Source organism: Mus caroli, unplaced genomic scaffold (genome assembly GCF_978045245.1).
Source record: "Mus caroli unplaced genomic scaffold, Mus_caroli_1 scaffold_5, whole genome shotgun sequence".
Taxonomy (NCBI): Eukaryota; Metazoa; Chordata; class Mammalia; order Rodentia; family Muridae; genus Mus; species Mus caroli.
Window position 1 is genome coordinate 122,153,381 of NW_028227260.1, and position 72,089 is coordinate 122,225,469.

The window sequence follows — 72,089 nt, forward strand, 5'->3', positions numbered from 1 at the left end:
ATCTTATCTGATATTAGAATGGCTACTCCAGCTTGTTTCTTCAGACCATTTGCTTGGAAAATTGTTTTCCAGCCTTTCATTCTGAGGTAGTGTCTATCTTTTTCTCTGAGATGAGTTTCTTGTAAGCAGCAAAATGTTGGGTCTTGTTTGTGTAGCCAGTTTGTTAGTCTATGTCTTTTTTATCGGGGAGTTGAGTCCATTGATATTAAGAGATATTAAGGAAAAGTAATTGTTGTTTCCTGTTATTTTTGTTGTTAAAGTTGGCATTCTGTTCTTGTGGCTGTCTTCTTTTAGGTTTGTTGAGGGATTACCTTCTTGTTGTTTCTAGGGCGTGGTTCCTGTCCTTGTATTGGTTTTTTTCTGTTATTATCCTTTGAAGGGCTGGATTCGTGGAGAGATAAGGTGTGAATTTGGCTTTGTCGTGGAATACTTTGGTTTCTCCATCTATGTTAATTGAGAGTTTGGCTGGGTATAGTAGCTTGGGCTGGAATTTGTGTTCTTTTAGTGTCTGTATAACATTTGTCCAGGATCTTCTAGCTTTCATAGTCTCTGGTGAAAAATCTGGTGTAATTCTGATAGGCTTGCCTTTATATGTTACTTGGCCTTTTTCTCTTACTGCTTTTAGTATTCTATCTTTATTTAGTGCATTTGTTGTTCTGATTATTATGTGTCGGGAGGTATGTCTCTTCTGGTCCAGCCTATTTGGAGTTCTGTAGGCTTCTTGTATGTTCATGGGCATCTCTTTCTTTAGATTTGGGAAGTTTTCTTCTATAATTTTGTTGAAGATGTTTGCTGGTCCTTTGAGTTGAAAATCTTCATTCTCATCCACTCCTATTATCCGTAGGTTTGGTCTTCTCATTGTGTCCTGTATTTCCTGGATGTTTTGAGTTAGGATCTTTTTGCATTTTCCATTTTCCTTGATTGTTGTGCCCATGTTCTCTATGGAATCTTCTGCACCTGAGATTCTCTCTTCCATCTCTTGTATTCTGTTGCTGATGCTTGCATCTATGGTTCCAGATTTCTTTCCTAGGGTTTCTATCTCCAGTGTTGCCTCATTTTGGGTTTTCTTTATTGTGTCTACTTCCCTTTTTAGGTCTAGTATGGTTTTGTTCATTTCCATCATCTGATTGGATGTGTTTTCCTGTTTCTCTTTAAGGACTTCTACCAGTTTGGTTGTGTTTTCCTGTTTTTCTTTAAGGACTTGTAACTCTTTAGCCATGTTCTCCTGTAGTTCTTTAAAGTCCTTCTTGATGTCCTCTACCATCATCATGAGATATGCTTTTAAATCCAGGTCTAGTTTTTCAGGTGTGTTGGGGTGCCCTGGACTGGGCGAAGTGGGAGTGCTGGGTCCTGATGATGGTGAGTGGTCTTGGTTTCTGTTAGTAAGATTCTTACCTTTACCTCTCGCCATCTGGTAATCTCTGGAGTTGTTATAGTTGTCTCTGTTCAGAGGTTGTTCTTCTGGGGATTCTGAGTATCCTCTGTCAGCAGACCTGTACAGACTAAGTTCGGCGGAGTCCCGGAGCCAAGATGGCGCTCCCTGCAGGGCAGGTCACTGTTCTCCGGCTGGGAGGGTGTCGGATGTCTGCGGCCCCAAAAGGGTGCTGCCTCAGCGGCTCTGTGGCTCCCGCCTGTCCCAGAAGCTGTCTGTCTCTGTGGTCCTCACTCTGACCTGTACAGACTAAGTTCGGCGGAGTCCCAGAGCCAAGATGGCACTCCCTGCAGGGCAGGTCACTGTCCTCTGACTGGGAGGGTGCCGGATGTCTGCGGCCCCTAAAGGGTGCTGCCTCAGCAGCTCTGTGGCTCCCGCCTGTCCCAGAAGCCTTCTGCCCCCGTGGTCCCCACTCTGACCTGTAGAGACTAAGCTCGGCGGAGTCCCGGAGCCAAGATGGCGCTCCCTGCAGGGCAGGTCACTGTCCTCCGACTGGGAGGGTGCCGGATGTCTGCGGCCCCAAAAGGGTGCTGCCTCAGCGGCTCTGTGGCTCCCGCCTGTCCCAGAAGCTGTCTGCCTCTGTGGTCCTCACTCTAACCTGTAGACTAAGTTCGGCGGAGTCCCGGAGCCAAGATGGCACTCTCTGCAGGGCAGGTCTCTGTCCTCCGGCTGGGAGGGTTCCGGAAGTCTGCGGCCCCTAAAGGGTGCTGCTTCAGCGGCTCTGTGGCTCCTGCCTGTCCCAGAAGCCGTCTGCCCCCGTGGTCCCCACTCTGACCTGTAGAGACTAAGCTCGGCGGAGTCCCGGAGCCAAGATGGCGCTCCCTGCAGGGCAGGTCACTGTCCTCCGACTGGGAGGGTGCCGGATGTCTGCGGCCCCAAAAGGGTGCTGCCTCAGCGGCTCTGTGGCTCCCGCCTGTCCCAGAAGCTGTCTGCCTCTGTGGTCCTCACTCTAACCTGTAGACTAAGTTCGGCGGAGTCCTGGAGCCAAGATGGCACTCTCTGCAGGGCAGGTCTCTGTCCTCCGGCTGGGAGGGTTCCGGAAGTCTGCGGCCCCTAAAGGGTGCTGCCTCAGCGGCTCTGTGGCTCCTTCCTGTCCCAGAAGCCGTCTGCCCCCGTGGTCCCCACTCTGACCTGTAGAGACTAAGCTCGGCGGAGTCCCGGAGCCAAGATGGCGCTCCCTGCAGGGCAGGTCACTGTCCTCCGACTCTATTTTATAATTTCTTTTTTTAATTAGGTATTTTCTTCATTTACATTTCCAATGTTATCCCAAAAGTTCCCCATACCCTCCTCCCCCACTCCCTTACCCACCCACTCCCACTTCTTGGCCCTGTCATTCACCTGTACTGAGGTATATAAAGTTTGCAAGACCAATGGGCCTCTCTTTCCACTGATGGCTGACTAGGCCATCTTCTGATACATATGCAATTAGAGACAAGAGCTCCGGGGGGTACTGGTTAGTTCATATTGTTGTTCCACCTATAGGGTTTCAGATTCCTTTAGCTCCTTGGGTATAGCAGCCTTATTTATAATAGCCAGAAGCTGGAAAGAACCCAGATGCCCTTCAACAGAGGAATGGATACAGAAAATGTGATACATTTACACAATGGAGTACTACTCAGCTATAGAAAACAATGAATTTATGAAATTCCTAGGCAAATGGATGGACCTGGAGGGCATCATCCTGAGTGAGGTAACCCAATCACAAAAGAACTCACACAATATGTACTCACTGATAAGTGGATATTAGCCCAGAAACTTAGAGTACCCAAGATACAATTTGCAAAACACATGAAACTCAAGAAGAAGGAAGACCAAAGTGTGGACACTTTGCCCCTTCTTAGAATTGGGAACAAAACACCCATGGAAGGAGTTACAGAGACAAAGTTTGGAGCTGAGACAAAAGGATGGACCATCTAGAGACTGCCATACCTGGGGATCTATCCCATAATCAGCCTCCAAACGCTGATACCATTGCATACACTAGCACAATTTTGCTGAAAGGACCCTGATATACCTATCTCTTATGAGGCTATGCCGGGGCCTTTTATAATTTCTTTATCTGATGATGAAGATCTATTTTGAAGCATAATCTCACTGTGAATCTCAGAACAATTTGGAATTCACTATGAACTAGCCCTGACCTCAAGATTCTTTGCTCTGGTATGAATACTGGATTTATAGTTGCAAACAATTGCATAATATTGTCATCCTATTATTGTTTATATGGTTGGTGTTTATAGTGCTTGGAATCAAAGCCAGGAACTTAAACATCTAAGCAAGCTTTCTACCACTGAGACACCAATCTATTACCCTTCTTTTACTGTGTATTTTTAAGTTATTGTTTAGTTATTTAGTAACTATGCTAAATATTAAAAGTTGTCAAGTTAAATTTGTAATCAAGTTTAAATAATACAAACATTGGCTTCAATTGAATTAAAATATTGTACATAAAGTTCTGCTGTAATACATGTCTGTCCTTCCTTCTTTTTGGTGATATTATAACAAAATCTATCTTTTTTAATGACAAACCGGTAGAGTTTATTGGACGTGATGTCATCACAAGACAGTTTGGATACAGACATGTTAGTACAGTGCAGTTCTTGATAATTCTTATGCTCATTCTTGGATGATAGTTGGAAAGAAAGTGTCTTATACATTGTATGTGTATATTTTTTAATTGTTATATGCATTAGTTTTTAAAAAATATAGGGAAAGAGAAATTACAAATGAAAATTATGTTATGTTTTCCCTAGTTTTATTCAGGCATTATTAAAATAATAAAATTACTTATATTTAAAGTGTGCAATATGATTTTTGACAAGTATAATTTATGTTTGTGTAGTGAAATTTCAAAATCTTTTGTTTTTCATTGGACTTCAAATTACTGTCTTGAATGCTTTAAATTCATGGTATAGGGCCCACTTAATTTCTTGTAGTATATGTGCAACTAGCAATTAAAATCCCACAACATTTGTTTAACTGAAAATGTCTTAATTTTAGAAGGATGGCTTCACTAAATACAGTTTTGGGTAAACATAGTATTTTATTTTGGCACCTCAAAATTTTCAGAGTATTGCTTTGTGAAAGTCAAAGTTTCTGAAGACAAATTGGCTATTGACTAGCTTCAGGATCACATATGTGATGAGTTATTTCTCTTTCCCTTATTTCAAAATTTATTCACTAAATACCTATCAATAATTTAGTTATAATGTGTTTGGGTGAATTTCTCATTGAATTAATTCTAATTTGTATTTGTTGAGTTTCTTCAATGTTAAGGTTCATATATTTTGTGTTAAACTTGTGGAAATCCTTCCTCATCAGCTTCCTGAGTTTTGGGATTATAGTCATGCCTCTATGGAAACATTTTGACCATTATTTATTCACATTTTCCCTTTGCTTGTTTCATTATGTTTAATATTCACATATGTGTGTGTGTGTGTGTGTGTGTAATTACTGTAACAAAACACCTGAGGCAAACAAGTTATAATGATAAAAAGAAATATTTAGCTTATAGTTTCAGAATTTTCAGTACATGGCCAGCCAAAAGCAGACAAAGGTTCTAGTGGTCAGACTACACACTGCAAAGATATAACCCCAGTTATCTCTTTCTTCCAACTGGGCTTTATCTCTTAAATGTATCTTAATTCCTTGTCTCTTAAATACTGCCCTCTAGTTCCTGCTTATTTATCATATAAGGGTATAAGGGTAAGTATAGACTGCCTCAGTCTTCACTTCATGCATGGGATGAGATGAGACGTTTACCCACCCAGAAGTGAAAATTAATATTGTCTGCATGCAGATTCAGCCTTGGGCATATTCATGGCTTTCACAGTTCTTCTGTATGTCTTGTTTGTTTGTTTGTTTTGTTTGTTTGTTTTTGAGGTTATGCTTTCATTACATTTTCCCTTTCCTTTTCTCTCCCTTCAAACTCTCCCATATACTCATCTCTGTTTTCCTTCTTCATCAGCTCTTTTGTTTGCATCTATGTATTTGTATATACATATATATTCTAAAATAAAACCCGGTGAGTCCATATAATGTTACTTGTTTGTATGTTTTCAGGGCTGTAGTTCCTTTTGCAGTGCTGAGGCCTCCTTGGCATCTCCATGGGCTTTGGTGTGTTTATGGGTGTGCTCTTTGCTCAGCTCAGGTTTGGGTAGTGACAATTGGTGACACATTATGGGTGTAGCCTTGCAGCTATCTGTTTTGAATCTAGACAAGCTATTCTCCATTAAACATGTTTCCTTCTATGCATGTCTTCCATCAGAATTTCAAAACATGGGGCCAAACAATCATGGATGAAGATGTCTGAAACTATGAGCCAAGTAAATATCTTTTCCTGTGAGCCAATTTCCTTGGGTATTTTCTCACAGTGAGGAAAAGTTGACTTTACAACATAGAAATCAACAACCATGATTTTGTGAATGGAAGTTCTGTATTGCTCTGCCTGGTATTGAAAACATGTACCAGAAGTTCAAGCTGCAATCATAGATCTTTGGCTGACATGCACATTTTGGGGGTGATAGTAGGCAGGCAATTATCCCTCTCTTACTATAGATTAGTCATTTATATTTTCTTTAGAGCTTTCAAGGCCATTGTGTTTAACAAGATTCCAGAGTTGGTTACACGAATGTGACAGGTTTTTGTTTGTTTGTTTGGTTGGTTGGTTTTTTTTCCGAGACAGGGTTTCTCTGTGTAGCCCTGGCTGTCCTGGAACTCACTTTGTAGACCAGGCTGGCCTCAAACTCAGAAATCCACCTACCTCTGCCTCCCAAGTGCTGGGATTAAAGGCGTGTGCCACCACACCCAGCGTGACAGGTTTTTTTGTCAGTTAATTTTTATGAAACAAGGTCTCATCTTATCTTGTCCATGGACATTTGAAGAAAGGGTACTGAAGAGATGGTGTGGATTTCTCCTTTGCTGCTGTGTAAAACAGTTTTTCCAGGCAAGTTTTCTCTCTTCTGGTAGCTAATTGAGATTTCTAGTGAGGAAATCTTTATTCTAGGGTCAGAAGGGTGGGTTAGTTGGGAAGTTTTCCTTTGTGGTGAATTGGGAATTGACTCTCTGACACAAAGCCCTGGAAATACTAAAGATGGGTTTTGAGCTATAAATAAAATGACATATAAAAGTGGAAATCTTTACTCTCTCCATAGCACAAATTAAAAAAAAAATTCCTGCTTCCTGCATCCATCTTCCCTGCCTGCTGAGTCTTCTGGGGCATACCCCAGCTACCCTGAGCTGCCTGCTATCTATCCCTCTGTGGACCTCCATTATCCTGCCACCTCTCCATCCACCTTCATCAGACCTGCTGACCCAGAAGTATACAGGTAAGACTCCCATCAGGCATCCAAATTCCCTGCCAACTGAGTTCTCTGGAGCACCCCCAGTTACCCTGAGCAGTCTGCTCTCCTCACTGGACCCCCATTCTTCTGCAACCTCTCAGCACACCTATATCAGATCTGCTGATCCAGAAACATACAGCCTAGGGCCTGCCACACCAGCATCATTGAGGTTAAGCTCTTTCCTAATATCTACTACAACACTAACATCCAGGGACTCAAACCATCCAGGTGGCTAAAGGCCCTTGAAAGAACACTATCAACAAAAGCCAGGGTAATATGATACCTTCAGAGCACAGCTACTCCACTTCAGCAAGCCCTAGACATCCTAACACAAGCAAAACACAAGAAAATGACATTAAATCCAATCTTATAAATCCCTTAAAGAAATACAAGAAAATACAATTAAATGGGTAAAGGAAATAAAACTCTTCAAGACCTGAAAATGGAAATAGAGGCAATAAAAGAAATACAAAATGAGGGAATTCTGGGGATGGAAAACCGAGGGAAGAGAACAGGAGCTACAGATGTAAGCATCACCAACAGAACATAGGACATGGAAGGAAGAATCTCAGGTGGAGAAGATACCATAGAAGAAATCAATACACCAGTCAAAGAAAATGTTAACTCTAAGAAATTCTTGATACAAAACATCCAGAAAGTCTGGGTACCATAAAAAGACCTAACCTAAGAATAATAGGAATAGAAGAAGGTGAAGGGTCCTTGCTCCAAGGCTCAGAAAATATTTTCAACAAAATCATAGAAAACTTTCCCAATCTAGAGAAAGAGATGCCTAAAAACATACAAGAAGATTACACAACTTAGACTGGGCTAGACAAGAAAATCCTCCTGCCACATCTTCTTTGAAACACAAAATTTACAAAACAAAGAAAGAACATTAAAAACCAAAAGAGAAAAAGGCTAGGTAACATACAAAGGCAGACATGGCAAAATTATATCTGACTTCTTAACAGAGACTCTAAAAAGATAGAAGGGCCTAGACAGATATCTTGCAACCTCTAAAAAACCCACAAATGACAACCTAGACTACTTTACCCAGAAAAACTCCTAATCACCATAGATGGAGAAAACAAGTTATTTCAAGAAAAATTCAAATTCAAACAATATCTATTCGCAATCCATCCTTACAAAAAATACTAGAAGGAAAACTCCAACCCAAGGAGGATAACTACATACAAGAAAACACAGGAAATAACTAATTCCATACTAGCAACAACAAGGGAAGCACACACGCACATGCATACACACACACACACACACACACACACACACACACACACACACATACACACACACATACTTAAACAGCCAAGATCAAAATAACAGGAATTAACAATCACTGGTCATTAAAATCTCTCAAAAACAATGGACTCAATTCCTCAATAAAAAGACAGGCTAACAGAATGGATGTGAAAACAGGATCCATCATTCTGTTGCATACAAGAAACACACCTTAGCACTAAAGATAGATCTTACCTCAAATAAAGGTCTAGAAAAAAAAATCCAAGCGAACAAACTGAAGAAGCAAGCTGGAGTAGCCATGCTAATATCTGATCAAATTGACTTTCAACCAAAATTAATCAAAAAAGACATGGAATGACACTTCATACCCATCAAAGGAAAAATCTACCAAGATGATATTTCAATTCTGAACAACTATGTCCCAAACATAAGGGCACCCACATTTGTTAAAGAAGTATTGCTAAAGCTTAAATAGCACATCAAACCCCACACATTAATAGTGTGATACTTCAATACCCCACTCTCACCAATGGATAGACCATCCAGACAAGAACTAAACAGAAAATTAATGAAACTAACTGATATCTACAGAATATTTCACTCAAACACAAAAGAATATACCTTTTTCTCAGCCCTCATGGAACCTTCTGAAAAAATTGACAATATAGTCTGTCATAAAGCAAGCCTCAATAGATACAAGAAAATTGAAATAACACTTGGATCTTATCAGACCACCATAGATTAAAGCTTGACTTCAACAACAGCAATAACAACAACAACAACAACAACAACAACAACAATAAGGACAGCAATAGCAGAAATACCAGAAAGCCAACACACTCATGGAAAGTGAACAACTCTCTACTCAATGATATCTGGGTCAGGGAAGAAATAAAAAAAAAATAATAAAGACTTTCTAGAATTTAATGAAAATGAAGGCACAATCTACCCAAATTAATGGGACACAATGAAAACAGTGCTAAGAGGAAAGTTCATAGCACCAAGTACCTCCATAAAGAAATTGGAAACTTCATACCAGCTATTTAAAAGTACATCTGGAAGATCTAGATAAAAAGAAGCAAACACACTGAAGAGGAGTAGAAGGCAGGAAATAATCAAAATCAGGGCTGAAATCAATTAATTAGAAACAAAGAAACCAATATAAAAAAATCAAGGAAATGAACAGCTGCTTCTTTGAGAAACTCAACAAGATAGACAAACCCTTAGCTAGACTAACCAGAGGGCACAAAGACAGTATCCAAATAAACAAAACAAAAACTGAAAAGGGAGACATAACAGACATAGAGGTAATTCGAAGAATCATTAGGTCTTACTTCAAAAATCTGTACTCCACAAAATTGAAACATCTTAACAAAATGGGTGATTTTCTAGACAGATACCACTTACCAAAGTTAAATCAAGATCAAGTAAACTATTCAAACCACCCTATAACCCCTAAGGAAACAGAAGCAGTCATGAAAAGTCTTCTAAACCCCCCTGCCCCCCTCCCGAAGTAAAGCCCAGGGCCAGACGGTTTTAGCGAAGAATTCTACTAGACCTTCAAAGAAGAGCTAATACCAATAGTCCTTGAACTATTTAACAAAATAGAAACAGAAGGGACACTGCCAAACTCATTCTATGGAGCCACAGTCACCCTGATACTTAAACCACACAAAGACTCAAAGAGAATTTCAGACAAATTTTTCTCATGAACATGAATGCAAAAGTACTCAATTAAATACTTACAAACCAAATCCAGGAACACATCAATCATATTTTCCACCACGATCAAGTAGGCTTCATCCCAGGGATGCAGGGTTGGTTTAATATATGAAAATCCATCTATATAATCCACTATATAAAGAAACTGAAAAAAAAAAACCACCTGATCATCTCATTAGATGCTGATAAAACCTTTGATAAAAATCCAACACCCCTTCATTTTAGAAGTCTTAGAGAGATCAGGGATACAAGGCACATACTTAAACATAATCAAACCAATATACAGCATGCCAATAGCCAACATCAAGTTAAATGGAGAGTAACTTTAAGCAATTCAAATAAAATCAGGGACAAGACAATGCTGCCCACTCTCTCCCTATCTATTCAATGCAGGACTTGAAGTCCTAGCCAGACCAATAAGACAACTAAAGGAGATCATGGGGATACAAATTAGAAATGAGGAAGTCAAAGTATCAATCACTATTTATCAGGAGATATGATAATATACAGAAGCAATCCCAAAAATTCTACCAGAGACTTCCTGCTGATAAATACCCTCAGCAAAGTGGATTGATACAAAATTAACTCAAAGAAATCAGTAGCCCCCCTTTATAAGAATGGTAGACAGGCTGAGAAAGAAGTTAGGGAAACAACAACCTTTACAATAGCCATGAATATTATAAAATATCTTGGTGTAACTCTAACCAAGCAAGTGAAAGATCTGAATGACAAGAACTTCAATTCTCTGAAGAAAGAAATTGAAGAAGAAATAAGAAGATGGAAAGATCTTCCAGGATCGTGGATTGGTAGGATTAGCAAAATGAAAATGGCCATCTTACTGAACACATTTTACTGATTCAATGCAATTCCCATCAAAATTCCAACATAATACTTACAGACCTTGACAGAGCAATTCTCAACTTCATATGGAAAAACAACAAAAAACCCCAGGATAGCTAAAACAATCCTGAACAATAAAAAAACTTCCAGAGGTTATCTCCATCCCTGACCTCAAGCTGTACAATCCAGAAATAGTAATAAAAACTGCATGATGTTGGTGTAGGAACAGACAGGTTGATCAATGGAATCAAATCAAAGAACCTGAGAAAAACTCACACATCTATGAGTTTGCACAAAACTCAAGTTCAAGTGGACCAAAGACCTCAACATAAAACAAGATACACTAAATCTCAGAAGACAAAGTGGGGAATAGCTTTGAATGCATTGGTACAGGAGACAATTTTCTTAATAGAACACCAATGGCTCAATCACTAAGATTAACAATTGATAAATGGGACCTCATGAAACTGAAAAGCTTCTGTAAGGCAAAGGACACTGTCATTAGGACAAAACAGCAGCCTATACATTAGTGAAGAATCTTCACCAACCCTACATCTGACAGAGGGCTAATATCTAAAATTTATAAAGAAGTCAAGAAGTTAGACACCAACAACCTAAATAACTCAATTAAGAAAAATGGGGTGCAGGGCTAAATAGAGAATTCTCAACAGAGGAATCTTGAATGGCAGAGAAACACTTAATGAAATGTTCAAAGTCCTTAGTCTTCAGGGAAACACAAATCAAAACAACCTGAGATTCCATCACATACCCATTAGAATAGCTAAGATCAAAAACTCAACTGAAAGCACATGCTATCATTTCCAAGAAGTCATATCTCCATGTCTTTTCCTGTTTGTTCTTAATATATTCTAGTCTGTGGTTTATTCATCTGTCTCAACTATCAACTTGTTCATACCCATTCTTCTCCAATTTTTTTTTGGCAATTTCCAGCTTGCTGTTTTGCCTCTTAGAGGTTGCTTCCTTTGTATTTTTATTTGCTATTTATTTTTATTTGAATGGGGTCTAGGAGAGATTGGGAAAAATCCATTTATGTTTTCACCACCTTAAATTCAGACTATGTCATACTAGGAACTATGCCAGGATGCATTATTTATCAAAGAAGGAAGAAAGGTGTGGCTTTCAAAATGCATTCTCGACCTCTTCATCTATCACTTGCCTTTAAGGTGTATGTGAAAAAAAATAGTGAATGCTTGAGAAGAAAATGGTAGATAGATGGCTTTGAAGAGAAGTGTGGGATTAACGGGGAGTTTCTCCTTTACCTCAAAGGACAAAGGTAATTAACTTCACATATATGGAAGGTGGCTACATAGTTATGGCCACCAGGAGCTTGCCTGGGTTTCCTGTACATCCAGAGCTTTAAGAAGTAGCAACTGACTCATACCTAAAAGGAAGGTCTACAGGAGAGAGAAGATATGTTTAATAGACACACACAAGCATACACACAGAGAGGCATGTGCACTTGTTTGTAGGTGTTTGCAGAGGGCAGAAGCCATGGAATCCCCTGGAGCTGGAGTTACAGGAGGTTGTAAGCCACATGACATGGGAGCTAGGAAATGAACCTGGGTCCTCTACAAGAACAGTAAGGACACATTACCATGCAGCCCTCTCTCTAGTTCTGAGAGAGGATATGGCTACAATAGCCTATGACAACTGAGGAAAGAGATAGAGGACTGTATTTGCAGGGGGATCTATAACTGTTGACATACAGGCAAATTGACCTGTTTTCCAGAAGCCAGATAAGTGCACACAATAAGAAGTTAGAGTTAGGTCATCTTAAAGGAGATTTCTCCTAGAACAATTGCTCAGAGGTGTGAAGTGACCCAGCATAGGAATTGAGTGATACAAAACCCGGACAAAGTCACTGAAACAGACTAGCCGGGGGGTGGGTGTAGGTGGGTGGTGTTGCTCAAGACAAGGATACTATAAATGAGAGATGATGGGGGACCTCCAAGAAACTTTGTAGAAAAAAATCCATCTTTGGAAATCTGCTACACTAATTAATGTCAGAATATACTTGACCCTCTATTATCATTTCTTAATTTAGAATCCCCCTCCATGTTTAAACTCCAGAAAAAAATAGCTGTACACAGTCATCCCCCCTCATTTGACTCAACATTTTCTTGTTGAGTCATACATGAAATTGGGGAATGAATGATTTTTGAAAGATGGGCATTGGAGTGAAGCATTTAGACTAGACTGGAAATTAATGCCTAAAAAAAAAATGGAAGACTTTTTGTAATATCTGAGAATGAGTGAACAAGGTAGGAGAGCTATCTGAAATGTCATGAAGAGATTGGGAAAAATGACTCTTCTGAGCTTATGGTATGGAATGGTGGTGTGAAAGAACTAGATTGGATTGACTTATACCCTGCTATGACAAGTTCATTCAATAAACTAGTTTATGTAACACAATGCTATATGTATAGTCAAGGTTCAATGAATGGCACCATATAGGAGAAAGCAATAAACTCTCCTAGGAAAGCCAGAGGCATCAGTGATGGCGGGGAACAAGGGTTTTGCTCAGGAAAGATGAAGTCGGAGTCCTGCCCAGTGAGAGGGAATAGCACACACAAAGATCTGAGATGTACATGAGGAACAGAATTTGGCTTAGCATATCTCAATAATTATTAACTACTTCTTGGTGGGAAGAGAAGAGAGAAATATTTAGGGCCCTACTTTTTCTCTGAAAGTGACTTACAGAGTCACATGATTATTGTGGTTATATTTACTTTTAAAATAATTACTATGCTCTGGAGTCTTAGCTACAAAGAGAGACTGCATTCTTTTCATTTTTTAAAGTGACAAACAAGAATACTCCTTCCCTCCATCAAATATAACCATTCAACCACCACCACCACTAGCACCAATACCACCACCAGCAGCAGCAGCACCATCACCACCACCACCACCAAAAAGCCCTACATAACAATGTGCTGGGGAAATTGGTGACATTCATGGTGTCTGTGAAGTAAAGCCAGGTTAAGACTGACCCAGTCAAGGAAAGCTCTTGATTACCTATGAAAACCTGATTTTAGTAACAATTGATTTTCTTTTAAAAACATTGTAGACAAATATACAAGAATTCCCAGCCTGAGTCATGCCTTGGGTTTGGGTTTGCCCAGACGTATACCAATGCAGTGTTTATTCAGGTATAAGTCTTCTAACCCTAACCCTGTAAGGATTGTCTAAAGAGAAGTTATCAGAAGGTAGTGATTCTTAACCCAAGGTTCATGAATAGAATTCATGGGAACCATGAATATTTTTGAAACTCAGCATTTACCTCAATTATGTACATAGACAACAGATCACAATAATGCTAGCATATTTATGAATCTGTCATGAGTAGAAACCGCATATATTTATATATCCCATAATATTTAGATGTATCAAATATTATTCATTCATATGCTATTTAATTGTCATGTTAGATATGATGGTTGATTGTTTAATATGCTAAAATGAAGCACTTGCATTGTCCTATAAACATTTTGGCTTAAAAGTAGATTGACTACTATATTGAATGTAACTGGCTTCCTTTGTAGTCTTATATATTTTGTTTAGAATTGGGAACAAAACACCCATGGAAGGAGTTACAGAGACAAAGTTTGGAGCTGAGAAGAAAGGATGGACCATCCAGAGACTACCCCACCCAGGGATCCATCCCGTACGTAATCAGCCACCAAACCCAGACACTATTGCATATGCCAGCAAGATTTTGCTGAAAGGACCCTGATATAGCTGTCTCTTGTGAGGCTATGCCGGTGACTGGCAAACACAGAAGTGGATGCTCACAGTCAGCTATTGGATGGATCACAGGACCCCCAATGTAGGAGCTAGAGAAAGTACCCAAGGAGCTGAAGGGGTCTGCAACCCTATAGGTGGAACAACAATATGAACTAATCAGTACCCCTGGAGCTCATGTCTCTAGCTGCATATGTATAGAAGATGGCCTAGTCTTCCATCATTGGGAAGAGAAGCCCCTTGGTCTTGCAAACTTTATATGCCTCAGTACAGGGGAATGCCAGGGCCAAGAAGTGGGAGTGGGTGGGTAGGGGAGCAGAGCGCGGGGGGGGGGTATGGGGGACTTTTGGGATAGCATTGGAAATGTAAATGAAGAAAATACCTAATTAAAAAAATTTTTAAAAAGTTGCTTTAGGCTAGCTTAAGGTATGATTGTAAGATGTGTTGTAGTATAGCACATAATAAAATGTGGATGTTTTATATGTTAAAAAAGAATATTATTCTAACTCTGGAATGTAAGTTTCACAGACTACTATAGGGATACATGGTTTACAGAAAGGTCAGAACATCATATTTAAGGAAAACATAATCTCTCCAGTTTGTCTCCTTGATCATTTATCTGTGAGACCCAGTGGCTTCTGAGGCTTCCATTTCCTTTCTTTCACCTTACATTTCTTTCTTTCATGGAAAGAGACAATAGAGTCTAAGGAGTATGTCCCTTCTCATCACAGCCCAAGGCAGATCTGACATCTTTAAACTTTAGTGCTTAATAATTAGGGAGATACTCTGGAGGCTGGGTAAGATGTCAGAAGATGCTCAAGTAGGGGATTGTGGGACATGGCTGATGCCATGTTGTCAAGTTAAGAAAGTGGAGAGGTTTCATATAGATATCCCATTTAGGGCTGAGTGTTCCAAAGTTTCTTACTCTCTGCACAGTGTCCAGATGTGTGTTTCTATGTTAATTACCATTAACTGGAAAAGGAAGCTTCTCTTATCAAGGTTGACTGAGGCACTTAACTATGGTTATCCCAATATATTATTTGGAGCCCTTTTATGTCTATGTTACTTTAATAGCACAATAGTAGTAGGTTTCCCCCTAGGGCCCATGGCCTGCCTAGTCTCAGGTTCTTAGCTAGTTTAGCAATGTCAGGCATGGATTCCATTTCATGCAGTGGGCATAAAATCCAATAAAAATTTGGTTTGTTACTCCTATTACATTCGTGCCACTATTGTACAAGTGTATCTTACAGACAGTCACTGTTGTAGGTCACAGGGTTCATAGCTGGGTGAGATGGGTGATTACTTTTTCCCTCTGCTCATATGTATAGTACCTTCAAGCACTGTAAATTTCCATCTGTAGAGGTGTATCTTTTAGCTGTGTACTAGCTTGACTTATCTATGTTTGATGACACGTGTAAGTGGTGTTTTTAACAAAAGGGCATCACTGTCAGTCAGGTAAGTCTTGGCCATAGCTTGTAGTGTTTGGGAGAATATATGAGACCTCTTTGGCCTCTAACTCAACTAGATGTAACCCTTTCCTGGCACTGAAGAATTTACTTGAAGCATAGGGATTTGTGTGGGAGAGGTTATCATCTGAACTTACGGAAACTGTGAGAGCATACCTGTGACCAACAAAAGTTCAAGACAGACACAAATCCCAACATGGAGTAGAAGACATGGACAAAGTTCCACTGCAGACCAAGAAGCTGTAATTGATACCTGATGGGAGAGGAAAATCAGTTTTCTCTAATGGAGTGACACCCGTTATGTGAATCACACTCCAGGGCAGGCCCTATGCTCAGGAACAGTTGCCCAACACACAGAGGACTCCATACTTTTGTGTGTAGGTATACTTTTTGTTTTGTTAGGTTTTGCCTTTGGGATTTTGTTTTGTTGTTGTTATCTTTCTTTCTCTAATTTTAAGAGAGGAAAAGAGCAGGAGTTGGGCAGGTGACCTAGTTAGGGTTCCTGTTGCTGTGAAGAAACAGCATAACCAAAATCAGGCTGGGAAGGAGAGTTTATTTGGTTTACATATCAGAGTCCATCATTGATGGAAGTCAGACAGGAACTCAAACAGGGCAGGAATCTGGAGACAGGAGCTGATGCAGAGGCCATGGAGGAATGCTTCTTACTAGCCTGCTTATCATGGCTTGCTCAACCTGCTTCCTTTTTTTAAAAAATATTTTTATTAGGTATTTTCCTCATTTACATTTCCAATGCTATCCCAAAAGTCCCCCATACCCTCCTCCCCACTCCCCTACCCACCCACTCCCACTTTTTGGCCCTGGCGTTCCCCTGTACTGGGGCATATAAAGTTTGCAAGTCCAATGGGCCTCTCTTTCCATTGATGGCCAACTAGGCCATCTTTTGATACCTAGACAGCTATAGTCAAGAGCTCCGGGGTACTGGTTAGTTCATATTGTTGTTCCACCTATAGGGTTGCAGATCCCTTTGGCTCCTTGGGTACTTTCTCTAGCTCCTACATTGGGGGCCCTGTGGTCCATCCAATAGCTGACTGTGAGCATCCACTTCTGTGTTTGCTAGGCCCCGGCATAGTCTCACAAAAGACAGCTATATCTGGGTCCTTTCAGCAAAATCTTGTTAGTGTATGCAATGGTGTCAGCGTTTGGAAGCTGATTATGGGATGGACCCCCGGATATGGCAGTCTCTAGATGGTTCATCCTTTCTTCTCAGCTCCAAACTTTGTCTCTGTAACTCCTTCCATGGGTGTTTTGCTCCCAATTCTAAGAAGGGGCAAAGTGTCCACACTTTGGTCTTTGTTCTTGAGTTTCATGTGTTTAGCAAATTGTATCTTATATCTTGGGTATCCTAAGTTTCTGGGCTAATATCCACTTATCAGTGAGTACAAACCGGAGGAACCCACAATACCTCTCCTGGTCATATATCCAGATGTCCCAACTGGTAAGAAGGACACATGCTCCACTATGTTCATAGCAGCCTTATTTATAATAGCCAGAAGCTGGAAAGAACCCAGATGTCCCTCAACAGAGGAATGGATACAGAAAATGTGGTACATTTACACAATGGAGTACTACTCAGCTATTAAAAAGAATGAATTTATGAAATTCCTAGCCAAATGGATGGACCTGGAGGGCATCATCCTGAGTGAGGTAACCCAATCACAAAGGAACTCAGCCTGCTTTCTTATAGAACTCAGGACCACCAACCCAGGTGTGTCCCCACTTATAATGGTCTAGGCCCTCCCACATCAATCACTAATTTTAAAAATGCCTTATAGGCTTGCCTATAACCCTATCTTATAGTCATTTTCTCTCTTTTTTATTGGTTATTTTCTCTATTTACATTTCCAGTGTTATCCTCCTTCCTAGTTTGTCTTCCACAAACCCCCTATCCTAAGCCCCTCCCCATTGCTTCTATGAGGGAACTCCCCCACCCACCCACCTCACCACCCTAGCATTTACCTAGACTGTGGCATTGAGAGCCTCCACAGGACCAAGAGCCTCCCCTCTCATTGATGCCAGATAAGGCCATCCTCTGCTACATATGCAGCTGGAGCCATGGGTCCCTCCATGTGTATTCTTTGGTTGGTGGTTTAGTGCCTGGGAGCTCTGGGGGTTCTGGTTGGTTGGTATTCTTCCTATGGGGTTGCAACTTCTCTCAGCTCCTTCAGTCCTTCCCCTAATTCCTCCATTGGGGTCCCCGTGCTCAGTCCTATGGTTGGCTGTGAGCAACCACATCTGTATTGCTCAGGTGTTAGTAGAACGTCTCAGAAGACAGCCATACCAGGCCCCTGTCAGCAAGCACTTCTTGGCATCAGCAATAGTGTCTGAGTTTGGTGTCTGCATATGTGATGGATCCCCAGGTGGGGCAGTCTCTGGATGGCCTTTCCTTCAGTCTCTGCTCCACTCTTTGTCCCTGCATTTCCTTTAGACAGGAGCAATTCTGGGTTAATAATTTTGAGATGAATCGGTGGCCCCATCCCTCAACTGAGGGCCATACCTAACCTTTGGATATGGTCTCTAGCGGTTCTCACTCCCCTTTGTTGGGTAATTCACATTAGGAAAAATAATCAAAATACATTGTATAAAAATATTATTAAGTATAATAAATAAAACATTAAAGACAAGTAAGGGAAGTGAAGAGGGCCAGTGAAAGTAAAAGAAAGAACCACAGGGCAGTGAATTGTGCTCTTAGTATATATAGTCACTCTCCAGGAATGCCTAGAAACCCTTAGTATGGTTTCTAATTGAAGATAATAGGGCATTGGTGTGTCAAATTCAAAGACTGGTAAAACTTGGTGATTATCACTAATAGAAATCCTACAGTATCAATATGCTAGAGATGCTTGAAAGGATTTGGGTTACAAAAGACACTGACTGTGGGAATAAAAGCTGTCACATTATTATTTGGGAGGGAAGTTAGGTTTTTGTGCAACTCAGGGTGAATTTGAATTTGTATGTAGTCTATGCTATGTTCAAACTTGAGACCCAATTGCCTTGGCTTCCTGAATTCTGGGCTATTATTATTATTTTTATTATTATTATGATTATTATTATATATAAAAAAGAAAAAAGCCATAATTCAAGTGTATGCTCCTTTGAGTAGTTAATATTCCCTTAAATATCCTCTATATGCACTTAAAGAAATATTTTATGATCTAAGAATAATTTCAGAGACTGACATCATACTTCCTTTAGCATTTATTTTGGAGATTACTTGAATAATTAATGTTCAGCTTGCAGAACAAATCTTTGTTTTCTTTAACAGCAGTATCAGTGGTCATTCATTGATATCCATTTGAATTTTAAAAGGGCCAGATGTTTCAATTTATCTTCAACAAGTTTACAATTACACTATCAGTAGTTTGGTATTGATTTAGGAGAATAAATTTGGTTTGCTCATTTGTTTTATGCACAAAAAAGTAATTCTATAATTCTCTGGTATTTGCAAATGTGCTGCTAGAAATGTTATTACCCCATGGCAAATTAAAAATACTGAGTTTGTTGTCAACTTTGCCCATGAAGATTTACCTCCTTCAAGAATTAAAATTCTTTGCATTGCAATGTAGATTTGCACTGAGTATTGTGGTATCAAACAAAATACTAATTATTTTTAGCATATAGTAGTTGATAAATGTTTGCTATCATTGTTACCTTATCCTACCCAGGAAGGTTAGACTTGAATACCTACTTGAAATGACTGTTCTCTGCAGAGTTTGCATATGTGAACCAAAAGGCAGAGCAGGGGAAGAATTACAGAGATAAAGAAAATCTGCCTCCATGTGTCCTGGCTTGTATGATTGTAAATTTCAATATAAAAGGAGATAAACTAAAGATCACAGTTTGATAAGCACTTTGCTTGTTTAGTAGGATACTTCTTCAACTTTTGGGGGGTGTAGAATATTAGTTCTTCAAGGTCACTAGATAAAACAGGGGCAGCTATTTTTGTCAAATAAGTTTATGAAATTTTCCTACAACATCTTAGAGGTTCTCATGAACCATAAACAAGGTAGTAGTCCTCCAATAAAGTAATTTAACTTTTAAATCTCGGTGTGTGCGCTGGATTGATGGCTCTGTGCACAAGCCTGGTGGGGATATGAGCTTGAATTCTCAGAACACACACACACACACACACACACACACACACACACACACACACACACACACAAACACACACACAAGTATGAAAGCTTGATATGATAGTGTGCACCTGTAATTCCAGTATTTCTATTGTGAGACGTGAGGCAGAGATATGAAATTCCTTGGAAATCACTGATCTTACTAGCCTGGCATATGCAACAGTGAATAACAGACCCTATCTTAAAACAAGATTAAAGACAAGGATTCTGACATATACATCCACAATATGGCACTTGTTTGTCTGTACTTACACACACACACACACACACATGCATACATACAGATTTTTTTTTGAAAAGCCAGGTTAGTTTGACTCCTTTTTCTTCTAAACTTCTCAATGTCCTCAGATACTAGTGTTCTGCGTTCAGTGGGCGGGCTTAGGAGAGATAATTATTTTTGCCTTCTTTTGTGAAAGGAACTACCGGTTATTCTCTGTAAAGGCAAGCATTAGAAAGGCATCACGGAGCAGTCTTTGAGCAGCAATCTCAGTAATGCAGATGTTGCCAGTCAGAGAGTCAGCAGTTTGGACAAAGAATAAGCCACTCACTATAAAAATGAGAGGGCTTCTACCTCCTTTGTCCTGAGATTTGGAATTAAGGGAATTGATCAAGGTAGAATAAGCTACTGTCAGAAAACAGCAATAGGGCATATGAAATTATTAAATATAAAGATACTAGAGGTAATGATGTGCTCCACTAATCCTGGCACTTAGCAGGTTGGGGCAGAAGGAAGAACCACTATTTCGAGGGACCTTGAGGCCACTTGCACCAGTCTCGACATCTCCTGCCCGATTCCCTCAAAAATAAATAAAAGAAGAAAAGAAGAAAGGAAAAAAGAAAGACTGAAATAAAAAAATTGATAGGTAGACTGCTGCTCAGCATAGAGAAGGAAACAGGATGATGGTGGTACTTAACTATGTAACTTGTAGCATCCAGTGAAAATAGGCCCCTTTTATTGAATTAAAAAGACCTCAAGCGATGCACCAGTAAATGTAAAACCAAGTGTGATCACACATTTACACCTCTGTAGCCAGCCCTAGATTGCGGTCTTAGTTTTCTGAGGTTGTGTACAAAACATGTGTACAAAACCTTGGCTCATCTAGAACCACTTAAGTTCTGTGGAAGTGGTGAGATGTGAACCGAAATTTTGGGTCATGAAATGGTGACAAGCTGCATTGAGATCAGTTTCTTTGCAGCAAGGACCTAGTTTGTTTGAATTTTACTATTGCTGTAACAAATTACCATACACTTTATTGAGTGGCCTAAAATAATTATATTATCACTAGGCTTCAAAGCTTTATTCTACCCAAGGAGACATGAGTGATTAACAATTATTGAAGGAGAGAGACTTGTCTTTTGTGATGTAGCTGCCTAGAAACTTTGTAATGTGTAGTCTATGAGTCTAATGGACAGACCTGGGAAAAACCTAGCATAACATATCATCAGAATATAGCTTGGCTTAGTGCAAGGGTAACTGATACACCTGTATCAATGGTAGTATCACTGGGTGAACCTTTGTGATGTCATTTTCAAGTATCTTACTGAGTAGAGCTGAGGCCAGGTCTGAAAACTCGGTAGTCTATTAGGCCACTGGGTTATCTGAATGGTCATTTAGGCTTAGGAACTACTATTATCTTAGTTACTTTCCTACTGCTGGGACAAAACACCATGACCAAGGCAATTCATAGAAACACAAATTTAACTTGAGGCTCATGATTCTAGATGGTGATTCCATTACCATCATGGGATGGAGCACTGCAGCAGGCAGGCAGACAGGCAGGCAGGCAGGCAGGCAGGCAACCATGGTACTGTAGCAGTAGCTGAGATCTCACATTCTCGTCCTCAAGTAGAAGACAGAGAGAGCTAAATGGGAATGACCTAGACTTTTGAGACCTCAAAATTGGCTCTCAGTGACACAGCTCCTCCAACATGGCCCCACCTCCAAATCCAACATAGCTCTACCAATTGGGGATCAAGCATTCAAATATATGAGCATATGGGGACCCTTTCATTTAAACGCCCGCAACTATCTCTTTTTGAAAAAAGAAAATCTCACCTCAAACGCACTAGCCTCCTCTCTCTGAGTACTGAGATTGCAGGTATGCACTTCTTCCTCTGGCAGGAACCGTCATCATGTTATATTGTCTTTTTGAAGTATCACTTGTCATAAACTTGCTGTGATTTGGAATATGGTCATCTTCAGTGTCTTTGGAGAGTATAGAAACTGTATTGGTAATGAGAATGAAGTGTAACCTTGTAAGATCATTGTGCAAACAACTTAGTAATTTATAAATTGCAAATTTACATAGATAAAACATATAGACATGGAAACCTAATTTTAATTATATATACTATTCATATATATATGTACAATATTATTAATTGCAACCATGGCTAATTGTAAAAAAAAATCTGTTAATAGCCCAAATGTGTATTTAAAGAATAAAGTCTTAAACAGTAGTTACAATGAATGAAATATACAATCTCTTTTTATATTGGCCAACTATCCTTGGGCATAGGGTCTGCTCTGGAATATGTTTTATATACCTAGTGTTGCTCCATTGGAAAAAACTGATTTTTTTTGGTATTTTTTGTCTTACTATTTATTATTTATTTTTATTTGTTTTGACATTTGTTTTATGTTTTGAGATTGAGGATATGAAGTTATGTAGGTCAGGAGGTGGGGAAGTGTTGGGGGAGGGGAAATAATATGATCAAGATAGGTCATATGTAAATTTTTAAGAATTAATTTAAAAAAGAAAAAAAGACTGAAATAACTCACCAGTTTTTTTTTTTGATTTTTATTACATATTTTCCTCAATTACATTTCCAATGCTATCCCAAAAGTCCCCCATAGCGCCCCCCACTTCCCTACCCACCCATTCCCATTCTTTTGGCCCTGGCATTCCCCTATATTGGGGCATATAAAGTTTGCAAGTCCAATGGGCCTCTCTTTCCATTGATGGCCGACTAGGCCATCTTTCCATACATATGCAGCTAGAGACAAGAGCTCCGGGGTTCTGGTTAGTACATCATGTTGTTCCAACAATAGGGTTGCAGATCCCTTTAGCTCCTTGGGTACTTTCTCTAGCTTCTCCATTGGGAGCCCTGTGATACATCCAATAGCTGACTGTGAACATCCACTCCTGTGTTTGCTAGGCCCCGGCATCATCTCACAAGAGACAGCTATATTTGGGTCCTTTCAGCAAAATCTTGCTAGTGTATGCAATGGTGTCAGCGTTTAGAAGCTGATTATGGGACGGATCCCTGGATACAGCAGTCTCTAAATGGTCCATCCTTTCATCACAGCTATGAACTTTGTCTCTGTAACTCCTTCCCTGGGTGTTTTGTTCCCAATTCTAAGAAGGTGCACAGTGTCCACACTTTAGTCTTCAAGATAGGTCATATGTAAATTTTTAAGAATTAATTTAAAAAAGAAAAAAAGACTGAAATAACTCACCAGTTTTAACATAACAATATCTATGCGAAGTGAGAAGTACTAGAAGTACTACTATTCACTATAGTCTTAACATTACATATTGCTTTTAGACAAATGCATATTTATAAAAATATATATGGGAAGGTTTGTTTCAACTTGTGTTATTTCTGAGGAAAGAAGGAGAAGGAAGGACAGATAATTTTAGTTGTATTACAAACATTAAACAGATTTTAGAGAAAAGGATAAAAAACATTCACAAAATCTAGCTTCAGCATACCTAGATGTACAATGAACACATTACTTAAAGTTCACTAGCCCCCGGTATCTCGATCTATAAAATAGGATAAGTATACCTTTAGTTCACTGACTTATTTTGATGATCAAATGATGTCTTTTTTGCATCATTACCACTGAGTAAACCATCCTGAAATCCTACTTATTATTATGACAAGCAGGAAAAATATCAAACATGTTTATGCACTTGTAAGTCAATAAGGTCAAATGAGAAAAGGTACGTTTCAGAGAGAGAGATGACATCTGGCACTTGAGAGCAGAAGCACCTCTGGTGAGAGTAGAGGGTTCTGAGTATGCCTTTGGGCAGAAAGAGCAGAACTGAAAGTTGCTTTTTTTATTGTGCTGCCCTTTTAAGATTGAAATCTGTCTGCCCTTTAGGGCATATGTGAGTGAGCTTATGTTTATTGGGGTGATGGGTAATGAGTTCACTGTGCTGTCTGGATTCATCAAAGCTCTAGTCAGTCTTAACTTTGAAAAGAATGAGGTGGCACCCCTGTCAGTCAGTTGGCTAGAGCTTAATGTCCCAGAGTCCCAGTCTCCTTAACTCTTCTAGGATGCCTTGGGATATAAGCAGACATAATACCCTGTGTGTGAGAGCATGCTTGTGTTAGCAGTTGGTAAAGAAAGGCTTACATTCATGAGTAGATTCAATGAAAACATTTGAGTGATGATGTTATAGAGATACTGAATATCTAGGAAGGAGAGAAGAAATAAAAATACAGAAAAAATGAAATGCATGTCTGCTTTACTCTCTACAGCTATTTTTTTAAAACCACATTCACAATAATAATGATTCATGCTGTCAAAGTGGTCAGCTGAAATTGATTGCAAATTTTGTTTGCTTATAATGTGACATCCTGCCACCAGCAGCGACCAGCCATGTAGTTTGCTTATATGAAAAAAGAAAGTCAGGGAGCATCTTTCTGGTATTTCTGAGAGGAACTGCTAAGCTCCATCTCCTTCACTGGCATAGGCTTGGCTGTTATATTGAAAAGGTCACTATGGTGCAACGTACGAGAAAAGAAAGCGTATGTAGTAAAAAGAGTAAATTTCCCCAAAGGCACCATGAAACCCATTCCCCCAAACTCAGCATAAGTAGCTTATATTTACTATATATGCCTTCTCTTGATTCAATGTAGCATTTTCTTTTTTTGGCTGGGAGATTAAATCTGCACCAGGGTAGCTACATGCTAATGTGATGAACTTTAAAATGTTATTTCCCTTTCTTTATCACTAATGATTATCATTTAAAGTTGTTTTGAAGGCCCGGTGACAGAAGCTTTAGTAAAATTGAAAGTATGTGAACTTACTGAAAATCATGTACAAATAAGTTATGTTTTTAATGTGGTTTCTCAGACTGATCAATTTATACAATTGAATTGTTCTACTTTCTTGTAAACATACATTCACACTTTGCGAACTTGCTCACCTGCAAAGTGAAGGGTGCTAGTACTTTTTTATACCATCATAGTTTTATCAAGATCAATTTTAGTGAATTTGCTTTTTAAGCTCCATTTTTCTAGGTCATTATATAGCACCTTCCTGTTTCAACACAGTGGAAATTGGTTCCACAAGGATCTCAAAGGCCAAAAATATTTTACGCTTAAAAAATTTTAAAAGTCACATTCTATTTAAAATAGTTTTAATTAGATTTGTCTTTAGACACTTTTACACACGTGTATAATGCATTCTAGTTACTCTTACTCCGTTTCCCTCTACCCACCTCTTTATGTTTCTTTCTAACATTTATGCCTTTTCTTTGTTTTGTTATCCATGTGGTTTAGTCAGAGCTATCTTGAGTGACTGTGGTTTGGAATTGTCAATTGGAGCCTGGTGCACTTACCTATGGAAACATAACTGACAACAATGACTGCCCCAGCATTTGCCGGTAACCAATAGTTAATCAGGGAGGCGTAGGTCCCCATGAGCCCCTCCCTAGTCCCTGCTTTACAGATGACAGTCCCAGTCTTTCACAGGCACAGTAGAGGCAACCAGAGTTGCTGAGAGATACTGATTCCAATGGCTATGTTATGCTCAGAATATAGATAGCGTCTCACAAAGCCCTTCTCCCCATCTTTGGTTTTATGACATTTTTTTTCCTACTTCCTTTTCATGATATTCCCATAGCCTCAGAAGAAGGTGGTACAACTCTTCTGTTTAGGGCTCAGTGTTCAACTGCCACTTATACTCAGCACGTTGAGCAGCTGTGAGTCTCCGTATGCATCATCATTCACTGCAGAGAGGCTTCTCTGACTAAGGTTGAAAGTGGCATTTGCCAATGGATACAAACCTAAATGTTAGAGAGCAGTTTGGTGCCATGGAAATTCCCCCAAACAATGGGAGAAAGCTCCCTGCTTTCACTGAGTTTGTGGCGTCAGGCAGGAATATCCTATGGAGGAAGCCTCACATTCATGTGGAGAACGTTTGGTTTTTCCCATCAGTGATGTCACGTTTGCACATCTTCTCTTTGCAAGTTTATATTTTTCTTTTTTTTAACTTATGTATGTGTGTGTGTCTGTGTGGGTATATTTGCAAACAGTGCAGGTGCTCACAGAGGGCCCCTGGAGCCAGGGGTTACAGGAAATTGTGAACAACCTGCCATGGCTTCCGTGAACAGAACTCCAGTCTCCTGTAAGTGCAGTACCTGTCTGAATCCCTGAGCCATCTGTCTAGCCCATGAGTTGGCACATCGTGCCTAGCAGGCTAGTATGGAGTTCATAGCATTCCCATATGGTTACGACCATTGATGTCCTTTCTTCCCCAGCAGCTTGCAGACTCCCTTCTTCTGGCACTATGATTGCTAACTAGCATGGTAGACATTTCCAGCTCAGTTTTGGATTGACTGATTTCTATCTTGAGAGGAAAGTGTATGATATCTTTTGTAGGTTAAAAAATTTAAATCTCGTTGCCATTTATCAAAATATTATTGCCTTAATTTAGAAACAGTTTAAAATTGTGATAAAACTCAACAATAACAACATAAGAAATTACTTTATCAAAAAATGTCACCAATTTGCATATGGTAATTTGCTTTTATTGCTCTTGTTCTTCTTTAAGAAACATGGGTATCATTTAAACTTTACTTTGATCTGGTTTGAAGCCATGACTTGGATTTGCCTTTATATTTGGGTCTGGCTTTTAAGTAGGATTACAGATATCTTTGTTTTATGCCCTTTCTTTCCTTTTCCTGATTTCTCTTGTACTTTTGTTGCATGAAACTAATCCTTTTAGGTGGCAGGACTAAAAAGAAATAATACCAATTTCTAGTCTGAAAAAACTAAGATTACTTGGTGAAATAGAACAATAAAAGCAAAAACCAAACAACCAAACCAAACCAAACCAACCAACCAACAAAAAACCCTAATTATAGGTCCGGAGTATGGGTCCAGAGAGACACCGTAAGGTCAAGTGTCTTCTGTGTCTATATGAATACCTACATTTGGATCCCTAGGCCCCATGTAAAATCTGGGGATGCGACTCATCTGGAACCTCAGTGCTTGTGGGAGTACAAAGACAGAGTGATCTTCTGGGCTCACTGGCCAGAACTTCTAGTCACATTAGTGAGCTCCAGGTTCAGCAAGAAACCTTGGCTCAAAAATTAAGTTGGGCAGTAATTGCCTAAGATACCTGATGCCAATTTCTGGCCCCCATAGACTTATACACAAATATGCATACATTCCCACACACCCATGAGAGAATACCACAAGTTGTGTCTTTGTGTCTATATGTGTGTATCACATGCACATATATTAATATAAAATAAAATTATAAACTACTAATTACATTATTGATTACATAATGGTCATGAAAGATTTCCTAGCCGAGATAGTGGTTAAGATAGGACAAACATATGGTCTGTGACCCAGTGTAGGGGGAATACTAGAACGCTGAGGCAGGAGAGGGAGCACCCTCATAGAGGCGGAGAGGGATGTGATAGGGGGTTTCTGGAGGGGAAAACAGGAAGGGGGATAACATATGAAATGCAAACAAATAAAATAATCAATTTTAAAAAGAAAGAAAAAAAGATAGGACAAACAATAGCTGAAAAGGATGTTAAACTGTGCTTATTTGTGATATTAACTGTTTGAGGAATGAGACCTCCCTTCATATAAAAAATATCAAGATTAAGAATTCCAGGGTTCCATCCCTCCATAATAGAGCTGGCAAAAATGACCAGAACTGATCTTTGTATAAGTCTGGAACCATGTTAAAAAAAAAAAAAAAACTCAGCAGTTGGGGATTGAAGGTGGATAAAGAGGAAAAATGGGCTGTAGTGCAGTAAATAATCTCTCTGAGGTTTTAAATTGGATGCTTATTCTCCTCTTCACCAACACCAAATGCGTAGGCAACATCTATGATGATAGCAGCCTGTGATTCTGGCATATGTTGTCAGATGCAACAAGATGGACCTTAGTTTCAAAGAATCATAGTTATTTGTTATATATGTCTGCTAGGTCCCTGGAAGACTATTAAAAATATTGTCTGTACATTTCCTGTCCAACTCAGAGCATTGTCAAGATTGAGGGAGTGTCCTCTAGGAGATAGATTTTAAAGCATGTAGCAGAAAAGGCCACACACATGTCCTATACTGTACACACACTCAGTGAAGGTCTGAGCTAAGCTACTCTTGACTCTAATGTTCCAAGAAACAGGAAGTAAAAGTAAAGATATAGGCGTCCATGCTTGAATTCTTGGTTCCCAGTTTGTAGAACTGTTTCGCAAATATTAGGAGGTATAGTCTTGTTAGAGGAGATTTATTCCTGGAAATAGCTTGAGGATTCAAAAGATTCATGCTATTTCCAATGTTGCCTGTCAGCATAGCGGTGGTGGGTCAAGATGTGAGCTCTCAGCTGTGCCTGCTGCCATGTCTTTGTTCTCTCATAATGGACTCTAACTGTTTGAAACAGTAAGTCCAATTTAAATTCTTTATTTCAAATGTTGCCTTGGTCACAGCACTAGAAAAGTAATTAAAACAGTGGGCAATCATCAAATGAGTGGTCCCAAATAGACATGATTTTCAGAGTAGGCAAATCTTTTCATTGTTGTTTTTGTTTTGTTTTTCAAGACAGGATTTCTCTGTGTACCCCTGTTTGTTTTGGAACTCACTCTGTAGAGCAGCCTAGCCTTGAACTCACAGAGATCTGCCTACCTCTGTCTTCCAAGTGCTGGGATTAAAGATGTGTGTCATCATTGCCTGGCTTAGAGTACGGGAGTCTTAAAAATTCCTTTGAAGGTCCACATGTTTATGAAACTTTTGTCAACACACAGTTGCTAATGAAACATATTTTAGTGGCCAGATAAAAGAGAAATTGGAGCAAGCTTGTTTAGAAAAGTAATTGAAATAAGAGCCCCACCTAAGCAGAAGCAACAACAAAACAAAGCAGTTTTTGTATGTGGACTGAAGTTGATGCTGAATCTTCTTTCATTCAGGTGTAGATACCCAGTTACTTTAGAACTGAATATTGTTCCTTTTGCATTGAATTCTTTTGGTACCCATGTCAAAAAAATTCAATTCACTATAGATGAGTGAGTTTATCTTGGGACCTTGAATTCTATCTTATTGATGTATATATATGTCCTTATGTCAGTATTACTGTTTGAAAGTTCTAGTGCTGTAATAGTTAAAAGAAAAACAATAAATGTGGATTATCCAACTGTGTTAATCGGCATACCTTATAATCTATCCTTTCAGTTTCCATATTTTGGCAAACAAAAGGCTTGAAAATATAAAGTTATGCGATATATGAATATTTGGGGTCATTCCATTTTTGTAATTTTCTTTAACAGTTTTAATCACTGTTTTGGAGTTTTAATTTTTATATTTTCTTGTGTATATAGAGTGCATTACATATTTCTGTGTACATGTGAGAGCCAGAGATAGAGTCGGTGTCATTCTAGATTGCTCTGCACCTAAAAGCTCTTTTCAGGCATTTTTTATTGGTGCATCCTTATATGGCTCGGTTCCTTGAACTCTGAGCAGGGGTAATGAAGGGAATAAAAAAATTGATATACTTAAAAGAAATGACAGAAACACATACACAGGAAAGCTGATATTGGGTGTTCTGGGCTATTAGATGGAGAAGCCACAGCACCCTGGATGTTCAGTGCACTTATTACATACAATTGAATGGAGAGGTTAGGTGATTACATACAACTAAACAGGGAGGCATGTTTAGCTAATCTTAGCAGGATAAATCTCTGTAAGGGAGCACTCTTCAGGCTATAAATGTGTGTGTGTGTGTGTGTGTGTGTGTGTGTGTGTGAACTTTGTTGGACATTTTCTGTATATACTGTTTCCACTCCCAAAGGACTGAGGCCTTGGTCCATGATATGGCTAAGCCCATGTGAAACAATGCATATTCACTTAGGACTTTATTCACTCCCTATAGTTTGTCTATCTTTCTGCCCATCTATCTATCTATCTATCTATCTATCTATCTATCTATCTATCTATCTATCTATCTATCTATCTATCTATCTATCTAACTATCTATGTACCTACCTACCTATCTACCTACCACTATCTGTGTGTGTACAACATGCTCACAGGCACACATGTGCCATGGCATGTGTAAAGAGGTCACAAGACAATTTGTAGCATTTTGTTCTCTCCTTTTACCATGTGGGTCCTGGAGATAAAATTTATGCCATCAGGCTTGGCAGCACATTGCTGTGTATGCTGAACCATCTTGCTGGCTCCTTTCAAGGTTTCTGAGACAGCGTCTCTCACTGATCCTGGAACTCAGTGATATGGCTTGCTAGCCCTCGGGTTATAGGCCTGTGTGCTATCATGCCTGGATTTAACATGGATATTGAAAATCTCAGCGCAGGTCCTCATGTTTTATAGTTTTTATTTTCAAAACACTTTAATGTCCTTTAAAAAACTATAATATATGGAGACAGTCTTTTCTAATCATGTCCATTTGGGGTTTTGAATGCCTCCTGTAGTGGGATACCTATGCTTTCCCTAATATTTGGGAAAGTTTCTATTATTTCTTTGAGTAATTTTCCTTTCTAAAGTGACTTTATATATTTACTTATTTATTTTTGTGTGTATACATATGTGTATATGGGCATGTATGTGCCATTCCTGTAGAGGTAAAGGACAACTTTCAGGACTCAGATGTCTCCTTCTCCCGTGTGGTCCCAGTGATTAGACTCACCTTTTCAGGCTTGCCAGCATGTACTTTACCCATTGAGCTATCATGCCAAGTTATCCTTGAGTAATTTTTCTGTCTTTTAAAATTTGTATATTGGTTATTCCTTTTATACCAAAGGATTGTAAATTTGCTGTCATAATTGTGTCTAAGATTTATTCAAATTTGTGGTCATGTCTGAGTTCTTCTTTTCTTTTTACTTAGATTGCTGTCTCAATCTAATAGATCTTCACTTTTTTCATCCCCTTGTAGTTTTTTCCACTTGGTATATTTTGCTGGCGATATTTCCACTGAGGTTTTTGTTTCATTGGGCTTTTGCTTCTAAGATTTCTATCATTTTTAGAATCTGTATGTCCTTGCTGAATATCTTACCTAAGTTGTTTTTAAAAATCCATGTCTGGATCTAACCTCCTTATTTTATTCATGTTTATTTACATCTTTATTTTTTTAAAAAAATAAAAATATATTAGTTTACATAGAATTAGGTTTCATTCTAGCATTTCTCAAACAAAACTTGTTTTAGTAATTTCTCTTCCCCCTCATCTCTCCCATCCTGCTTCCTTTCTTATGCCCTAAGCACTCAGAGGCCGCTGTGGCTGTAGTTGAAAGGTTAGTGACTATGTTGACAAGGATCATGGCCTCACCCATGGGAGAGTGGTTTGGCAAGTATACAAAATTCAGTGCTTGAGGAACACAGAGGCCTCTACCCATACTTCAAAAGAAACCATGGGAGGCCAGGCAATATGTGCAAAGGTAAGGTCTCCATAGGAAACAATGAAGAGGTTAGGTGTGAAACTGTGAGAGTGAAAGTGTAGTTGAAATATGTTTTCTCCAAAAGAAATGCCAGGAATGTTTGGAATATCTCCCAAGGCAAACTGCAGGCAGAGTGATGGAGAGAGATGCTGGTGGACTGCAACACCAAAGCCACACTTGTGGGACTCCCTAAGTCCTTTGGAGCATATAGTATGTTAAAAGACTATCTAGAGCAGAGTTTCTTGAACTTTTTCTGTTACCAACTCATTTTCCCCCAAGAATTCTTTCACAACCCAGGTGGATAGATCTGTAAAATAGATATATAAAAATCAAACATCTACTGATACTAAATCATAAAGAAATGTATTTTAAAAACAAGTCACTGGTAGACATATAAATTGATCATTTATTAAAGATGAAAGCAAATTTACATGACAATGAAATGAATGTACTTGATTATTTTTACATGAAGAATTAAATCTTGGCTGAATAGTTGATACTACAGAATATAGAGCATCCTCAACACTTTCCGAGTTAATTACTATTTGTATTTTATAACCATCAATGCTGACACTACCACTTCATATAAACAGATAGTATAAAATGTGAGAAATATATTTAGGGCTATTTCAAAAGTTATTTGAAATTCTATTCTAATCCCAAGCCAAAATTCAAAGAAGTAACTTTTTAAATGAAACTCAGAAATTCAAACAGTTTTAAAAAGCAAACATTCTAACACAATATAATTCAGTGATACATTAATTTCATACACTTGGAGGAATGATGTTAAGAAAATAATAAAATATTAAAATTCTTAGTTTTCAACAATTAAGTCAGTATGGTTTTATATGAAAAGAAAATTTTCGTATTTCTTTAAGAAAGAACAACACTAATATTAGTAGCATAAAGCAGTCTCAAACCTGAGTCTATATGTATGCATGGTAAAAGAGGTCATGAATTTGAAAGAGATAGGAGGCTGAGAGGTATATGGGAGGCTGAGAGGAAAAAAAGAAAAAACAGAAAAAAGTGTCTGTCAGGAAAAAAAAAAAAAAACAGAAAAAAGTGTCTGTCCTGAAATTGGCTTACTTCATTCCCAAACTATAATTATCCCTGTGATTTTTTTTTTTGACATAAAGTCTCACTCTATAGCTCAAGCTACCCTTTCTGCTTACACCTCCAGAATGCTGGGATTGCAGATGTCAGTCACCTAGGCTAGTTTAAAAGAATACTTCATATCGACTATTGTTATTGCACTTCTGATGAAACCCAGAACCTTCCGCTCCCTAATCCAGGTCAAGCTCTCTATCACTGGACTCATAACAGCAAAACCTAAACGATAATAAACAGCTGGAGAGTCAGAGTTGAACTATGAGCAGCCCTTATGCATTCACATTCAATTCTAATGTGTGGCTATGAATTCTTTGTGTCATCTCGGTTATTTTCTTTCCCAAGCTCGTGTTAACCAAGCCCTTGGCTTGTGGCTCATTGCTGTCCCTACCACCGCTATCTGTAGGTGGCGCTAGGCCAAGCGGCGCGCTCTCTATGACGTTTAAGCTGGTGACGTAATGTTCTGAGTTGACCGTTTATCTGTTACAGTTGCCATTTTGTGGCCATTACGGTCTTCGACCGCCGGAGGTCCCGGGTGTCGTCTGGAGGAGGCTGAGGTGGTGAGAGGATCAACTTTGTTCTTTTGTGAGATTGGGCAAGAAACTGTTTTAGGACTGAGCCAGTGGGAAGAGGGGAACAGGACTGGCAGCACAGCAGCTATCTGTGACCATTGAGAGACAGTGGCGGAATTCAGTCAGGCATGCTAGGGTGACTAGGCCACGTTGATCACGGCGATGGACTTGGGCGACCACTCCACTGGCTTTTGCCACACTGAAGTAATTAGATTTATTAACAATGAAATCCTCATGAATGGAGGTGGGCCTGAATTTTACATGGCTTTCCGCATGCGGCCCTGGAATGAGATAGAAGACCAACTTCGCGCCATTTTGATAGATCCTCAGGTGCCACGTTCTCTAAAAAGGGCCTGTACCTGGAGTGCCCTGGCACTGGGTGTGCGAATAGCTGCAAGGCAGCGTGAGCAGCAGGCTTATATGGTTGGGTTGTCACAGGATGCATTCGGGCAGCTCCCCTCGGCTCCCAGGGCCTCAGTCTCAGAGTTGTGGCAGCTCCGTCAACAGCGAGAGGAGGCAGTCACCCAACTGATTTCTACTCAAGCCGCTCTACATCAGGCGATGAGGGAGTGTGATCTGTTGCGCTGGAGGCTGCACCATGTTGAAAGATCAGTCCAGATGGCTCCTCTGGTTCATGACATTCAAAGCCAACAGCTTGGGGCTTCAGTGGTACCCCTGAGTCCAGATCATGCGAGAGTTATGGGTACAGTGGGGGCATACGACAGACGGTATTTGGAGGCACAAATGGCAGCTGCAACAAATGTCTTTTACATGCCAAGAAGCACAAGTTCCTGGCCCCTGGCCATGCAACCAACTGTGCCAGTTCCAGTGCCATATCAGCTCCCAGCACATCCACCATTCCTAACGGGATCTCCATTCTTAATGCCTTTCTCACCTTCAGTAGTCATGGAAACAGAAGCAGGTGTTGTAGCTTCAGTTCCGATACCTCCTGCATATCCTTCTGGTCCTTTTGCTGTACCATGCTCCCAGAACCCAGCTAGTGTGTGCGACCAGAGAAGCTACAGGTATACTACTGAAGGTCCTTCGGTCACCCAGCTTGCTGTACCTGCAGGAAACATCAGAGACACCAGCCAGGAGGGAAACTCAGGGAAGTACCAGGGGACAAATACCTTGGGAGACAACAGAAGCCACCTTCAGGAGCAAGATCACCAAGGAGTTCAGTATAGGGCTACTCTAGTGGACACTGAAAATGACAATGAAGGAGAAAATGAAGAATCAGAAGCAACATCAGCAGTAACATCAGAAGCAGCATCAGAAGAAACAACAGATACAGCAGAAGATGATCAAGAAGAAGAGGAAGAGGAGGTGGCAGAGAAGGAAGACGCATATGACAACGATGTAGATCTTCAGAATCTCCAGGAACTACACCTTCCTGAGCAAGGTCAACTCCATAGCCAGGGTGACAATCGTCCCCAGGCATCAGGTCCAGCTTCCTTGTACTCCCGTAGATGTCAAATCAAGGAAGAAGATGTGGAAGAGGCCCCTCCAATCCCTGTGTGGGAGAGTTGGAGCCAAGCTGTGAGAGAAAGCCCGAAGAAACAGCAACCTCAGCTGCCGAAGAAGGACAAGAAGCCACAAGCAGAAGCAGCTTCAGGATCCCAGCCCAGCTCACGCACTCAGATGAACTGGGTCTGCCCACGGTGTAAGTCTATGAATTTTTCATGGCGCAAAGTCTGCTATAAATGCAAGAAAATTTGTATGCCAGCTGAGTTTGGAGGACAACCTCACTGATTCCAGAAGGTAAGCAAAAGAAACCAGTCTCCTAACAACCCCCAACCCCATCAACAATAACTTGCTTTACAGACAAAATAATCTGTTAGGCCTTTATACAAATTAACAAAATTGTTATCATGATAGGTTAACACTTAAAAATATTTCTTTTGTCATTTTTGTTTATTATCAAAAATTATCTTGATTATATTGTTCAGTAAGAAAGTTAAAGGACACTTTATATAGGTTGATGTTGCTTTGTTTAAATAACTAAAATTATAAATATGTATATCTTTTTTATATATTTGGACAAAGGAGGGCCGTTATGAATATTGTACTCTTTAAAGCCAAGATTTCTTCCTAATAGCATTTCAATTTTGCACTTTTGCAGGAGGTGGATTCCTGATGGCTGTTCCTGATGGGATGACACTCTTGAAGAAGAAGAAAAAGAAGAAGAAGAAGACGTAATGAAACCCTTTCCCCCCTTCTTTGTTTCCTTCTTAGTTTTCTTTCCCTGAAAATCCTATATATTTAGAAATAGAACTTCTTCTCAAAAATGCTCTTTCCTTTGTTTGCTTTTTTTTTTTTTTTGGCTTTTAAGTTTATAGGTTAAAGTGGTCTTTAGATGTTGCATCTCCACAAATTTGCTTGCTGCTGAGGAAGCTAAACTTGCTCCATTATAATACCATCCAAGAACTAAAAGAAACATCTTAATTTTCATGGGCCCCAGAGATCAGTAAGACCCACTAGTGGAAGCAAAGAAAAGTTTAACTATTAAGAAAGAAAAGGCTACTAGTATACATTATGGGGACACTGCAGAACAATCTAGTTTTGTTAGAATTTAATTTTTTTTTCACTAGGATAATTATCTAGCTTTAACAAGTGCAAGAAGTTGTAATGTTAAATTCTTCTTCTTCTTCTTCTTCTTCTTCTTCTTCTTCTTCTTCTTCTTCTTCTTCTTCTTCTTCTTCTTCTTCTTCTTCCTCTTCTTCTTTTTTTTTTTTTTTTTTTTTTTTTTTTTTTTTTTTTTTTTTTACCATGGAATAGAGTTTATTCAGGTTTTGGGGAGGGGAGTTAAGAGGGCAGTAAAGACAGAGAAAGGCAGAGAGAAAAAGAGAGTAGAGAAGTAGAGGCCAGCCATGGCCATGTGGAGAGAGGGGAGAAGGGAATGGAAGGAGAAGGGGGAACAAGGGGGCAAGAGAGGAAGAGAGCAAGAGCGTAATGTTAAATTCTATATGATAACAACTTTGATATATTTCATGTAATTCATGAAATAGTTATTATTTAGAGACTTTCATCAGTGAATTTGAATAAACTGTTATTTTACATGCTCTCAATCCAAGTGAGGTAAACTAGCCAGGAAGCCAGGGATGGGAATTTAGCTTTTTCTCCACTTTGAACTTAGTTCCTTGAATTATTTCAACTTAACCACATTCAACCCTTTCAGGTTTTTTTTCATCTTCTGCTACTAGCAATAAAGAGTATGTACTTGCATAATGTGCCTTTTGTGTGGTTTGTATTTTGGGGAGGGTTGGCTCATGGGTAGCATCTTAAATCATCATCCTATTCCATCCCATTGAACTGTAGGACAGTTCAATATTATCCACTATTGGAGGGCCCTTCCTCCTGGTAAAGATCCAGGAATTAGAGGTTCTTTTGTGGAGCTTCTGGGGGTGGTGTGGTGTGAGTGGAAGGGACAAAGGGTCAGAACGTGGAGTGGGTGCTCTGCCTAAGCTGGATCTCTGGTACAAGGGGTTCAGTCCTGCTCTGTACCAAGAATGCCTGTACTGGTTTTTTTTCCTTCTTGTTATGTTTATTGATCTTCACATCAGTTCCAAAAGTAGAATTCCAAAATCTACATCTTGTCCTTCAAAACAAAAAACCAACCTCTAGTTAGATTTTCCCAAATATAAAATCTTAGGGAAAATTGGTTGAAGACCAAGTTCTTTCTAGGGTCATTTTTTAAAAAATTTTAATATTTTTTATTACATATTTTCCTCAATTACATTTCCAATGCTATCCCAAAAGTCCCCCATAGCGCCCCCCACTCCCTACCCACCCCTTCCCATTCTTTTGGTCCTGGCATTACCCTATATTGGGGCATATAAAGTTTGCAAGTCCAATGGGCCTCTCTTTCCAGTGATGGCCGACTAGGCCATCTTTCGATACATATGCAGCTAGAGTCAAGAGCTCCGGAGTTCTGGTTAGTACATCATGTTGTTCCAACAATAGGGTTGCAGATCGCTTTAGCTCCTTGGGTACTTTCTCTAGCTTCTCCATTGGGAGCCATGTGATACATCCAATAGCTGACTGTGAGCATCCACTCCTGTGTTTGCTAGGCCCCAGCATCGTCTCACAAGAGACAGCTATATTTGGGTCCTTTCAGCAAAATCTTGCTAGTGTATGCAATGGTGTCAGCGTTTAGAAGCTGATTATGGGATGGATCCCTGGATATGGCAGTCTCTAGATGGTCCATCCTTTCATCACAGCTCCAAACTTTGTCTCTGTAACTCCTTCCATGGGTGTTTTGTTCCCAATTCTAAGAAGGGGCACAGTGTCCACATTTTGGTCTTCATTCTTCTTGAGTTTCATGCATTTAGCAAATTGTATCTTATATCTTGGGTATCCTAAGTTTTGGGCTAATATCCACTCATCAGTGAATTCATATTGTGTGAGTTCCTTTGTGATTGTGTTACCTCACTCAAGATGATGCCCTCCAGGTCCATCCATTTGGTTCGGAATTTCATAAATTCATTCTTTTTAATAGCTGAGTAGTACTCCATTGTGTAAATGTACCATAATTTCTGTATCCATTCCTCTGTTGAGGGACATCTGGGTTCTTTCCAGCTTCTGGCTATTATAAATAGGGCTGCTATGAACATAGTGGAGCATGTGTCCTTTTTACCGGTTGGGACATCTTCTGGATATATGCCCAGGAGAGGTATTGCTGGATCCTCCGGTAGTACTATGTCCAATTTTCTGAGGATCCGCCAGACTGATTTCCAGAGTGGTTGTACAAGCTTGCAATCCCACCAACAATGGAGGAGTGTTCCTCTTTCTCCACATCCTCGCCAGCATCTGCTGTCACCTGAATTTTTGATCTTAGCCATTCTGACTGGTGTGAGGTGGAATCTCAGGGTTGTTTTGATTTGCATTTCCCTGATGATTAAGGATGTTGAACATTTTTTCAGGTGTTTCTCTGCCATTCGGTATTCCTCAGGTGAGAATTCTTTGTTCAGTTCTGAGCCCCATTTTTTAATGGGGTTATTTGACTTTCTGGAGTCCACCTTCTTGAGTTCTTTATATATATTGGATATTAGTCCCTTATCTGATTTAGGATAGGTGAAGATCCTTTCCCAATCTGTTGGTGGTTTTTTGTCTTATTGATGGTGTCTTTAGCCTTGCAGAAGCTTTGTAGTTTCATGAGGTCCCACTTGTCAATTCTCGATCTTACAGCACAAGCCATTACTGTTCTATTCAGGAATTTTTCCCCTGTGCCCATATCTTCAAGGCTTTTCCCCACTTTCTCCTCTATAAGTTTCAGTGTCTCTGGTTTTATGTGAAGTTCCTTGATCCACTTAGACTTGACCTTAGTACAAGGAGATAGGAATGGATCGATTCGCATTCTTCTACATGATAACAACCAGTTGTGCCAGCACCATTTGTTGAAAATGCTGCCTTTCTTCCACTGGATGGTTTTAGCTCCCTTGTCGAAGATCAAGTGACCGTAGGTGTGTGGGTTCATTTCTGGGTCTTCAATTCTATTCCATTGGTCTATTTGTCTGTCACTATACCAGTACCACGCAGTTTTTATCACAATTGCTCTGTAGTAAAGCTTTAGGTCCGGCATGGTGATTCCACCAGAGGTTCTTTTATCCTTGAGAAGAGTTTTTGCTATCCTAGGTTTTTTGTTATTCCAGATGAATTTGCAGATTGCACTTTCTAATTCGTTGAAGAATTGATTTGGAATTTTGATGGGGATTGCATTGAATCTGTAGATTGCTTTTGGCAAGATAGCCATTTTTACAATGTTGATCCTGCCAATCCATGAGCATGGGAGATCTTTCCATCTTCTGAGTTCTTCTAGAATTTCTTTCTTCAGAGACTTGAAGTTTTTATTATACAGATCTTTCACTTCCTTAGTTAGAGTCACACCAAGATATTTTATATTATTTGTGACTATTGAGAAGGGTGTTGTTTCCCTAATTTCTTTCTCAGCCTGTTTATTCTTTGTGTAGAGAAAGGCCATTGATTTGTTTGAGTTAATTTTATATCCAGCTACTTCACCGAAGCTGTTTATCAGGCTTAGGAGTTCTCTGGTGGAATTTTTAGGGTCACTTATATATACTATCATATCATCTGCAAAAAGTGATATTTTGACTTCATCTTTTCCAATTTGTATCCCTTTGATCTCCTTTTGTTGTTGAATTGCTCTGGCTAGGACTTCAAGTACTATGTTGAATAGCTATGGAGAAAGTGGACAGCCTTGTCTAGTCCCTGATTTTAGAGGGATTGCTTCAAGCTTCTCACCATTTACTTTGATGTTGGCTACTGGTTTGCTGTAGATTGTTTTTATTATGTTTAGGTATGGGCCTTGAATTCCTGATCTTTCCAAGACTTTTATCATGAATGGGTGTTGGATCTTGTCAAATGCTTTTTCTGCATCTAACGAGATGACCATGTGTTTTTTTTTTTTTTTTTTTGTGTCACCTAGGGCCTACCTGTGTCCATTCCTCTAGATTTGGGGTAACAGAGGTGAGCTGCCTCTCCCGCACTGCTTTTGCCTCACACAGCTTTTATATGAGGGCTGGAGATCTGGATTCCAATCCTCATGCTTTCTTTTTTTTTTTTTTTATATTTTTATTACATATTTTCCTCAATTACATTTCCAATGCTATCCCAAAAGTCCCCCATAGCGCCCCCCACTTCCCTACCCACCCATTCCCATTCTTTTGGCCCTGGCATTCCCCTATATTGGGGCATATAAAGTTTGCAAGTCCAATGGGCCTCTCTTTCCATTGATGGCCGACTGGGCCATCTTTCGATACATATGCAGCTAGAGACAAGAGCTCCGGGGTTCTGGTTAGTACATCATGTTGCTCCAACAATAGGGTTGCAGATCCCTTTAGCTCCTTGGGTACTTTCTCTAGCTTCTCCATTGGGAGCCCTGTGATACATACATCCAATAGCTGACTGTGAACATCCACTCCTGTGTTTGCTAGGCCCCGGCATCGTCTCACAAGAGACAGCTATATTTGGGTCCTTTCAGCAAAATCTTGCTAGTGTATGCAATGGTGTCAGCGTTTAGAAGCTGATTATGGGACGGATCCCTGGATACAGCAGTCTCTAAATGGTCCATCCTTTCATCACAGCTACGAACTTTGTCTCTGTAACTCCTTCCCTGGGTGTTTTGTTCCCAATTCTAAGAAGGTGCACAGTGTCCACACTTTGGTCTTCATTCTTCTTGAGTTTTATGCATTTAGCAAATTGTATCTTATATCTTGGGTATCCTAAGTTTTGGGCTAATATCCACTCATCAGTGAATTCATATTGTGTGAGTTCCTTTGTGATTGTGTTACTTCACTCAAGATGATGCCCTCTAGGTCCATCCATTTGGCTAGGACTTTCATAAATTCATTCTTTTTAATAGCTGAGTAGTACTCCATTGTGTAAATTTACCATAATTTCTGTATCCATTCCTCTGTTGAGGGACATCTGGGTTCTTTCCAGCTTCTGGCTATTATAAATAGGGCTGCTATGAACATAGTGGAGCATGTGTCCTTTTTACCGGTTGGGACATCTTCTGGATATATGCCCAGGAGAGGTATTGCTGGATCCTCCGGTAGTACTATGTCCAATTTTCTGAGGATCCGCCAGACTGATTTCCAGAGTGGTTGTACAAGCTTGCAATCCCACCAACAATGGAGGAGTGTTCCTCTTTCTCCACATCCTCGCCAGCATCTGCTGTCACCTGAATTTTTGATCTTAGCCATTCTGACTGGTGTGAGGTGGAATCTCAGGGTTGTTTTGATTTGCATTTCCCTGATGATTAAGGATGTTGAACATTTTTTCAGGTGTTTCTCTGCCATTCGGTATTCCTCAGGTGAGAATTCTTTGTTCAGTTCTGAGCCCCATTTTTTAATGGGGTTATTTGACTTTCTGGAGTCCACCTTCTTGAGTTCTTTATATATATTGGATATTAGTCCCTTATCTGATTTAGGATAGGTGAAGATCCTTTCCCAATCTGTTGGTGGTTTTTTGTCTTATTGATGGTGTCTTTAGCCTTGCAGAAGCTTTGTAGTTTCATGAGGTCCCACTTGTCAATTCTCGATCTTACAGCACAGGCCAGTACTGTTCTATTCAGGAATTTTTCCCCTGTGCCCATATCTTCAAGGCTTTTCCCCACTTTCTCCTCTATAAGTTTCAGTGTCTCTGGTTTTATGTGAAGTTCCTTGATCCACTTAGACTTGACCTTAGTACAAGGAGATAGGAATGGATCGATTTGCATTCTTCTACATCTTAACAACCAGTTGTGCCAGCACCATTTGTTGAAAATGCTGTCTTTCTTCCACTGGATGTTTTTAGCTCCCTTGTCGAAGATCAAGTGACCATAGGTGTGTGGGTTCATTTCTGGGTCTTCAATTCTATTCCATTGGTCTATTTGTCTGTCACTATACCAGTACCATGCTGTTTTTATCACAATTGCTCTGTAGTAGAGCTTTAGGTCCGGCATGGTGATTCCACCAGAGGTTCTTTTATCCTTGAGAAGAGTTTTTGCTATCCTAGGTTTTTTGTTATTCCAGATGAATTTGCAGATTGCACTTTCTAATTCGTTGAAGAATTGATTTGGAATTTTGATGGGGATTGCATTGAATCTGTAGATTGCTTTTGGCAAGATAGCCATTTTTACAATGTTGATCCTGCCAATCCATGAGCATGGGAGATCTTTCCATCTTCTGAGATCTTCTATAATTTCTTTCTTCAGAGACTTGAAGTTTTTATTATACAGATCTTTCACTTCCTTAGTTAGAGACACGCTAAGATATTTTATATTATTTGTGACTATTGAGAAGGGTGTTGTTTCCCTAATTTCTTTCTCAGCCTGTTTATTCTTTGTGTAGAGAAAGGCCATTGATTTGTTTGAGTTAATTTTATATCCAGCTACTTCACCGAAGCTGTTTATCAGGCTTAGGAGTTCTCTGGTGGAATTTTTAGGGTCACTTATATATACTATCATATCATCTGCAAAGAGTGATATTTTGACTTCATCTTTTCCAATTTGTATCCCTTTGATCTCCTTTTGTTGTCGAATTGCTCTGGCTAGGACTTCAAGTACAATGTTGAATAGGTATGGAGAAAGTGGACAGCCTTGTCTAGTCCCTGATTTTAGAGGGATTGCTTCAAGCTTCTCACCATTTACTTTGATGTTGGCTACTGGTTTGCTGTAGATTGCTTTTATCATGTTTAGGTATGGGCCTTGAATTCCTGATCTTTCCAAGACTTTTATCATGAATGGGTGTTGGATCTTGTCAAATGCTTTTTCCGCATCTAACGAGATGACCATGTGGTTTTTGTCTTTGAGTTTGTTTATATACTGGATTACGTTGATGGATTTCCGTATATTGAACCATCCCTGCATCCCTGGGATGAAACCTACTTGGTCAGGATGGATGATTGTTTTGATGTGTTCTTGGATTCGGTTAGCAAGAACTTTATTGAGGATTTTTGCATCAATATTCATAAGGGATATTGGTCTGAAGTTTTCTATCTTTGTTGGGTCTTTTTGTGGTTTAGGTATCAGAGTAATTGTGGCTTCATAGAATGAGTTGGGTAGAGTACCTTCTGTTTCTATTTTGTGGAATAGTTTGTGAAGAACTGGGATTAGATCTTCTTTGAAGGTCTGATAGAACTCTGCACTAAACCCATCTGGTCCTGGGCTTTTTTTAGTTGGGAGACTATTAATGACTGCTTCTATTTCTTTGGGGGATATAGGGCTGTTTAGATCATTAACCTGATCTTGATTCAACTTTGGTACCTGGTATCTGTCTAGGAACTTCTCCATTTCATCCAGGTTCTCCAGTTTTGTTGAGTATAGCCTTTGGTAGAAGGAGCTGATGGTGTTTTCGATGTCTTCAGGATCTGTTGTTATGTCTCCTTTTTCATTTCTGATTTTGTTAATTAGGATGCTTTCCCTGTGCCCTCTAGTGAGTCTGGCTAAGGGTTTATCTATCTTGTTGATTTTCTCAAAGAACCAGCTCCTTGATTGGTTGATTCTTTGAATAGTTTTTCTTGTTTCCACTTGGTTGATTTCACCCCTGAGTTTGATTATTTCCTGCCGTCTACTCCTCTTGGGTGAATTTGCTTCCTTTTGTTCTAGTGCCTTTAGGTGTGTTGTCAAGCTGCTAATGTGTGCTCTTCTAGTTTCCTTTTGGAGGCACTCAGAGCTATGAGTTTTCCTCTTAGAAATGCTTTCATTGCGTCCCATAAGTTTGGGTATGTTGTGGCTTCATTTTCATTGAATTCTAAAAAGTCCTTAATTTCTTTCTTTATTCCTTCCTTGACCAAGGTATCATTGAGAAGAGTGTTGTTCAGTTTCCACGTGAAGGTTGGCTTTCTATTATTTATTTTGTTATTGAAGATCAGCCTTAGTCCATGGTGATCTGATAGGATGCATGGGAGTATTCCAATATTTTTGTATCTGTTGAGGCCTGTTTTGTGACCAATTACGTGGTCAATTTTGGAGAAGGTACCATGAGGTGCTGAGAACAAGGTATATCCTTTTGTTTTAGGGTAAAATGTTCTGTAGATATCTGCCAGATCCATTTGATCCATAACTTCTGTTAGTTTCACTGTGTCCCTGTTTAGTTTCTGTTTCCATGATCTGTCCATTGGTGAAAGTGGTGTGTTGAAGTCTCCCACTATTATTGTATGAGGTGCAATGTGTGCTTTGAGATTTACTAAAGTTTCTTTAATGAATGAGGCTGCCTTTGTATTTGGAGCATAGATATTCAGGATTGATAGTTCCTCTTGGAGGATTTTACCTTTGATGAGTATGAAGTGCCCCTCCCTGTCTTTTTTGATGAATTTGGGTTGGAAGTCAATCTTATCAGATATTAGAATGGCTACTCCAGCTTGTTTCTTCATACCATTTGCTTGGAAAATTGTTTTCCAGCCTTTCATTCTGAGGTAGTGTCTATCTTTTTCTCTGAGATGAGTTTCCTGTAAGCAGCAAAATGTTGGGTCTTGTTTGTGTAGCCAGTTTGTTAGTCTATGTCTTTTTATCGGAGAGTTGAGTCCATTGATATTAAGAGATATTAAGGAAAAGTAATTGTTGTTTCCTGTTATTTTTGTTGTTAAAGTTGGCATTCTGTTCTTGTGGCTGTCTTCTTTTAGGTTTGTTGAGGGATTACCTTCTTGTTGTTTCTAGGGCGTGGTTCCCGTCCTTGTATTGGTTTTTTTCTGTTATTATCCTTTGAAGGGCTGGATTCCTGGAGAGATAATGTGTGAATTTGGTTTTGTTGTGGAATACTTTGGTTTCTCCATCTATGTTAATTGAGAGTTTGGCTGGGTATAGTAGCCTGGGCTGGAATTTGTGTTCTTTTAGTTTCTGTATAACATCTGTCCAGGATCTTCTGGCTTTCATAGTCTCTGGTGAAAAATCTGGTGTAATTCTGATAGGCTTGCCTTTATATGTTACTTGGCCTTTTTCTCTTACTGCTTTTAGTATTCTATCTCTATTTAGTGCATTTGTTGTTCTGATTATTATGTGTCGGGAGGTATTTCTTTTCTGGCCCAGCCTATTTGGAGTTCTGTAGGCTTCTTGTATGTTCATGGGCATCTCTTTCTTTATATTTGGGAAGTTTTCTTCTATAATTTTGTTGAAGATGTTTGCTGGTCCTTTGAGTTGAAAATCTTCATTCTCATCCACTCCTATTATCTGTAGGTTTGGTCTTCTCATTGTGTCCTGTATTTCCTGGATGTTTTTAGTTAGGATCTTTTGGCATTTTCCATTTTTCTTGATTGTTGTGCCGATGTTCTCTATGGAATCTTCTGCACCTGAGATTCTCTCTTCCATCTCTTGTATTCTGTTGCTGATGTTCGTATCTATGGTTCCAGATTTCTTTCCTAGGGTTTCTATCTCCAGTGTTGTCTCATTTTGGGTTTTCTTTATTGTGTCTACTTCCCTTTTTAGGTCTAGTATGGTTTTGTTCATTTCCATCATCTGATTGGATGTGTTTTCCTGTTTTTCTTTAAGGACTTGTAACTCTTTAGCCATGTTCTCCTGTAGTTCTTTAAAGTCCTTCTTGATGTCCTCTACCATCATCATGAGATATGCTTTTAAATCCAGGTCTAGCTTTTCAGGTGTGTTGGGGTGCCCTGGACTGGGGGAAGTGGGAGTGCTGGGTCCTAATGATGGTGAGTGGTCTTGGATTCTGTTAGTAAGATTCTTACGTTTACCTCTCGCCATCTGGTAATCTCTGGAGTTGTTATAGTTGTCTCTGTTCAGAGGTTGTTCTTCTGGTGATTCTGAGTACCGTCTGTCTGCAGACCTGGGAGACAGGCTCTCTCCTCTGAGTTTCAGTGGTTAGGGCACTCCCTGCTGACAAGCTTTCCTCTTAAAGGGAAGGTGTACAGATATCTGGCGTTTGGACCTCCTCCTGGCCGAAGAAGAAGGCCGAAAACAGGACCTTTCCCAGATGCTGTGTTGCTTTGGCAGGTCACAGAAGCTGTCAGCTTCTGTGGTGCACACTCTCAGTTGTGCAGACTAAGTTCCTAAGTTCGGTGGAGTCCTGGATCCAAGATGTGCTCCCTGCTCCTGAGGCAGAGGGCTCCTGTGCAGGGCAGACCACTGTCTTCCAGCTGGGAGGGTGCCGGATGTCTGCGGCCCCAAAAGGGTGCTGCCTCAGCGGCTCTGTGGCTCCCTCCTGTCCCAGAAGCTGTCTGCCTCTGTGGTCCTCACTCTCACCTGTGCAGACTAAGTTCGGCGGAGTCCTGGAGCCAAGATGGTGCTCCCTGCAGGGTGGACCTCTGTCCTCCAGCTGGGAGGGTGCCGGATGTCTGCGGCCCCAAAAGCGTGCTGCCTCAGTGGCCCTGTGGCTCCCGCCTGTCCCAGAAGCTGTCTGCCTCTGTGGTCCTCACTCTCACCTGTGCAGACTAAGTTCGGTGGAGTCCTGGAGCCAAGATGGGGCTCCCTGCCTAGGGTCATTTTTTTTTAAAGGTTTAATTTTTATATCTTGAAATTAAAATATAATGATATCATTTTATTCTCTTTCTGTCCTCTCTCTGAGCCCTCCCAGGTGCTTCCTTGGTTTCTCTCAAACTCATAACTCCTGGTTTCTTTTTAATTATGGCCATATGTATTCCTTTTTTTTTTTTAATATTTTATTACATATTTTCCTCAATTACGTTTCCAATGCTATCCCAAAAGTCCCCCATAGCGCCCCCCCACTTCCCTATCCACCCATTCCCATTCTTTTGGCCCTGGCATTCCCCTATATTGGGGCATATAAAGTTTGCAAGTCCAATGGGCCTCTCTTTCCATTGATGGCTGACTAGGCCATCTTTCGATACATATGCAGCTAGAGACAAGAGCTCCGGGGTTCTAGTTAGTACATCATGTTGTTCCAACAATAGGGTTGCAGATCCCTTTAGCTCCTTGGGTACTTACTCTAGCTTCTCCATTGGGAGCCCTGTGATACATCCAATAGCTGACTGTGAACATCCACTCCTGTGTTTGCTAGGCCCCGGCATCGTCTCACAAGAGACAGCTATATTTGGGTCCCTTCAGCAAAATCTTGCTAGTGTATGCAATGGTGTCAGCGTTTAGAAGTTGATTATGGGATGGATCCCTGGATACGGCAGTCTCTAAATGGTCCATCCTTTCATCACCGTTACGAACTTTGTCTCTGTAACTCCTTCCCTGGGTGTTTTGTTCCCAATTCTGAGAAGGTGCACAGTGTCCACACTTTGGTCTTCATTCTTCTTGAGTTTCATGCGTTTAGCAAATTGGATCTTAAATCTTGGGTATCCTAAGTTTTGGGCTAATATCCACTTATCAGTGAATACATATTGTGTGAGTTCTTCTGTGATTGTGTTACTTCACTCAAGATGATGCCCTCCAGGTCCATCCATTTGGCTAGGAATTTCATAAATTCATTCTTTTTAATAGCTGAGTAGTACTCCATTGTGTAAATGTACCATAATTTCTGTATCCATTCCTCTGTTGAGGGACATCTGGGTTCTTTCCAGCTTCTGGCTATTATAAATAGGGCTGCTATGAACATAGTGGAACATGTGTCCTTTTTACCGGTTGGGACATCTTCTGGATATATGCCCAGGAGAGGTATTGCTGGATCCTCCGGTAGTACTATGTCCAATTTTCTGAGGAACCGCCAGACTGATTTCCAGAGTGGTTGTACAAGCTTGCAATCCCACCAACAATGGAGGAGTGTTCCTCTTTCTCCACATCCTCGCCAGCAACTGCTGTCACCTGAATTTTTGATCTTAGCCATTCTGACTGGTGTGAGGTGGAATCTCAGGGTTGTTTTGATTTGCATTTCCCTGATGATTAAGGATGTTGAACATTTTTTCAGGTGTTTCTCTGCCATTCGGTATTCCTCAGGCGAGAATTCTTTGTTCAGTTCTGAGCCCCATTTTTAATGGGGTTATTTGACTTTCTGGAGTCCACCTTCTTGAGTTCTTTATATATGTTGGATATTAGTCCCTTATCTGATTTAGGATAGGTGAAGATCCTTTCCCAATCTGTTGGTGGTTTTTTTGTCTTATTGATGGTGTCTTTAGCCTTGCAGAAGCTTTGTAGTTTCATGAGGTCCCACTTGTCAATTCTCGATCTTACAGCACAAGCCATTACTGTTCTATTCAGGAATTTTTCCCCTGTGCCCATATCTTCAAGGCTTTTCCCCACTTTCTCCTCTATAAGTTTCAGTGTCTCTGGTTTTATGTGAAGTTCCTTGATCCACTTAGACTTGACCTTAGTACAAGGAGATAGGAATGGATCGATTCACATTCTTCTACATGTTAACAACCAGTTGTGCCAGCACCATTTGTTGAAAATGCTGCCTTTCTTCCACTGGATGATTTTAGCTCCCTTGTCGAAGATCAAGTGACCGTAGGTGTGTGGGTTCATTTCTGGGTCTTCAATTCTATTCCATTGGTCTATTTGTCTGTCACTATACCAGTACCATGCAGTTTTTATCACAATTGCTCTGTAGTAGAGCTTTAGGTCCGGCATGGTGATTCCACCAGAGGTTCTTTTATCCTTGAGAAGAGTTTTTGCTATCCTAGGTTTTTTGTTATTCCAGATGAATTTGCAGATTGCACTTTCTAATTCGTTGAAGAATTGATTTGGAATTTTGATGGGGATTGCATTGAATCTGTAGATTGCTTTTGGCAAGATAGCCATTTTTACAATGTTGATCCTGCCAATCCATGAGCATGGGAGATCTTTCCATCTTCTGAGATCTTCTATAATTTCTTTCTTCAGAGACTTGAAGTTTTTATTATACAGATCTTTCACTTCCTTAGTTAGAGACACGCCAAGATATTTTATATTATTTGTGACTATTGAGAAGGGTGTTGTTTCCCTAATTTCTTTCTCAGCCTGTTTATTCTTTGTGTAGAGAAAGGCCATTGATTTGTTTGAGATAATTTTATATCCAGCTACTTCACCGAAGCTGTTTATCAGGCTTAGGAGTTCTCTGGTGGAATTTTTAGGGTCACTTATATATACTATCATATCATCTGCAAAGAGTGATATTTTGACTTCATCTTTTCCAATTTGTATCCCTTTGATCTCCTTTTGTTGTCGAATTGCTCTGGCTAGGACTTCAAGTACAATGTTGAATAGGTATGGAGAAAGTGGACAGCCTTGTCTAGTCCCTGATTTTAGAGGGATTGCTTCAAGCTTCTCACCATTTACTTTGATGTTGGCTACTGGTTTGCTGTAGATTGCTTTTATCATGTTTAGGTATGGGCCTTGAATTCCTGATCTTTCCAAGACTTTTATCATGAATGGGTGTTGGATCTTGTCAAATGCTTTTTCCGCATCTAAGGAGATGACCATGTGGTTTTTGTCTTTGAGTTTGTTTATATACTGGATTACGTTGATGGATTTCCGTATATTGAACCATCCCTGCATCCCTGGGATGAAACCTACTTGGTCAGGATGGATGATTGTTTTGATGTGTTCTTGGATTCGGTTAGCAAGAACTTTATTGAGGATTTTTGCATCAATATTCATAAGGGATATTGGTCTGAAGTTTTCTATCTTTGTTGGGTCTTTTTGTGGTTTAGGTATCAGAGTAATTGTGGCTTCATAGAATGAGTTGGGTAGAGTACCTTCTGTTTCTATTTTGTGGAATAGTTTGTGAAGAACTGGGATTAGATCTTCTTTGAAGGTCTGATAGAACTCTGCACTAAACCCATCTGGTCCTGGGCTTTTTTTAGTTGGGAGACTATTAATGACTGCTTCTATTTCTTTGGGGGATATAGGGCTGTTTAGATCATTAACCTGATCTTGATTCAACTTTGGTACCTGGTATCTGTCTAGGAACTTCTCCATTTCATCCAGGTTCTCCAGTTTTGTTGAGTATAGCCTTTGGTAGAAGGATCTGATGGTGTTTTGGATGTCTTCAGGATCTGTTGTTATGTCTCCTTTTTCATTTCTGATTTTGTTAATTAGGATGCTTTCCCTGTGCCCTCTAGTGAGTCTGGCTAAGGGTTTATCTATCTTGTTGATTTTCTCAAAGAACCAGCTCCTTGATTGGTTGATTCTTTGAATAGTTTTTCTTGTTTCCACTTGGTTGATTTCACCCCTGAGTTTGATTATTTCCTGCCGTCTACTCCTCTTGGGTGAATTTGCTTCCTTTTGTTCTAGTGCTTTTAGGTGTGTTGTCAAGCTGCTAATGTGTGCTCTTTCTAGTTTCCTTTTGGAGGCACTCAGAGCTATGGGTTTTCCTCTTAGAAATGCTTTCATTGCTTCCCATAAGTTTGGGTATGTTGTGGCTTCATTTTCATTGAACTCTAAAAAGTCCTTAATTTCTTTCTTTATTCCTTCCTTGACCAAGGTATCATTGAGAAGAGTGTTGTTCAGTTTCCACGTGAAGGTTGGCTTTCTATTATTTATTTTGTTATTGAAGATCAGCCTTAGTCCATGGTGATCTGATAGGATGCATGGGACAATTTCAATGTTTTTGTATCTGTTGAGTCCTGTTTTGTGCCCAATTACGTGGTCAATTTTGGAGAAGGTACCATGAGGTGCTGAGAAGAAGGTGTATCCTTTTGTTTTAGGGTAAAATGTTCTGTAGATATCTGCCAGATCCATTTGATCCATAACTTCTGTTAGTTTCACTGTGTCCCTGTTTAGTTTCTGTTTCCATGATCTGTCCATTGGTGAAAGTGGTGTGTTGAAGTCTCCCACTATTATTGTATGAGGTGCAATGTGTGCTTTGAGATTTACTAAAGTTTCTTTAATGAATGAGGCTGCCTTTGTATTTGGAGCATAGATATTCAGGATTGATAGTTCCTCTTGGAGGATTTTACCTTTGATGAGTATGAAGTGCCCCTCCCTGTCTTTTTTGATGACTTTGGGTTGGAAGTCAATCTTATCTGATATTAGAATGGCTACTCCAGCTTGTTTCTTCAGACCATTTGCTTGGAAAATTGTTTTCCAGCCTTTCATTCTGAGGTAGTGTCTATCTTTTTCTCTGAGATGAGTTTCTTGTAAGCAGCAAAATGTTGGGTCTTGTTTGTGTAGCCAGTTTGTTAGTCTATGTCTTTTTATCGGAGAGTTGAGTCCATTGATATTAAGAGACATTAAGGAAAAGTAATTGTTGTTTCCTGTTTTTTTTGTTGTTAAAGTTGGCATTCTGTTCTTGTGGCTGTCTTCTTTTAGGTTTGTTGAGGGATTACCTTCTTGTTGTTTCTAGGGCGTGGTTCCTGTCCTTGTATTGGTTTTTTTCTGTTATTATCCTTTGAAGGGCTGGATTCGTGGAGAGATAATGTGTGAATTTGGTTTTGTCGTGGAATACTTTGGTTTCTCCATCTATGTTAATTGAGAGTTTGGCTGGGTATAGTAGCTTGGGCTGGAATTTGTGTTCTTTTAGTGTCTGTATTACATCTGTCCAGGATCTTCTAGCTTTCATAGTCTCTTGTGAAAAATCTGGTGTAATTCTCATAGGCTTGCCTTTATATGTTACTTGGCCTTTTTCTCTTACTGCTTTTAGTATTCTATCTTCATTTAGTGCATTTGTTGTTCTGATTATTATGTGTCGGGAGGTATGTCTCTTCTGGTCCAGCCTATTTGGAGTTCTGTAGGCTTCTTGTATGTTCATGGGCATCTCTTTCTTTAGATTTGGGAAGTTTTCTTCTATAATTTTGTTGAAGATGTTTGCTGGTCCTTTGAGTTGAAAATCTTCATTCTCATCCACTCCTATTATCCGTAGGTTTGGTCTTCTCATTGTGTCCTGTATTTCCTGGATGTTTTGAGTTAGGATCTTTTTGCATTTTCCATTTTCCTTGATTGTTGTGCCCATGTTCTCTATGGAATCTTCTGCACCTGAGATTCTCTCTTCCATCTCTTGTATTCTGTTGCTGATGCTTGCATCTATGGTTCCAGATTTCTTTCCTAGGGTTTCTATCTCCAGTGTTGCCTCATTTTGGGTTTTCTTTATTGTGTCTACTTCCCTTTTTAGGTCTAGTATGGTTTTGTTCATTTCCATCATCTGATTGGATGTGTTTTCCTGTTTCTCTTTAAGGACTTCTACCAGTTTGGTTGTGTTTTCCTGTTTTTCTTTAAGGACTTGTAACTCTTTAGCCATGTTCTCCTGTAGTTCTTTAAAGTCCTTCTTGATGTCCTCTACCATCATCATGAGATATGCTTTTAAATCCAGGTCTAGTTTTTCAGGTGTGTTGGGGTGCCCTGGACTGGGCGAAGTGGGAGTGCTGGGTCCTGATGATGGTGAGTGGTCTTGGTTTCTGTTAGTAAGATTCTTACCTTTACCTCTCGCCATCTGGTAATCTCTGGAGTTGTTATAGTTGTCTCTGTTCAGAGGTTGTTCTTCTGGGGATTCTGAGTATCCTCTGTCAGCAGACCTGTACAGACTAAGTTCGGCGGAGTCCCGGAGCCAAGATGGCGCTCCCTGCAGGGCAGGTCACTGTTCTCCGGCTGGGAGGGTGTCGGATGTCTGCGGCCCCAAAAGGGTGCTGCCTCAGTGGTTCTGTGGCTCCCGCCTGTCCCAGAAGCTGTCTGCCTCTGTGGTCCTCACTCTGACCTGTGCAGACTAAGTTCGGCGGAGTCCCGGAGCCAAGATGGCGCTCCCTGCAGGGCAGGTCACTGTCCTCCGACTGGGAGGGTGCCGGATGTCTGCGGCCCCTAAAGGGTGCTGCCTCAGCAGCTCTGTGGCTCCCGCCTGTCCCAGAAGCCGTCTGCCCCTGTGGTCCCCACTCTGACCTGTAGAGACTAAGCTCGGCGGAGTCCCGGAGCCAAGATGGCGTTCCCTGCAGGGCAGGTCACTGTCCTCCGACTGGGAGGGTGCCGGATGTCTGCGGCCCCAAAAGGGTGCTGCCTCAGCGGCTCTGTGGCTCCCACCTGTCCCAGAAGCTGTCTGCCTCTGTGGTCCTCACTCTAACCTGTAGACTAAGTTCGGCGGAGTCCCGGAGCCAAGATGGCACTCTCTGCAGGGCAGGTCTCTGTCCTCTGGCTGGGAGGGTGCCGGAAGTCTGCGGCCCCAAAAGGGTGCTGCCTCAGCGGCTCTGTGGCTCCCACCTGTCCCAGAAGCTGTCTGCCTCTGTGGTCCTCACTCTAACCTGTAGACTAAGTTCGGCAGAGTCCCGGAGCCAAGATGGCACTCTCTGCAGGGCAGGTCTCTGTCCTCCGGCTGGGAGGGTGCCGGAAGTCTGCGGCCCCAAAAGGGTGCTGCCTCAGCGGCTCTGTGGCTCCTGCCTGTCCCAGAAGCCGTCTGCCCCCGTGGTCCCCACTCTGACCTGTAGAGACTAAGCTCGGCGGAGTCCCGGAGCCAAGATGGCGCTCCCTGCAGGGCAGGTCACTGTCCTCCGACTGGGAGGGTGCCGGATGTCTGCGGCCCCAAAAGGGTGCTGCCTCAGCGTCTCTGTGGCTCCCGCCTGTCCCAGAAGCTGTCTGCCTCTGTGGTCCTCACTCTAACCTGTAGACTAAGTTCGGCGGAGTCCCGGAGCCAAGATGGCGCTCTCTGCAGGGCAGGTCTCTGTCCTCCGGCTGGGAGGGTGCCGGAAGTCTGCGGCCCCAAAAGGGTGCTGCCTCAGCGGCTCTGTGGCTCCTGCCTGTCCCAGAAGCCGTCTGCCCCCGTGGTCCCCACTCTGACCTGTAGAGACTAAGCTCGGCGGAGTCCCGGAGCCAAGATGGCGCTCCCTGCAGGGCAGGTCACTGTCCTCCGACTGGGAGGGTGCCGGATGTCTGTGGCCCCAAAAGGGTGCTGCCTCAGCGGCTCTGTGGCTCCCGCCTGTCCCAGAAGCCGTCTGCCCCCGTGGTCCCCACTCTGACCTGTAGAGACTAAGCTTGGTGGAGTCCAGGAGCCAAGATGGCGCTCCCTGCAGGGCAGGTCACTGTCCTCCGACTAGGGTCATTTTTTTAAATATTTTTTTTTTTATGTATTTTCCTCAATTACATTTCCAATGGTATCCCAAAAGTCCCCCATACTTTTCCGCCCACTCCCCTACCCACCCAATCCCACTTTTTGGCCCTGGCGTTCCCCTGTACCGGGGCATATAAAGTTTGCAAGTCCAATGGGCCTCTCTTTCCATTGATGGCCGACTAGGCCATCTTTCGATACATATGCAGCAAGAGTCAAGAGCTCCGGGGTACTGGTTAGTTCATCATGTTGTTCCACCTATAGGGTTGCAGATCGCTTTAGCTCCTTGGGTACTTTCTCTAGCTCCTCCATTGGGGTCCCTGTGATCCATCCAATAGTTGACTGTGAGCATCCACTTCTGTGTTTGATAGGCCCTGGCATAGTCTCACAAGGGACAGCTATATCTGGGTCCTTTCAGCAAAATCTTGCTAGTGTATGCAATGGTGTCAGCGTTTGGAAGCTGATTATGAGGTGGATCCCTGGATATGGCAGTCTCTAGATGGTCCATCCTTTTGTATCAGCTCACTTTGCCCCTTCTTAGAATTGGGAACAATCACCCATGGAAGAAGTTACAGAGACAAAGTTTGGAGCTGTCTGTACTGTTTTATCCTGGAGTTGCCTAATGTCCCATAAACATACATACTCTTCCTGCCTTTTTAAGGCATCGTTACCAGTATTCTACCCATAATCCTATCAAGCTGAAAGGCAGGATCAAATCTTTGTTGCACTCCACAATCCCTTCAGGATTGACAACACAATATGTGGTCTTGACTCTCTTTGGACCACAGCTTCAGTGTGCTGACATGGAGGGAATACTTCCTTGAAGATTTCAAGTTCCCGCTCCAATCCAGCTAGGACAGGCAAGTTTTACCATATCCATTTGTGCTTATAGCACCTTGGAATTTTTGAAATATAGAACACAAATGGGACTTGGCACTGTACCAGCATAATGTATTTTATATATCAGTGCGTGTTTCTCCATCTCTGTATAATTGTTTCCTTTATGGTATCAAAAGAGACCCTGCTGTTCATTATCAAGCATTTAGGCCTCTATGAAAACAATCACTCTATGTGTACTGTTTATATTTTTAATTTTGTTTGGTCTTTGTCGTCTAACTTTCCAAGCAATGTGAACCAGTGAGGGTTACAAATTACTATCTTCATGGATATGTACATAAAGGAGAGGCTTCTCAGGAAATAACTTAGGCTTTGGAGTCAGACTGACCTGAGTTGAGATACTTGCTCTATTCCTAGCCATATAATATCAAAGAAATTACTGAATTTCTTTGAGTATTTTGTTAAAAAATCTCTGAGCCCCAATGTGTTGGTTGTTTTTTTTTTTTTTTTTTTTTTTTCCAACTTGACACAGGCTAAAGTCATCTGAGAGATGGGAACCCCAATTGAGAAAATGCCTTTATAAGCTTGGACTATAGACAAGTCTGTAAGCCATTTTCTTAATTAGTGATTGATAGAGGAATATAAACTGATGGCATGACTGCTCCTTGGTATGGTTAAAGGGAAGGTTTTTATTATAGATATGAAAAAGACAGCCAGAGGCATCTGGAAGAGTCCAAAGCAGAGAGAGAAAGACATAGGCTGAACATGACCGGGAGCCAGAGCTATCTGAAAGAGAGGTGAGAATGGCAGGGGATAGAGACTAGAGAAAGCATAATAAGAGAAGCAAGACAGGAATAGAGGGTAGGAAGAGAGAGGAAGAGTGAGGGAGAAGGACAGCGGGTGGGGATTAGAGAGGGAGGGGAGGTCAGGGAAAGGAAGTGTGAGTGGGAGAGGGAGAGAGAGAACACATAGGTTACTGGGGTTTGGGGTGGAGGGGGGAAGAGAATGAGTAGCTGAGGGGAGGAAAGCCCAAGAGCTGGAGGGAGTTTCGGGTAGGGGAGGAGGAGGTGAGGAGGTAGGATGCTAGCCTGGTACTCCTGCTACCAAGGGAGCCTGAGATCAGCATGAGCTTTGCCATGCTGATAGACACCACAGGTAGCCAGAGAGAAGGGAAATGGTTCCTTGTGGTGAGAGAGTTTCACAAGTTCACAAGGAATACTGAACTTTCCTAGTCACTGGAAATCCTCCTATAGTCCAGGTTAAGCTCATTTGACTCCCTTTTTTTTTTTTTTGGAGTTTGGGGTGCTGGAGTTTCCTTTGGACCTGATGGGGAGGGCCCCATCCGTTGAGGGTGGGGACATCGTGGATTGGTGGTTCTGGGTTCTATTAAAAAAGAAGGCTGAGCAAGCCTTCAGGGGTAATCCAGTAAGCAGAATCCCTCTCTGGCCCCTGAATTAGTTCCTGTCTCTAGGTTCCTGCTTTGAGTTCCTGTCCTGACTGTTGATAAGCTATTATATGGAAGTATGAGTTAAATAAACCCTTCCCTCCCCAACTTGATATTCTTCTTAGTGTTTCATCACAGCAGTAGTAATCCTAAGACACCCAACAAGTATTGGTTCTATTTACCTACCATTCTGTTCTAGCCGGTGTGTTACAATAATACGTATAGGGGTTCATTCTGGAGTAAATGGAAAGATACCATCCAGTGCTTGCTATGGATCAGTTCATTAAGCATCTAATAGTTTTGGTTATTATAGATATAATGGGTTCTTATATTAACATATATATATATAATATACTTTATATATATACTATATAATCTATAATACTATATTAATATATAATATATAATTACAATATATAATATATAATATAAAATATAATACAATATATGATATATGATATATGATATATGATATATGATATATGATATATGATATATGATATATGATATATGATATATGATATATGATATATGATATATGATATATGATATACGATATACGATATATGATATACGATATACGATATACGATATACGATATACGATATATGATATATGATATATAATATATGATATATGATATATGATATATAATATAATATATAATATATATTTAATATTTAATATTTAATATTTAATATTTAATATATAATAATATAACATAGAACATCCTCAACACTTTCTGAGTTAATTACTAGTTGTATTTTATAACCATCAATGCTGACACTACCACTTCATATAAACAGTATAAAATGTGAGAAATATATTTAGGGCTATTTCAAAAGTTATTTGAAATTCTATTCTAATCCCAAGCCAAAATTCAAAGAAGTAACTTTTTAAATGAAACTCAGAAATTCAAACAGTTTTAAAAAGAAAACATTCTAACACAATATAATTCAGTGATACATTAATTTCATACACTTGGAGGAATGATGTTAAGAAAATAATAAAATATTAAAATTCTTAGTTTTCAACAATTAAGTCAGTATGGTTTTATATGAAAAGAAAATTTTCGTATTTCTTTAAGAAAGAACAACACTAATATTAGTAGCATAAAGCAGTCTCAAACCTGAGTCTATATGTATGCATGGTAAAAGAGGTCATGAATTTGAAAGAGATAGGAGGCTGAGAGGTATATGGGAGGCTGAGAGGAAAAAAAGAAAAAACAGAAAAAAGTGTCTGTCAGGAAAAAAAAAAAAAAAACAGAAAAAAGTGTCTGTCCTGAAATTGGCTTACTTCATTCCCAAACTATAATTATCCCTGTGATTTTTTTTTTTGACATAAAGTCTCACTCTATAGCTCAAGCTACCCTTTCTGCTTACACCTCCAGAATGCTGGGATTGCAGATGTCAGTCACCTAGGCTAGTTTAAAAGAATACTTCATATCGACTATTGTTATTGCACTTCTGATGAAACCCAGAACCTTCCGCTCCCTAATCCAGGTCAAGCTCTCTATCACTGGACTCATAACAGCAAAACCTAAACGATAATAAACAGCTGGAGAGTCAGAGTTGAACTATGAGCAGCCCTTATGCATTCACATTCAATTCTAATGTGTGGCTATGAATTCTTTGTGTCATCTCGGTTATTTTCTTTCCCAAGCTCGTGTTAACCAAGCCCTTGGCTTGTGGCTCATTGCTGTCCCTACCACCGCTATCTGTAGGTGGCGCTAGGCCAAGCGGCGCGCTCTCTATGACGTTTAAGCTGGTGACGTAATGTTCTGAGTTGACCGTTTATCTGTTACAGTTGCCATTTTGTGGCCATTACGGTCTTCGACCGCCGGAGGTCCCGGGTGTCGTCTGGAGGAGGCTGAGGTGGTGAGAGGATCAACTTTGTTCTTTTGTGAGATTGGGCAAGAAACTGTTTTAGGACTGAGCCAGTGGGAAGAGGGGAACAGGACTGGCAGCACAGCAGCTATCTGTGACCATTGAGAGACAGTGGCGGAATTCAGTCAGGCATGCTAGGGTGACTAGGCCACGTTGATCACGGCGATGGACTTGGGCGACCACTCCACTGGCTTTTGCCACACTGAAGTAATTAGATTTATTAACAATGAAATCCTCATGAATGGAGGTGGGCCTGAATTTTACATGGCTTTCCGCATGCGGCCCTGGAATGAGATAGAAGACCAACTTCGCGCCATTTTGATAGATCCTCAGGTGCCACGTTCTCTAAAAAGGGCCTGTACCTGGAGTGCCCTGGCACTGGGTGTGCGAATAGCTGCAAGGCAGCGTGAGCAGCAGGCTTATATGGTTGGGTTGTCACAGGATGCATTCGGGCAGCTCCCCTCGGCTCCCAGGGCCTCAGTCTCAGAGTTGTGGCAGCTCCGTCAACAGCGAGAGGAGGCAGTCACCCAACTGATTTCTACTCAAGCCGCTCTACATCAGGCGATGAGGGAGTGTGATCTGTTGCGCTGGAGGCTGCACCATGTTGAAAGATCAGTCCAGATGGCTCCTCTGGTTCATGACATTCAAAGCCAACAGCTTGGGGCTTCAGTGGTACCCCTGAGTCCAGATCATGCGAGAGTTATGGGTACAGTGGGGGCATACGACAGACGGTATTTGGAGGCACAAATGGCAGCTGCAACAAATGTCTTTTACATGCCAAGAAGCACAAGTTCCTGGCCCCTGGCCATGCAACCAACTGTGCCAGTTCCAGTGCCATATCAGCTCCCAGCACATCCACCATTCCTAACGGGATCTCCATTCTTAATGCCTTTCTCACCTTCAGTAGTCATGGAAACAGAAGCAGGTGTTGTAGCTTCAGTTCCGATACCTCCTGCATATCCTTCTGGTCCTTTTGCTGTACCATGCTCCCAGAACCCAGCTAGTGTGTGCGACCAGAGAAGCTACAGGTATACTACTGAAGGTCCTTCGGTCACCCAGCTTGCTGTACCTGCAGGAAACATCAGAGACACCAGCCAGGAGGGAAACTCAGGGAAGTACCAGGGGACAAATACCTTGGGAGACAACAGAAGCCACCTTCAGGAGCAAGATCACCAAGGAGTTCAGTATAGGGCTACTCTAGTGGACACTGAAAATGACAATGAAGGAGAAAATGAAGAATCAGAAGCAACATCAGCAGTAACATCAGAAGCAGCATCAGAAGAAACAACAGATACAGCAGAAGATGATCAAGAAGAAGAGGAAGAGGAGGTGGCAGAGAAGGAAGACGCATATGACAACGATGTAGATCTTCAGAATCTCCAGGAACTACACCTTCCTGAGCAAGGTCAACTCCATAGCCAGGGTGACAATCGTCCCCAGGCATCAGGTCCAGCTTCCTTGTACTCCCGTAGATGTCAAATCAAGGAAGAAGATGTGGAAGAGGCCCCTCCAATCCCTGTGTGGGAGAGTTGGAGCCAAGCTGTGAGAGAAAGCCCGAAGAAACAGCAACCTCAGCTGCCGAAGAAGGACAAGAAGCCACAAGCAGAAGCAGCTTCAGGATCCCAGCCCAGCTCACGCACTCAGATGAACTGGGTCTGCCCACGGTGTAAGTCTATGAATTTTTCATGGCGCAAAGTCTGCTATAAATGCAAGAAAATTTGTATGCCAGCTGAGTTTGGAGGACAACCTCACTGATTCCAGAAGGTAAGCAAAAGAAACCAGTCTCCTAACAACCCCCAACCCCATCAACAATAACTTGCTTTACAGACAAAATAATCTGTTAGGCCTTTATACAAATTAACAAAATTGTTATCATGATAGGTTAACACTTAAAAATATTTCTTTTGTCATTTTTGTTTATTATCAAAAATTATCTTGATTATATTGTTCAGTAAGAAAGTTAAAGGACACTTTATATAGGTTGATGTTGCTTTGTTTAAATAACTAAAATTATAAATATGTATATCTTTTTTATATATTTGGACAAAGGAGGGCCGTTATGAATATTGTACTCTTTAAAGCCAAGATTTCTTCCTAATAGCATTTCAATTTTGCACTTTTGCAGGAGGTGGATTCCTGATGGCTGTTCCTGATGGGATGACACTCTTGAAGAAGAAGAAGAAGAAGAAGAAGAAGAAGAAGAAGAAGAAGAAGAAGAAGAAGAAGAAGAAGAAGAAGAAGAAGAAGAAGAAGAAGAAGACGTAATGAAACCCTTTCCCCCCTTCTTTGTTTCCTTCTTAGTTTTCTTTCCCTGAAAATCCTATATATTTAGAAATAGAACTTCTTCTCAAAAATGCTCTTTCCTTTGTTTGCTTTTTTTTTTTTTTTTGGCTTTTAAGTTTATAGGTTAAAGTGGTCTTTAGATGTTGCATCTCCACAAATTTGCTTGCTGCTGAGGAAGCTAAACTTGCTCCATTATAATACCATTCAAGAACTAAAAGAAACATCTTAATTTTCATGGGCCCCAGAGATCAGTAAGACCCACTAGTGGAAGCAAAGAAAAGTTTAACTATTAAGAAAGAAAAGGCTACTAGTATACATTATGGGGACACTGCAGAACAATCTAGTTTTGTTAGAATTTAATTTTTTTTTCACTAGGATAATTATCTAGCTTTAACAAGTGCAAGAAGTTGTAATGTTAAATTCTTCTTCTTCTTCTTCTTCTTCTTCTTCTTCTTCTTCTTCTTCTTCTTCTTCTTCTTCTTCTTCCTCTTCTTCTTCTTCTTCCTCTTCTTTTTTTTTTTTTTTTTACCATGGAATAGAGTTTATTCAGGTTTTGGGGAGGGGAGTTAAGAGGGCAGTAAAGACAGAGAAAGGCAGAGAGAAAAAGAGAGTAGAGAAGTAGAGGCCAGCCATGGCCATGTGGAGAGAGGGGAGAAGGGAATGGAAGGAGAAGGGGGAACAAGGGGGCAAGAGAGGAAGAGAGCAAGAGCGTAATGTTAAATTCTATATGATAACAACTTTGATATATTTCATGTAATTCATGAAATAGTTATTATTTAGAGACTTTCATCAGTGAATTTGAATAAACTGTTATTTTACATGCTCTCAATCCAAGTGAGGTAAACTAGCCAGGAAGCCAGGGATGGGAATTTAGCTTTTTCTCCACTTTGAACTTAGTTCCTTGAATTATTTCAACTTAACCACATTCAACCCTTTCAGGTTTTTTTTCATCTTCTGCTACTAGCAATAAAGAGTATGTACTTGCATAATGTGCCTTTTGTGTGGTTTGTATTTTGGGGAGGGTTGGCTCATGGGTAGCATCTTAAATCATCATCCTATTCCATCCCATTGAACTGTAGGACAGTTCAATATTATCCACTATTGGAGGGCCCTTCCTCCTGGTAAAGATCCAGGAATTAGAGGTTCTTTTGTGGAGCTTCTGGGGGTGGTGTGGTGTGAGTGGAAGGGACAAAGGGTCAGAACGTGGAGTGGGTGCTCTGCCTAAGCTGGATCTCTGGTACAAGGGGTTCAGTCCTGCTCTGTACCAAGAATGCCTGTACTGGTTTTTTTTCCTTCTTGTTATGTTTATTGATCTTCACATCAGTTCCAAAAGTAGAATTCCAAAATCTACATCTTGTCCTTCAAAACAAAAAACCAACCTCTAGTTAGATTTTCCCAAATATAAAATCTTAGGGAAAATTGGTTGAAGACCAAGTTCTTTCTAGGGTCACTTTTTAAATATTTTTTATTATGTATTTTCCTCAATTACATTTCCAATGCTATCCCAAAAGTCCCCCATACTTTTCTGCCCACTCCCCTACCCACCCACTCCCAGTTTTTGGCCCTGGCGTTCCCCTGTACCGGGGCATATAAAGTTTGCAAGTCCAATGGGCCTCTCTTTCCATTGATGGCCGACTAGGTCATCTTTCGATACATATGCAGCTAGAGTCAAGAGCTCCGGGGTACTGGTTAGTTCATCATGTTGTTCCACCTATAGGGTTGCAGATCGCTTTAGCTCCTTGGGTACTTTCTCTAGCTCCTCCATTGGGGGCCCTGTGATCCATCCAATAGTTGACTGTGAGCATCCACTTCTGTGTTTGCTAGGCCCTGGCATAGTCTCACAAGGGACAGCTATATCTGGGTCCTTTCAGCAAAATCTTGCTTGTGTATGCAATGGTGTCAGCGTTTGGAAGCTGATTATGGGGTGGATCCCTGGATATGGCAGTCTCTAGATGGTCCATCCTTTTGTATCAGCTCACTTTGCCCCTTCTTAGAATTGGGAACAATCACCCATGGAAGAAGTTACAGAGACAAAGTTTGGAGCTGTCTGTACTGTTTTATCCTGGAGTTGCCTAATGTCCCATAAACATACATACTCTTCCTGCCTTTTTAAGGCATCGTTACCAGTATTCTACCCATAATCCTATCAAGCTGAAAGGCAGGATCAAATCTTTGTTGCACTCCACAATCCCTTCAGGATTGACAACACAATATGTGGTCTTGACTCTCTTTGGACCACAGCTTCAGTGTGCTGACATGGAGGGAATACTTCCTTGAAGATTTCAAGTTCACGCTCCAATCCAGCTAGGACAGGCAAGTTTTACCATATCCATTTGTGCTTATAGCACCTTGGAATTTTTGAAATATAGAACACAAATGGGACTTGGCACTGTACCAGCATAATGTATTTTATATATCAGTGCGTGTTTCTCCATCTCTGTATAATTGTTTCCTTTATGGTATCAAAAGAGACCCTGCTGTTCATTATCAAGCATTTAGGCCTCTATGAAAACAATCACTCTATGTGTACTGTTTATATTTTTAATTTTGTTTGGTCTTTGTCTCTAACTTTCCAAGCAATGTGAACCAGTGAGGGTTACAAATTACTATCTTCATGGAGGAGAGGCTTCTCAGGAAATAACTTAGGCTTTGGAGTCAGACAGACCTGAGTTGAGATACTTGCTCTATTCCTAGCCATATAATATCAAAGAAATTACTGAATTTCTTTGAGTATTTTGTTAAAAAATCTCTGAGCCCCAATGTGTTGGTTGTTTTTTTTTTTTTTTTTTTCAACTTGACACAGGCTAAAGTCATCTGAGAGATGGGAACCCCAATTGAGAAAATGCCTTTATAAGCTTGGACTATAGACAAGTCTGTAAGCCATTTTCTTAATTAGTGATTGATAGAGGAATATAAACTGATGGCATGACTGCTCCTTGGTATGGTTAAAGGGAAGGTTTTTATTATAGATATGAAAAAGACAGCCAGAGGCATCTGGAAGAGTCCAAAGCAGAGAGAGAAAGACATAGGCTGAACATGACCGGGAGCCAGAGCTATCTGAAAGAGAGGTGAGAATGGCAGGGGATAGAGACTAGAGAAAGCATAATAAGAGAAGCAAGACAGGAATAGAGGGTAGGAAGAGAGAGGAAGAGTGATGGAGAAGGACATCGGGTGGGGGGTAGAGAGGGAGGGGAGGTCAGGGAAAGGAAGTGTGAGTGGGAGAGGGAGAGAACACATAGGTTACTGGGGTTTGGGGTGGAGGGGGGAAGAGAATGAGTAGCTGAGGGGAGGAAAGCCCAAGAGCTGGAGGGAGTTTCGGGTAGGGGAGGAGGAGGTGAGGAGGTAGGATGCTAGCCTGGTACTCCTGCTACCAAGGGAGCCTGAGATCAGCATGAGCTTTGCCATGCTGATAGACACCACAGGTAGCCAGAGAGAAGGGAAATGGTTCCTTGTGGTGAGAGAGTTTCACAAGTTCACAAGGAATACTGAACTTTCCTAGTCACTGGAAATCCTCCTATAGTCCAGGTTAAGCTTATTTGATTCCTTTTTTTGTTTTATTTTGGAGTTTGGGGTGCTGGAGTTTCCTTTGGACCTGATGGGGAGGGCCCCATCCGTTGTGGGTGGGGACATCGTGGATTGGTGGTTCTGGGTTCTATTAAAAAAGAAGGCTGAGCAAGCCTTCAGGGGTAATCCAGTAAGCAGAATCCCTCTCTGGCCCCTGAATTAGTTCCTGTCTCTAGGTTCCTGCTTTGAGTTCCTGTCCTGACTGTTGATAAGCTATTATATGGAAGTATGAGTTAAATAAACCCTTCCCTCCCCAACTTGATATTCTTCTTAGTGTTTCATCACAGCAGTAGTAATCCTAAGACACCCAACAAGTATTGGTTCTATTTACCTACCATTCTGTTCTAGCCGGTGTGTTACAATAATACGTATAGGGGTTCATTCTGGAGTAAATGGAAAGATACCATCCAGTGCTTGCTATGGATCAGTTCATTAAGCATCTAATAGTTTTGGTTATTATAGATATAATGGGTTCCTATATTAACATATATATATATAATATACTTTATATATATACTATATAATCTATAATACTATGTTAACATATAATATATAATACTTCAAAGTAGGTACTATCATCCCTTTTTATTCTATTTAAAAATTTTCTTTTTTTTAGATTGTAGTCTAATTACATCACTTCCTTCTTTTTCCTTTTCCAAACTTTCCCATATACTCCTCCTTGCTCTCTCTCAATACATAGCCTCTTTTTCATTAATTGTTGTTACATACTTATATGTTTGTATGTAATGTATAAATATATATTCCTAAATACATATATATTAAATAATATAAGTATAATCTACTCAGTCTGTATAACGTTACTTGTATAGTTTTCTACAAAAATGAGCATACCAATTGATTATGTACTATGAAATGATCACCCCTGAAAATGTATGAAATTCCTGTTTTATAAATGTGTTTAGTCAATACCCAAATTTGGTGCTTAGTGAGACCTGGCTTTATAATATTATTTTACTGGTTCCAGTATCTTTTCTCCTCCCACTGTATACTACCTTAATTAGTTACCTATACCGTGTAACATATATTAATAGGGATTAACAATACCTAAATTAAAGGAAATAACCTTGTGGTCTGTGTATGTCACAGAGCTTTGAAGCATAATTGCTGTTTGTAGGAAGATTTTTAGAACTCTAATTTTGGAACTTGTTAGCACTTAGGCTGTCAGCACATAGGGGTATTTATTGTTGTAGTTATTTTCACTGTGAAAAGGGAAGGGGGGGGTAAATTAGGCAATGGGATTGGCATGTTTGACTGAGCAGACAGATTTTATAAAAAGTTTATATTGGAGTTCAAAGTGATTAAGTAGAAGACATCTTGATTGCTTAGATAAAGCCTGAACTACTTGGATTTTGTTTTATGTGGGTAAATTACTAGCTGTTGAAGTCTAATATAAGTTTACATATTTGCTGAGAAAGAATTAGGGGGGATTTCAAAAGCTTCAGACTCATGTCTCAGGGTATAGAATTGATATTTTAAAAATCAATCATGTCACTAAGTAGCAAAGTCATATAATCTTAGCACATGCCTTGCAAAGTCTTAACTCTGTTGCTAGTGGGGTCTATGTGGTCCAGGCACTGTGACTAACAATAGAGTGGTTTTCTCACATCTGGTACATGATAGAATGATTATATCAACTGACACTAAACTTCACATGATTCAACATATCCCTAGTATGTAACTTTGTAAGGTTCTATTTTTGTGGTACTAAAGATTCAGCTGGGTACTTTGTATGTGTTTTACCTACTGAACTCTATTCTCAGCTTATAAGGTTGCTTTTCTCATCGACTGTAATGCCAATTTTTTAATGTCCAGAAACACAGTAGAACAGTTACAGAGGGTATTTTCACACTATTAAACATCTCCAGGTCTTCTGTACAATTCCTTAAGTATTATTCCCTGTTGGTTCATTGTTGGAAGCATTTTCTTCAGTGTACCTAATGATTCCTGTAGTAGATTAGATCTTGGCCCATCTCCCCTAGCCTCTTGAAAGTACAAAGGATTGTGGAATTAGACTATATCTTCTCACCTGTCACTTTCAGAGGGAAGCAATGCTACCAGGAATCTCTAGTTTCCTTTATTTCTTTAAAGATAAGCGAAGAGCAGGCATTTGGGGCAGTCTTGCTATAATTTGAGCAATGTCCTGTACTCAGTGAAGGTACTTGCTATTCTGTAAAGTATCAAACAGTAGTGTTCTGCCTCTTTGTCAATTACCCCATCATATTCTTAACTTGTAGATTTCAAGTCTTGAAAGATTATAGATCTTGAATGGCATCAAACAGTAGTGATTATTCTTCTCCTTTAAAGTTGAGAGTCAATATAAAATTTCATCATACAAAGTAAATGTGATGCTAACAAAAAGTCATCATTTTACCGTCTTATATAATTCTTTTGGTAAAAATCTAGTTAATTTTGCTATGCACAGACAAGTCATATACTAACTAACCATTTTCTTAAGCTTTTTGCAATTGAAATTTGCCGACACTTCCTTCTTTTTGTATTTTTTGGTTATTTTATTTTACTTTATTTATTATTATTATTATTATTATTATTATTATTTATTTGATACAGTCTGACTCTGTAGTCAAAGATAACCTCAAACTTATAGCAATCCACTCTCAGACTCCCAAGTATAGGGTTTACAGATACAAGTCAGCAGATCCTTTCAGAGCAGTTATAAAAGATTATAAAGCTTTGAGATATAAGTAGGGATCAACTTATGCAAAAATCTAGTAGATTCATCACATGCTAAATACCAGTAAGTGCTGATTGTGAAGAGTCCAGGTTCGGTAAGTATGGACATTTTAAATTGCAAAGCTTCTATGGTTGGGCAGACAGCTTGATTGTTGCCCCAGTTTGCAAAAATGTTGCCAAGAAGGTTAATTTTGCTTTATTTTAAAAAATGCAATACTAGTAGTATTACAGCTTTCCTTGACATAGTCTATAGGCATTTTTATGTTTACATGTACTGTTTTATGCTTTATCTATCATTTGGTTCTCCATGACAAAATAATTGATTTTAAGACAGAAACCTGTAAGTACTTTGGTGGTGTGCACTATTAAACCATATTACAGTACTTATAAAAATCTTGAAAAAAAATCTTTGAAGATTTTGTTTGTAGTTTTTTTTTTTTTTTTTTTAAGATTTATTTACACAGTCGTTGTCTTCAAACACACCAGAAGAGGGCATCGAATCCCATTACAGATGGTTGTGAGCCACCATGTGGTTGCTGGGAATTGAACTCAGGACCTCTGGAAGAGCAGTCAGTGCTCTTAACAGACAAGCCATCTCACCATCCCTGTTTGTAGATAATTTTTTTTTAAAAAAAGATTTAATTATGTTGGTCCCAAGAAGAAGAAGAGAGAAAGAATTGTATATTTCACACCATTACCACTAAAATGTTCTGATACGACCTAGACGATTTTGAAACATCAGAACACACATAGCCAACTTTAAAATAGTTTTTAATATTTTATGAGTGTCAGTGCACATGCATGTGGGTGCCCCTGGAGGCAAGAAGAAGGAGACAGTTCCCTGGAGCTGAAGGTACACATGGTACTGAGCCACCTGACATGGGTGCTAGAAACCAAACTTGAGTCCTCTGGAAAAAAAGCAAATGTTATTAACTGCTGAGCCGCCTCTCTAGGATCCATCACCTGATTTTTTTTCCTTTTATGTTTATTGTATGCAGGAAGTATGTGTACATGCATATATACATGTTTGTGTGTGTGCAGGTATACATGTTTAGATTAGTATGTGTGCATGTATGTGTGTGTACAGGAGTTTGACACTAGGTGTTTTCTTTGATTGTTCTTCGTAGACAGGGTCTTTCACTGAACTAGAAGTTTGCAGATTCTACTAGTTTAGCTAGCCACCTTGCTTGGAGATTCCCTGTTTCAATTGCCACATGGATAATAGGTGGTCACTAGACCCATTGGTCTTTTATGTGGCTTTTGGAGATCAGAATTCTATTCCTCACACTCGAGGTAAACATTTTTACCTACTGAACTACATTTTCAAGCTATTATAGAATACTCAAGCTATTGAACTCTTTGCTGATAAAAGATGCCAGGATTTTTCCAAGAAATATCTGAGAAGAAAGAGAAAAAGAATGTAAATGTTGCATATGTAACTACTACTATTTGCCATTGACAAATCTGCCATTAGCTGTTTTGTTTACAGGGCTACAATATTTGATTTGTACCTAAAAAATGTATATAGTCTATTTCATTCTTTTGCCAACTTTTGATATCTGTGATATCAAAGTGATAATTCATGTTTTTAAAAATAACTTTTAGTTTTTGTTTCATCAGATTTCCATTCTGAAAATTCCTATATCATTAGATTTATTTCTATTATTTAAAACAATTTTAAATTTAAATATATTTTGATCATATTCTTCTCATCCTCTAAAGTTTGCTGTGGTGATTTGAATACTTGGCACTGTTAGGGGGTATGGCCTTGTTGGAATAAGTATGGTCTTGTTGGAAAAAGTATGTCACTGTGAGGGTGGGCTTTGAAACCCTTTTCCTAGCTTTCTCGAAGTCTGTCTTCACCCGTCTGCTTTCAGATGAAGATGTAGAACTCTCAGTTCCTCCTGCACCATACCTGCCTATATGCTGCCATGCTTCCTGCCTTGGCAATAATGGACTGAACCTCTGAACCTGTAAGCCAGCCCCAATTAAATGTTGTCCTCATAAGAGTTGCCTTGGTCATGGTGTCTGTTCACAGCAGTAAAACCCTAAGTAAGACTTTCATCCAGATCATTTTCTGTATCCTACCCACTTGACTTTAAGATCTTTAAAAAAAAAAACTAGTCAAAAAATGCACTACAATAGCAAAATACCCAAAATATAGAAAACAAAACACAACATTACCCCCAAAACAAAGAAATAAACAACAAACACACAAACACCCCACCAAACTGTAACTAAATAAAAGTACACACAAAAAACTGTGGAGTCTGTTATTTGTTAGTCAACAACACCTGAACATGAGGCCTGCCCTGGAGTGGTTAATATACCCAGTGTTACTCTATTGGAGAAAACTGATTGTCCCTTCTCAGCACTTGTAAGTGACAGTTTTGTTGTTAACCTTTACCCTAGTGACAAGGTATACATTCATTTGTTTTTGTTTGTTTGTTGGTAAGATATAATAAACTAAAATATAAGATAAAATTAAAAACTATCACATTGAAATTGGACAATATAAACCAACAGAAGGAAAAGAACCCAAGAGAAGGTATGAGATCCACTCATTTACAAGTTCAGGAACCCAACAAAAACACCAAACTGGAAGCCATAATATTAGTGCAGAGAACCTGGTACATACCAGTGAAGGCCCTGTGCTTGGTGCTTCAGTCTCTGTGCATTTGTGTGTGTGTCCTTTTGGTTCAGAGGGCCTTGTTCTCTTCGTGTCCTCCATCCCCTGTGGCTCTTACACTCTTTCTTCTTGCTCTTCCAGGAAGATTATCTGAGCTTTGAGGGGAAGGATTTGTAGAATTGAATTTAGGGATGAGGGTTGCAAGACCTTTACTCTCTGAGTAATGTCTCTATATTTGTTCCAATCTGTTGCTGGAGGAAGCTTCTCTGATGATGGCTGAGAAAAGCACTGATCAGCTTCCCTGGCTGGAGTCGATAATTCATGTTCTAAAATATCAGAGGATTTTAAAAAATGTTCAGGCAAAAATATATAGACAAAATAACATAACATTACTTTGCACTTTAATCCAGTTTGAGCTCTGATGGTGAAAATGTTATATTTTCAGAGAGAGAGAGAGAGAGAGAGAGAGAGAGAGAGAGAGAGAGAGAGAGAGAGAAAGGGAGAGAGAGGGAGGGGAGGAAGGGAGAGAGAGGGAGGGGAGGGAGGGAGAGAGAGGGAGGGAGGGAGAGAGAGAGAGTGAGAGAGAGAGAGTGAGAGAGAAAGGGAGAGAGAAAGGGAGAGAGAGGGAGGGGAGGGAGGGAGAGAGAGAGGGAGGGAGAGAGAGGGAGGGAGAGAAAGGGAGAGAGAGAGAGAGAGGGAGAGAGAGGGAGGGGAGGAAGGGAGAGAGAGGGAGGGGAGGGAGAGAGAGGGAGAGAGAGAGAGAGAGAGAGAGAGAGAGAGGGGGGGGGGGAGGAAGGGAGAGAGAGGGAGGGGAGGAAGGGAGAGAGAGGGAGAGAGAGAGAGAGAGAGAGAGAGAGAGAGAGAGAGAGAGAGAGAGAGAGAGAGAGAGAGAGAACAGCTTTTCAGATGGGAATTTATTTAGAGTCTCATTTTTTTAAAGATACCTCATCTGGAAATAAAGGGTGCAGAAAGATGACTCAGTTACTGTCTGAAAGTAACTGGGATAATGAAGCCAAAAGGACACAGGAAGACTTATTTATGAGTAGCTAAGGAGAGGTGTGTAAAGAGTTGTTTCTGCCAACAAGGATGAGGCAGACCACTTGATAAACATTGGTAAATGATTGTGTAAAAGAAATCAATGACAAAAATGTTACAGCCTTGGAATCAAATTGGAAACTGCACTCTGTAGGAGGTTCTCTCTCTATAGGGAAGGAAAGAATAATGTTGAGCAGATGTCAGGTACTGTGTTTGGATATGTGTGCTCTAGGAGGAATATGGCATCATCCATGTCTCCCAGGGTTTCACAAGCTCAGAGCAAAAAGCTCTTGAGCATCTGTTAGGTTCTAGAGAAGTAGAATATGCTATCTTGTTTATACTCACTGAGAAAACTAAGATAAACGTCCCTACGACTTGCCTTCGTTTCATCTAGAAAAGAAGAATTGAGCAATAAGACTTTGTCTGTGTAGCAAGTTCTGACTTGTATAGAAGACACCTAGAATATTTATTTCCAGTTTTTAAGAAATAAGTTTTCTATGGTTTCTGAGGCTAGATCTACATTTCTGGGCTCAATAAATTCTCCCAAATTTGCTGGACTACAGGCATGTGCCATTAAACCTGGCTAGATCACTTTAGGAATAGATTATTCTCAGAGTTCTGTTATTTTTGGATGGATGGATGGATGGATAAATGATAATCCATATTTTGGGTCTGAGAACCTGAACAACAAACCATCCAAGCAAGGTCTTTCCTAGGCATACTATCAAATAAAGTGAAGCTCAAAAATCATGCCATTTCAGCTAGAACTAAGTTTCTTTGAATTTAAGATGGAGGTGAAAAATCAGGCAAACTAGAGTAAGTAACTATACACAGCAGACATAAAGATAAAAGACATTGTCACATCAAGTACGTTTTATATGTTCAGAATAAAAATAGCGTAAAATGTAGTATTGCTGTGCTGCGAGAATTCCACCCTCTCCTCTATCGTAGCTTGTATTAGTTACTTTTGTAGTGTTGTGACACAGTCCTTGCCGTAAGAAATTTATATCAGGAATAATTTGTCTTATGTTTCCAGAGGACTGCAACATCATGGCAAAGAAGGCAGGAGGAGGAGCACTGATTTTCCAGTGGTGGCTGGGAGGGGGGAGTGGGATGGTGAGGAAGATGGAGAGGTGGGGAGGAAAGGGAAGACTGGGAGGGAGAGTGGGGGAGAATCTGGGACTTGGAATTAGCTGCCCCTTTCAGAAGCATATGCTCAGTGAGTTACTTCCACCAGATAGGGCCCACGTCTTAACATTTCTACCCCATCCCAAAATAATGCCACCAGGTGGGCTCTAAGCATTCAACACAAGAACCAGAATCTAATTGTCTGTTTGCATCCTACTATGAGCTACTTGAGAACAGGTATGAACTATGGTTTTCTTCTTTCTAACTTAAGTTCCAACTATTGGATCTGACATACAATAGAAGTTTATTAGCAGCTGGAAGAATAATACATATATTTAACAGGTTTAAACAAATACCCACAGCAACCCTGTGTCTGCTTTCTCTCTTTGAAGAGGGCATTTAGGAAAAAATATAGCTTTATAAATAAACTCAGGTGTTATTGAAAAGAGGTTCTCTCTCTCTCTCTCTCTCTCTCTCTCTCTAAGACTATTTTTTCTTACTTTTGTAAAGGAAGTAAATCTAAGTGCCAAGAGTATGTGTAAACTCACCACATCATAACATGGTCACAGGAGAATTCACACATTTTAGAGAAGCTGGTAGAAGAACAAAGGTAGTTTTGAAAGGTTAGAGAACAAGATTCTGAAATGTCCTATGTACTATACAAAACTGACCACCCTTGGCATCGTTCTTTTAATCTACTTGGGCTCCAGAATAGCCTAGGGCATTTGGAATACAGACAATTAGCACCTCAGACAGGGCATCCACGTGCAAAATCCTGTCACTGTTCAGAGATCTCAGGAGGTGACAAGTTTAGACAAGAAGACACTTTCAACCTTGCCTGACAGGTTTTCTAGCTTTCAATGTTTTGGTGTTGGACTTGAATGGCATCTATATTCAGAAAGTTTTCTTTAAAA

The 72,089-nt window shown here is 40.2% G+C and overlaps 2 protein-coding genes across 2 annotated transcripts; both read left to right on the forward strand.

The window, feature by feature from the left end:
- Positions 1 to 33,250: 33,250 nt before the first annotated feature.
- LOC147004793 (testis-expressed protein 13D-like) lies at positions 33,251 to 35,506 on the forward strand. The gene is made up of 2 exons (XM_085837762.1): positions 33,251 to 35,061; positions 35,423 to 35,506. The coding sequence occupies exon 1, from the start codon at positions 33,463 to 33,465 to the stop codon at positions 35,050 to 35,052; it is 1,590 nt and encodes a 529-aa protein (XP_085693888.1). The 5' UTR covers positions 33,251 to 33,462; the 3' UTR covers positions 35,053 to 35,061; positions 35,423 to 35,506.
- Positions 35,507 to 57,777: 22,271 nt separating this feature from the next.
- On the forward strand, positions 57,778 to 60,002 carry LOC110287298 (testis-expressed protein 13D-like). Its single transcript, XM_021153955.1, has 2 exons — positions 57,778 to 59,588; positions 59,950 to 60,002. The coding sequence occupies exon 1, from the start codon at positions 57,990 to 57,992 to the stop codon at positions 59,577 to 59,579; it is 1,590 nt and encodes a 529-aa protein (XP_021009614.1). The 5' UTR covers positions 57,778 to 57,989; the 3' UTR covers positions 59,580 to 59,588; positions 59,950 to 60,002.
- Positions 60,003 to 72,089: the final 12,087 nt, after the last annotated feature.

Bases quoted from the DNA above. Each gene is read 5' to 3' on its own strand.
- LOC147004793 (XM_085837762.1), top strand. From the start codon at position 33,463: ATGGACTTGGGCGACCACTCCACTGGCTTTTGCCACACTGAAGTAATT.
- LOC110287298 (XM_021153955.1), top strand. From the start codon at position 57,990: ATGGACTTGGGCGACCACTCCACTGGCTTTTGCCACACTGAAGTAATT.